Genomic DNA, 72089 nt, shown 5'->3' with positions numbered 1-72089 from the left:
GAATGTTTTCCCCCATTCCTCATCTTATATACTACCTGAATAAAAAACGTCAATTACAGATGTCGATTTTGGTGGATTAAATTTCAAGGAGTTCATTTATGTTTTGAGGATGTCACAAAGGGGAAGTGTCCTGTTGTCTACTATTGTCTTGGGCATAAGTCAATGCGTGATGGGTTGACACCACTGAAAAATGATGATGACTACAAGAGGTTTCTTGATGCTGCACATGGTAACGAGGGAAAGATTAATGTATATATTGATCACTACAACGATTCAGTGCTTGACTGGATAGAGGAAGAAAAGGAAGAAATAGGTGTTGATAGTGAAAGCTCTGATGAAGATAAAGACTCGGTCATGTCTGATGCTCTATCTGTTGATCATGAACCCGATGAAGAGGTAATACCATTGACTAAATCTGATGATCCCTTTCATAACTATATTAGTGTTGTCCCTAGAGATGATTTTGTTGATGAGGATGATGATTCAGATAATGGAACCAAAGAAGCCCTAATTTATCCTTTTCATGACTCAACTCAGAAATGGGATACAGTGCAACCCATCCTTGGTATGAGGTTTTGTAACCCTCAAGAACTTAAACAGCTTGTCTCAAACTATGCAGTAGCAAACGGTTTTAACCTTTGGTATGAAAAAAATGATAAAACTAGGTTGCTAGTCAGGTGTTGTAAAACTAGTGAAGGAAAGGCAGCATGTCCTTTTAGACTATGGGCTACTTGGATGAGCAGTGAAAAGTCATTCCAAATTAAGTCCTTAATTAATGAGCATAACTATGCTAGAACCTTCAAGTTCGGGTCAGTTGTTACTTACTCATGGATAGGGAAACATTTTGTTAATGATATTTTAGAAAATCCCAAAATGAGTTGCAGGGAAATGAGGGATAAAGTTGGGGAAAATTTCAATGTGAAGGTTAGTGTTGGACAATGCAGGAATGCAAAGAAGTTTGCACTTAATGAGATCGAAGGCAGTTTGAACACACATTATGAAAAATTAAGGAGTTATGGAGCTGAGATATTAAGAGCTAATCCAGGGTCAACAGTGAAAATTGGGACGGATACAATGCCTGATTCCACAATTTATTTTTCTAGGATGTATGTTTGTATCAAAGGTGTAAAGGATGGTTGCATTAAAAATTGTGCTTTTATTTGTTATTACCCTTTAAATATAATCTACATCGTTCAATGTTGCTTGCAAAGTTGCTTTTACATAAGATTCTTTTTGACCATTATGCTCTTAGGATTCCTTCATTTTGACCATTATGCTCTTAGGATTCCTTCCTTTTGACCATTATGCCCTTTTGCACATTAAGGGGTAAAATTTTGCAAAGTTGTTTGTACAGGGGTAAAATTCTGCACATTATTACCCTAACAAGACAATGCATGAATGCTCATTCAATATTGCTTGTACTTAAGATTAAATCATATTCAAACTTAAGAATGTACATCAGTCAATTTAGCAACAACAAAACATGTTCATTCAATCATATTCAGCAAAACAACCATAATATCCGATTACAATTTGACATTTATGCCCTTAAAAGTGATACTACAAATAACATAAACAACACAATTACATATGTTTTGAGACTGCTAATTTTCCTAATTATCTTATCAAATTCTTCATCTGTCTTCTTTTTGTAAATATTGAAATCATGGTCCATAATTGCAATCCTCACTTCACAAGATTGTGCCCCCACTTCACAGGATTGTGCTCCTACTTCATCTCTTTTTTTCTTGTTGATTGTATCTTCTTCATTAACCCATTCCCAGAATTTCATTTAATTTCTGGGTTATCCTAAAACAATATATGAAAATTATTGAAAAGACCTTACTACATATAGATTAAACCCGACATACCATTGAATTAGGGCAAACCCTAAACTCTTCTCTAGGATTATCTTTGGTCGTTGAAGTCCAGATACGAGAAGGGTAGCCACAATCACAGGGATTTGCAAAATCAAGTTTCGATTTTGACTTGATTTTCTTCGATCTAGTGCTGGAGTTGTACGTAAAGGAGGAAGCCATGGATTTGAGAAAGCTGCTACAGTCTTGAAGAGTGAAGAAGAAATCGTGCTTTGAGAGTGTTTAATTGAGGGTGAGGGTGTTTAATTGAGAGAGGGGTGAGCCACGTATTTTCCACATATTTTTTTTTAAATAAAAAAAGTACCGGGATACCTATTGTATCCGGTTACCAATGGTAAAATATGTACAGGAAACACATTTTAATGGTATTTTTTGTTAAAAAAAATCATGAATGGTATAATGTGAACACGGGTAAAACATCATTACCTTTACAAGTCATTTTCCCTCGTTCTTAATAACTAGTATATTAGTATTTTTTTTTTGTTCAAGATAATAAATTTTGTTTAGACTAATGAACAATTAAACATTTTCAAAATTAAAAAAGGAAAAAGTGTATGACTTTACGTCTTTACCTACAACACTAACAAAACAGTTTATTAACTTAGTTGTAGTTAATATTAATTGCAATTCTAGTTTTAAGATAAAATGACCATTCTAGCAACTATACCTAATAGTTTACCATAAAATAGCATAAAATTTTCGTTATCACTCAAAACAACCACACATTTTGTCTTGAGAATTTTCATGAAATAACATTTTTTTTGGGGGGGGGGGGTGGTGTTTTAACGAATTAACCACAAAAATGTAAGATTTGTTAAATGACCACGAGATCCACAGAGGGGCCTCTACGAATCGACTAATGTCTTTGCAGAAAGAGGAATACTCTGAGAAAATACCCCTTTCCTTACTTCCTTCGCTGTGAAAATAGACGTTCCTTTTGGGGAGTTTGCTGCGGAAGACGAAGGATTGAGGACTTCGACTGTTGCAACGCCAGAGCAAGGATCGAAAAAAAAAATGGAAAGGCGATTCCGGAAAGTGCAAGAATTACACGATGATGTCTTATCCGATGGGTATGGAACCTATGTGAATGTTATCCTTGTTTTGAAATTGTATGAAACCCTAATTAGCATTAGTAACGTTGATTTTTGATGTAAAAATGTGTTATTTCTGTAAGGTGTATGTTAGTGAAATAGACCACAAAAATCTGGATTATGTCATTGTTACCCGAAGAACAATTCATTAGAAGACCATTATGAAGAACAGATCCGCAGAGGACCTTTCTGCAGATTGCAGAGGCCTCTGTGGAATTATTACTATTATTTTTGACGATTCTGAATATGTTGTAAATATGATTGGGATTTTGATAATAAACAATGTTTGTAAATGTGATTAGGATTGAGTAAATGTGATTACAAATTTTTTATAACTATTTAAAATAACAATACACTTTAATAAATTTATGTTAATTAACTTAGGGTTGGTAGAATCATTTGCATTTTCTTCATTTAGCAATAGATTGATAACCAAGATAAGTACAACTTTGTCAACAAGTTAGTTTTTGCAAGTATGATGTTATAACTTGTTATATTTTCCAAGTACATTGTTTTGAATAAATAAAAGTACAATGTGTTAACAAGTCAGTTTTTGAAAGTATGATGTTATAACTTGTTATATTTTCCAAGTACATTGTTTTGAATAAATATAAGTATAATGTCTTAACAAGAGGGACAATTTCTGTAACACAATTTAAAACATATATTTCATCAATTAGCAAACCACAATGCTATTTTAACTATACCGTTTAAAGAAATTTATGTTATATAGGTTAGGTTAGGTTTAGAATAACAATGTACTTTGATAAATGATGAAATTTATTGTGTTACACAAATTGTCCCTCTTGCATAGTACATTGCTATATCGTTTAAAAGAATTTGTAGTATTGATGTAATAATTTGCCATATATATATATATATATATATATATATATATATATATGTATGTTATCTTTTACAGCATAGTACGCGAGGATGGCCTCCTGAATTAACTTTTAAAGGGGTGGTGGGCACTATGTTGAGGAAATGCATTCCAAAACTAAATAGTAGGCGACTCGAAATATTTCGAGAGACACCCTTTGGGATCTTCATTAGTATGCCCACCCCGTATGGTGACCCGATGCTCTGTTATTTGATGATGTTGCATGAGGTTCATGATGTGCTGGTAGCCAGGGCTGGAAGGTTTTGGTTCGAGTTACAAGGCATGGTAGTGGAATATGGTGAAACCGAATTTTGTTTGATTAGCGGTTTGAGATTTGGACCTTATGTTGATGTAATCAATAAAAAACACAAAACAAAACCAGGGCTGGGAGGTTTCTTTGCGGGTCCCCGTCATCAATCCCATAGCAAATTCTCTAGCATGCCATGCTTGTGAATAATTCAAATTAATTTCCAGCAACACATTCATATCTTTAATAATATCTTTAGGCCTATAAACTCTCAAACTACCTTGACCCATAATGTCATGGATTATGGTTCCCACAACTTCACTAGTTGCTTGCCTATGATTTGGGTGTATAAGTAATGAAGAACATGTATGCTCCTCATTATAAGTCTTAATTTCAAACATTTTAGTTCCTTTAATGACAGCTGCATATAAACGCCAATGACAGTTTTCTTGAAAATAAACAACCTCATATTGAGATTTGCTTGATTTTTGAACATTAATCTGAAACTTTTCTTTAACCGCTTTGAATTTAACAGAAGTTGTTAGGCCTTTTTTGGTGTTATAGGTTTGATTCACAAATATTTTATCATTCGGACCTAAACTGTGAAATGGTCCATGTTCAAGAATAGGTTTTGGACAATTAGGAATAGGAGGAATACAATACTAGGGATTAAAAGCAATTTACCGTTGCGTGTACTCATCTTTCGACCAACCTTCATTTGATTTTCTTAAGATAATTGATCATCAAAATTAGGTACTTCTTGAAACTTAAATAAATTTTGTTGTTCTAATTATGTCATGCGCATATTTGGTTCATTATCATTATCTGATAAAAAGTTGTCGTTATCTGATACAAACTTATCACCAACTGAAGCTTTCTTTTCATAACCCACTCCCATGTTATTTCCTCATCCCTTGGACCGGTTTTCACCAGATTGTCTATCTCCATGACCTCTAGTACCTTTTGCTCCAATAAACTAGCTTTTCACCTCTAGTTGTTCTTCAACTTCTTCATCTACCATCAATAAATACAAATTCACTTTCTGCTTTGTTTCAGACATTACATATTTCAGATGATCTACATCTGATTTACTGCAAGCTCCATGATATACCTACACTCAGGGTGTTTAAAAGACAAAGATATATGACTAGTGAACACACCGATCTTATTTCTAACCATTTGTAATAACATCTGATGGTCAAAGTTAGGAGGGAGATTTAAACCATAGTTTTTCACATTATTATTGGATTAGGTGTCTAAGCCCATAACTATATTTGGTATGTACTAGACCCGATTGTAGCATGGTTCTTTTGGGTTGCCTTCACCAAAGCAACTTGACTGGATGAATAATGGAGAAAGAGGATAAAAGTGATTTATTAATATATTATGTGAATAATATATTCACAGAGAAATCATATTATTTAATTAACATTGGTCATGAATTAATTTAGAATTAGTTTTGTGGTTAAAAGAGGTTAATTAAATTAAGGGGACTGATATTGTAATTATAAGATAACTGCATAGTGGGCTGAGACCTCTTGGAAAGGGGTCGACGAAATCTTTTGGAAGCCCATAAGGATTTCGTCTAAGGGCCAGGGTTCTGGAAGATTCCTATGGGCTTCTTAGAGCCTAAGCAGCCGGATTAGGTCTTTGACTAAAACCCTAATTCCTCACCTATATATTGACCCCCCTGGCTTCATATTTTCAGCTACCACAACCCTAGAAGGATTCCAAGAGCCAAAAATAGCCTTCCCTCCCCTCTCTCTAATATTTTCCAATTGCTTTGGCATTTGTGATCTATTAGAGGCATTGTATTTGAGGTGCTCGGTTCTCAAAAGCTCAAGGTTATCAACCTACAGTCAAAGGTAACATTCTAACTTGTTTATTAAATGTGTTTTTTGATTTTTGTATGCTAGCCACAGGGTTTACAAGCTTTGGATGATTATTGCATGTACAATTAGAAAAACCTAGATCCAAAGCTTTAGAGTTTGCATGTGCACCATATGATTGATGTTTTGCTCATAACCCAACAGTGGTATCAGACCCTAGGTCGTTTTTCTTTTGTCTTTGATGCATAGCTAAATTATTCAAAGCTGGAAAAATAAAAAAACCTGCTTTTGACTAATGAACTCGTTGAGTCACCTGATGAACTCGACGAGTCAGGGCTACTCAATGAGTCCAGTCTGTGACTCGGTGAGTCGGCTCGTCTGTTAGCATATTTTTCGGGATTTTAACTAGAATTGGGCTGGGATAATTACCACAAACATTTTTTACTGATAAAATATGATTTTTTTTCAATATTATGTTGATTATCCTCATCCAATTAGAAGATAATTGTTAAATAATTAGATAATCACTTGTTTATATGATAAAATAGATTATTTGTATTAATATGAATTATCTTGCCATAAATTGAATTAGGTCAAATTTAGATAATCACTAATTATTTGATTAATTAAATTATTTGAAAGTTGATCTAGAAGGTTTTGAAAAGTTTTAAAACTTGCCCTCAAGTTTTGGAATTAAAATTTTTGATTGATAGTGTTAATTTTGAAATATTTAAATTCTAAACCCTAGAATTTTATAAGTTTAAAATTCAACCATTATACTATTATAATATTATAAGATTAATAATTATATATATGTATAAGATAAGTTAGTCTTACTGTTAGTAGGTCTCATTCACTAAGCCAATCTATAAGCGGGTATAAGGAAACTGCCTATAAAATAGCGGTTGAATGGGTGTCCACTCTCACCCACCGCTTCCTTGATTGGTGGAGGGTTGTTATCTGAAGGGGTAGGATAGGGTAACTAATTCCTCATTAATAATTATGATGATCAATAGAGTACCTAAATGTTTTTATAAATTCCCAATCTTAGTTACTTTAGGAAAAATGTGAAAATGATGCTATTCTATGAAATTACACTTTGCACCTTGCCAAGTTGTTAATAGAGCGTGCGTGGATAACCGACACACTAATTTGGGACTAACAAGGGTGGAAAATGGTAACTCGATGTTTATCATATATCAATGGAGTGTGTGTGGTTAACCGACACATTGATTAGGTGGTAAATGACATCGAGAGTACCAAGTACATTAGCATGGTTATTTACACCTTGTTTGTGATCCTCGGTATCCCAGTCACAAACTTTAAGGACATATCGAGATTTAAACATGCCATTGAAAAGTTCAATGAATCTCAAAAGAATCTAGTTATTTCAACTCATTTAAAACTTAATTGTCTTTTTCTTTTTTCATGGTGGAAATTGGTAAATCGTCATTTACCTACCTTCAAATTATTTGCAATTAGATTACGGCATCCCTCTTCTGAATTGTAAATAATTGTGTTGGGTCCTAGCCCTAATTTTTCATTTGGGTGTTAAATTGGGGATTCTTATCTAATCTAAATTTTTGTCTATTTTCTTTTTCAGATGTCTACTCCAAACAACAACACTTCTGGCTCAACCCCTTCTGGTTCATTCTCACTCATGAACTTGTGTGGGAGGGTGATATTTGATGGGCCCAAATTCAACGATTGGATCCGCAACATCTGCATGATCACCCGCTATAAGTACAAAGAGTATGTTCTTGACATGGAGCTGAAGGATATTGACACCAACATTGCTACTCCCGAAGAAATTGTTGCATACGAGACTCATGAGAGAGATGCAACGAAGGTTCATTGCATTATGCTTGCAACAATGAATGTTGAACTCCAAAAGTCCTACGAGGACTACTACCCATTCGAGATGCACCAAGATTTGATGGAAAGGTTCTTTCAAAGTTCTAGACAGGAGAGGTACGAGATCATTTCTATGATGATCACTACTAAAATGAAGGATTGAAAGTCCATCACAACCCACTTGAAAATAAATGCAAAGGTATGTGGACCACTTGCTGAAGTTGAATGTCAACTTTGATGAGGAGCTGGCCATAGATATCATTCTACACTCCTTGCCTCCTTGTTACGACCAATTTCGTATAACCTACCACATGAACAAGGAGGAGGTCACTCTAAGCAAGATTCAAGGCCTGCTAAGGACTACTGAGAGTAGTCTAAAAGGCAAATCTATTGCATCTAATTCTACTACTGCTGCCCCTGTTTTGGCTATTGGGCAAGGAAAAGGAAAGAAGAGGAAGGCTCCTTCTAAGAGCCACAAAGGAAAGTCCCACGATGGTACCTATTCTAGTAGAACCAAAGTTGGTCCTGCTGCTCCCTCTTCCAACCCGAAGGATGCAGAGTGCTTCTACTGCCACGACAAAGGGTATTGGAAATGAAGCTGCTCGAAATACTTGTAGGACATCAAGCATGGGAAGATAAAGCCCACCTTCATAGGTATTTATGCTATTCATTATAATAACTCATCACATGTTATGTATTGGGTCCTCAATACAGGATGTGGTTTTCACATTTGTTCTGATTTGCAGGGTCTAAGAAGAAGTAGGGATGTGGAGCATGAGAAGATAAACTTGATCATGGGGAATAGGAAAGCGTCGTCTGTCACCAATATTGGAGTTTACTCTTTAGTACTTAGTACTGGCTTAGGTTTAGATTTGAATAACTTTTTCTATTTGTCAGAAATGAAACGAAACATTATTTCTTTTCATGCTTTGTATAAACAAGGTTTTAGATTTTCATTTAATAATGAAACTGGTTCTATTAATGCTTTCTTTAATGATACTTTCTATTTTGAAGCATTGCCTTGTAATGGAATATATGAAACTGTGATGGTTGTAGAAAACTTAGGAAATGATGTGTTGCATATCGATTCTTCCAATGGTTTGGATAAAGGATGCTTGTGGCATTGTCATCTTGGACATGTCAACAAGAAGCACATAGCCCAAGTCCAAAAGGATGGAGTGTTTGAGTCATTCGACCTTAGGGATAATGATACATGCGAGTCTTGTTTACTTGGAAAGATGACCAAGTCACCCTTCACTGGTACTTGTGAGAGGGGTGAGGGTTTATTGGATCTCATACATACCGATGTATGTAGGCCTTTTAGATCCGCCACAAGGGATGAAAACCGCTTCTATGTGACTTTTACCGATGATTATAGCAGATATGGGTATATCTACTTAATCAAGCACAAGTTAGAAACCTTTGAAAAGATCAAAGAGTTTAAACAAGAAGTGGAGAATCAGCTGGATAGGAAGATAAAGATGCTCCGATCCAATCGAGGTGGTGAGTATCTTAGTATCGAGTTCCACAGCTACCTCAAGGAATGCAAAATTGTTTCGCAATTGACGCCACCAAGGACACCGTAGTTGAATGGTGTGGCTGAGAGGCGCAATAGAACCTTGTTGGACATGGTTCGTTATATGATGAGTCGACCTTCGTTACCTATATCATTCTGGGGGTATGCCTTAGAGACTGCTGCCCATATCCTTAATATAGTCCTAACTAAGAAGGTTGTCAAAACACCTCACGAGATGTGGATAGGGAAAGCTCCCTCGTTGGCACATATAAAGGTTTGGGGTTGCGAGGCTTTTGTAAGACGAGATACTCACGACAAGCTCGAACTTCGTAGTGAGCAATGTATTTTCATCGGCTATCCACAAAAGTCATTTGGAAATCTCTTCTATAGACCGAGTGATAATGTTGTCTTTGTTGCGAGGATAGGGGTTTTCCGAGAGCGAGAATTCATATGCCAAGAGAACAGGGGGAGGCATATTGATCTTGAAGAGCTTCAAGAATCAAGTGATGAAAGAACCTCTAACACTGGCACTCAACCCAAGGATGGCACTACTGTTGAACCAATTAACAAATCCTAACTTCTTAGAAGTTCTAGTAGAGTTAGTGTTCCACCCGTATTATATGGTTTTCATATAATTGTTGAGGGTGATACGTTTATTAGTGATACTACACTAATAAATTTGGATGAACCTGACAACTACAAGGAAGCCATGGAAGGCCTGGAGTTTGCAAAGTGGAAAGAGGCTATGGACAACGAGATTCAGTCCATATATGACAATCAAGTTTGGAACTTGGTTGACAATATGCCAGGTCGTAAGATGGTTAGGTGCAAATAGATCTTCAAGAAGAAGACCGACATGGATGGGAAAGTACACACGTATAAGGCACGACTGGTTACGAAGGGCTTTACTCAAACTCTCGGAGTTGACTATGATGAGACCTTATCTCCAGTAGCGAAGATTAAATCTATAAGGGTTATGCTAGCCATAGCTGCGTTTCATGATTATGAAATATGGCAGATGGATGTCAAAACCGCTTTCCATAATGGGAAGTTGGCTGAAGATGATTACATGAGTAAGCCAGAGGGTTTTATCAATGCAGAGCACCCTAATAGAGTGTATAAGCTTAAGAAATCCATCTATGGATTGAAACAAGCGTCTCGCAGATGAAATCTTTGTTTCGATGGGAAGGTCAAAGAGTTTGGTTTTTCGAGAAGCGAAGATGAGTCCTGTGTATATGTAAAAGCCAGTGGGAGTATAATTAACTTTCTCGTATTGTATGTGGATGACATACTACTCATAGGAAACAACGTCCCAACCTTGCAGGAGGTTAAGTCCTGGCTTGGGAAGTGCTTCGTTATGAAGGACCTCAGAGAAGCTGCTTATATTCTTGGGATAAGGATATTGAGAAATAGGAGTAAGAGACTGATAGGACTTAGTCAAAGTACTTACTTAGATAAAGTGTTAAAACGTTTTAGCATGGAGAATTCCAAGAAAGGGGAGTTACAATTCCAAAGCAATACCAAGTTGAGTAAGACTCAAAGCCCGAGTACCAAAGCCGAGATAGCAGAGATGATCCGAGTACCTTATGCTTCTGCTGTTGGCTCGAACATGTATACTATGACATGTACTTGCCCTAATGTGGCCTTCGTTTTGAGCATGGTCAACATATATCAAGGTAACCATGGTAGAGCACATTGGACCGCAGTAAAGAACATTCTTAAGTACCTACGAAGGACTAAGGAATGGTACCTTATCCTCGATGGGAGTGATGACTTGAGGGTGCAAGGATATAGTGATGCCAGTTTTCAGATCGACCGAGATGATTTTCGCTCTCAGTCAGGCTGGGTCTTTACCCTGAATGGAGGAGCAGTGACTTGGAAAAGTTCCAAGCAGGAGATCGTAGCTGATTCAGTGTGAGAATCAGAGTACGTAGTAGCAAGCGAAGCGTCAAATGAGGAAATATGGCTAAAGAACTTCATCGAAGACTTCGGAGTTGTACCTGCCATAAAGGAGCCTATGGAGATTTTATGCGATAATGAAGGTGCGGTTTCCTTGACCAAGGAACCAAAGGATCATGGCAGATCCTGGCATATCGACAAAAAATATCATTTCATTAGACATTGGATAGAAGAGGGACTCCTCGTAGTGAATAGGGTATCGTCAGAGGATAACCCAGAAGATATCCTTTCGAAGGGACTGAGTAGGGTTAAGCACTTGCAGCACACTAGGAGCATTGGGCTGAAGGACGATATTAGTTTTAGTGATAAGATAACTTTTAGAAACTTGTAATAGATAAATTGTAATTAACATTTGATGATTAAATAAAGGAGTATTATTTATGAGTAAAAATACTGTCTTGTGTTAATTATTTACTATTGTTTCACTTTACATGTTTTGACTTCCTAAATAATAAGATTATTTAAACTATCCACAATCGTTCATATGTTGGAAGTAAGTATGAAAGAAGACTATCATGAATTAACTTGTAGATTGTCTAAGCGTTTAGACATAGCAAAGGTTTGCTGCAACGTTCATGAGTGCTCCTGAAATAAGATTTGAGTATTGGATTAAACCCGTACTTACATGAATCGCTTCATGGAATTTAATCACGAGTGATTGTGAGACGATAATATCATATAGTTTTTAAAACTAGATATATGAGTTGTTGTTTACGAGTTGGTTGTGCATTGATAATGCGTAAATGCGTCAGTAACTTGATGTTATAAAACGCATTGTTGTGTACGATTTGATGAGTAAATAGTAAAAGCATATAAGTCAAAGTTTACCTGTTCTTTTATCCTATAAGGGTAAAAGCAATATCTTGGGCCCCTCGATGATTTGGTTTGACTCATTTGACGGGCCCGGTCAGGACTAAATTGATGTGTTTTATTAAGTTCTATGTCAGACAGATTAGAGATCGATGAAAAAATTGCTGGACAATAAGTATGACTATGTTCCATGTAATTGTTCACACGATGTCTTGAGAACAGAGGACTATACGATCCCTTATCTAAAGGACGTGTCAGAGTTCCACATCGGCTTTTGAGAGCTACGATTGCTAATCGGATTTTGAAGTTGTACTTGCATTTATAGTTATTAGACTTATCCAAGTGGGAGACTGTTGGATTAGGTGTCTAATCCCATAACTATATTTGGTATGTACTTGACTCGGTTGTAGCATGGTCCTTTTGGGTTGCCTTTACCAAAGCAACTTGACTGGATTAATAATGGATAAAGAGGATAAAAGTGATTTATTAATATATTATGTGAATAGTATATTAAAATAGAAATCATATTATTTAATTAACATTGGTCAAAAATTAATTTAGAATTAGTTTTGTGGTCAAAAGAGGTTAATTGAATTAAGGGGACTGATATTGTAATTATACGATAATTGCATAGTGGGTTGAGGACATCTTAGAAAGAGGTGGACAAAATCTTATGGAAGCCCATAAGGATTTCGTCCAAGGGCCAGGGTTCTGGAAGATTCCTATGGGCTGCTTAGAGCCTAAGCAATAACATTAGGTCTTTGACTAAAACCCTAATTCATCACCTATATATTGACCCCCTTGGCTTCATATTTTCGGTTACCACAACCCTAGAAGGATTCCTAGAGCCGAAAATAGCCTTTCCCTTCTCTCTCTCTCTCTCTCTAATATTCTTCAATTGCTTTGGCGTTTGTGATCTATTAGAGACATCACATTTGAGGTGTTAGGTTCTCAAAAGCTCATGGTTATCAAGCTACAAATAAAGGTAACATTCTAACTTGTTTGTTAGATGTGTTTTTCGATTTTTGTATGCTAGCCATAGGGTTTACAAGCTTTGGATGATTATTGCATGTACAATTAGAAAAACCTAGATCCAAAACTTTAGGGTTTGCATGTGTACTATAGGGTTGATGTTTTGCTCATAACCAAACAATTATTTCTAACGTAAACCTCATTTCCATTAACTAACTGACACAACCCTTCCGTACAAAGAATAATAAAACTCATTTTTACAAAACTCTCTACACAAAGATAATGAAAAAATGACTTCTACTGATTAAAGCATTCATAAAATTGAAAAAAAGTCGTTTCTGGTTACTAAAAGACATATAAAACGAAAAAAAAATTCATATACAATCGGAAATTATTGCTTTAAACACGACTAAAACTACCATTTTGGCAGAAAATTAAAATATCCGCAGAGCCGCCTCTGCGGATCTTGTGAACCCCGGAAAAAAAAAATTGTCTTTTAGCGGATCCGCAAAACCGATCACTATTCTTCAGAAGTTTTAATGGATATGTAGAGCATCCTCTGCAAATCTTATGGTCATTCTACAAAAGATTGATTTTTATGATAAAAGGTGAAATCACCCACCCAATTTTGGTTATTTGACGAAAATTCTCTTTTGCAATGGGATATTGCAAAATGTATATTCACAAAAAACGATACAGTTTTGTATGTCAAAACAATGTTTCGTGGTTTACATTTGGTTATTCAAACGTTTTCTTTTTGCTGGGGGCACTATTGATTTTTTTTTTCAAAAAATAAATGGTTTTTCAAGTAGAATTTAAAATAATTGAAATATTTATATGTTAATTATTTTAGCCATTGGGGGACATGTGACTCCACTCCCAAAAGCATTGTGAAATGGATATCCCCATTTCTCATCGGGGACTTTTGGACTCTCTATATAACTTTTTATTGACCATTACTTTGCCAAATTGTCATATTGTGGAAGTAGGTTTGTCAACAATGTAGAATTACAATGTGTTAAAAAAAACAAAAAATCATAAAGAATCTATTTAAATGTATTCTTCACAACTATATTAAATCAATCTTCAAAGAAAATTTTCTTACCCAAAATAAAGACTTATTCATAGTTCTTTGTGGTAGAGTGTCACGACAGACAATCAATAACATTACTAATAGTCTGTTCTTGAATTTTTTTGAAGGAAGGAAAAGGAGGGATTAGAAGGAAAAAGCGTGTTCTCTAGTTTTTTTAAGGTGAGAAAGTGAAGGAAATGAAATAAATTGAGGGGAGAAACCTTAGCTACTTTACACAAACTCATCCGCTCAATTTTGGACGGATTGGGAAGGAAATCAACAAAAGACTGATTTTACCCTTATCTTCCTCCCTCTTCTTCCTCTAACGGAGCTTCATCTGATGAACCCTTAATAGGGTAAAAATGTCAAATTGTAAAGCTTTTTTTTCTCCCCTTCAACTTGAGAACGCATCTATCCTCTCCTCTTTCTCCTTCCATTTCTTCCCCCTCCCCTCCCTTTCTTTCCCCTCTTTAAAATTTAAACAAAAAAACACGTAACTGTCATATATATGTTAGTGGACGACGGTTTGGTCATGGTCAACAACATCTTACTCCTTATTTGCCAAAAATTTATCATCTTTTTTGTAGTAAAATAAAGGCCTTTGTCGCAATTACGTTTTTTTCATCTAAAATTTAGCTCCACTTTTGTTGAGCCAAAGTTAGTTCAAATCTTTTGTTGAGATACAATACAACTCTTAAAAATACAATTAAACCACTATCATAAATGAACGGAAATTGAGGTATACTACCATTTTATATAAAATAAAATGCACTATATAAAATATGTTGTTGTCGTGGTTTTGTACATTTTGAGTTACAATCACACAATGATCTATCATTTAATCTCTGCCTTGATCTGAGGTGATGTATAAAACAAATTAATGACGAAACCCTTTAGAAAACATGATGGAAGTAAAGTGTTTCTTAACACTTTTCATTTTGGCCAAAAATTTACCAAGTTTCTTTTGATTCAAAATTACATTTATCATTTACTAATTATTGTAACATACCGATACATATTGCAAAAATGACACGATTATATTTGACAAACTTACTAAAAAAACTAGTAATAATTAGCTGATAAAAATAACATTAAGTTAAAACTAACTAATAAACCATTTAGAGTAAATATTTCACTATTATAAGAGAAATCATGTGGGAGAATTTATGCTTATGAGTTAACAAGGAAGCCTAAGCACAATAAGTATTACATCATACATGAAGTAATCACTCTCATTCAAAAACAACATTTTTTTTAACTATACATAAATTTCTTAAGACTCCAATATTTCAGAAAAAACCTTGGTAAAAACCGTATCATATATAACAGATGCAACCAGAGAACTCCATGTGAAAACATCAGGCATCTTTTCTTGGGTAATCATTTCTTCAAGCCATATAATTGCTTCATATGATCTTCCCATCAAGCAAAGACCTCTTATAAGCATACCAAAAGTATCACTATTTGGCCAATAAGACTTCACCAACATTTTCTCCAAAACTTCACTTGCTTCAATGTAACTCCCATCATGACATAATCCATCTATCAATATGCAATAAGTCTCCTTATTTGGAACACACCCCAATTGCCTACACATCTTCTTGAAATACCCAAGAGCCTCTAAAGATCTTTTTTCATTACAAAGACCTTTAATTAAACTGTTATATAAATTAACACTTGGAACACACTCTACAATTACCTTTTCAGCCTCATCGATCATATTAGCCCTACATAAAGCCATCATTTTAGCTTCATAAACTAATACCCCTGGTGTAAATCCATTGTCATCCATTTCTTGAACTACTTTTTCTGCAAGATTTAGATCACCCTTTGAATAAAGGTCAACAATCATTGTGTTGTAGCTCTCATAACTTGGAATCACTCCCTTAATAAGGGCATCACTCATTAGACTCTTGGCTTTTTCTATGTCTCTACCATTCCTACACTGATTGAAATCAAGTGGCATACGTTTCTTTTTAGGGGCTTTAAGACCTTTCCTAAGGACCTTATTTAAAAGATCTGCAGCCTCCTCAACATGCCCACATGAGCATAAAGTATCTAACAGGATTTTATACACTAAAACATCTTCACCACTACCCTTTTTGGAAATTCTCCAGAACATAGAGTACAACAAGTGGATTGCTTCGTTAATTCTTCCATCTTCACATAATCCTGTCATTAGGATCTGATAGGTATCCCTGGTTGGATAACAGTACTGATGATTCATTTCTTGGAAGACTTGAAGGGCAAGATCGGAACGTTTGTTTTTACAGAGAACATCAATTAGCCAAGTTAGTGAACGGGTTCTTGATTTCACTTCCCATTTGCTGAAATTCTCCAAGAAAAGATGATGAGCTGATTCGAATTTGGATTCATTCACCATTATCTGCAAGATGGTGTTGAAAGATTGTGTCCAGTTTACACAGTTGAAGTGATGGAGATTTTTAAAGAGAGAGATGGCTTCATTTAGCATTCCGGATTTTGCGTAGGCTTTGATTGCATCTGAAAAGACTGAATCTTGACACTCACATGAATCGTGTTTCATCTGGTTAATCACTTGTTTCATATCAAGTATTCGATCTGTGATGATGAGCTTGTTGATCATGGTGGCATATACAGGGCCATTGTGATGATAATTTGGGTATTTGTTTCTTGCTTCATTAAAGATTTGGAGGGCTTTCAATGGGTTTTTCTGGTTCTGGATGATCTGAGATAGGTATGTTGGTGTTAGTACTCTTGGCCATCTGATATTCATGTACCCTGGTTTCAAGACATGTATATTGCAATCACGAATTAGCTACAATTTAGTTCGTATTAGATACATGAGTTTGCAAAAAATGTTAGATTTAGCATCCTGAATAGATAATGAAGAGAAATCTTTTTCCTCAAATGAAAGTAACAAGGTAATAATCTAACCAATTATATATAGGGGATATAATAGCAGTGCTTTAGGTACTTTACGAGTGTTGAAACCTACACAACTTCCCCTTTATGGTGAGAAGATTTGATTAGAAACACACTGAATCAGCCATCAAGACAAGCCATCAAGACAGGCATTACAACGAACAGTTGGTGTCCACGAAGAGCTATACTCAGAATATCAAATAAGAATGATTTAAGAAAAAAAAAAAGGGGGGGAAATACCTCTGAAATCGGAGCACTTCAAAATACGAACTCAACTACTCAAGCACAAAAAACAATCTGTAGTGGAGGAGATAGCCGGGAACGAAATTCAATTATTCCACACTCTTATCATTAACTTTTACCGACGATGTTGATGGCGTCAAGAGTTAGGTACATACAGACTTCCACATCGCGAAGAAGACAACACGATCACCGGCGGGCGGTGGTTTTAGTGTCTCATATGATTGATCTGAATGCACATTTTCACTGAATTGCACACACTTTGTTTTTTTAAGGGTATGTTTTGCATACCTCGGTTAAATACGACCCGGAACATAAATAAGGGTTCTCCTATTTACACGAACTAATTCATGTATTTCCTGCATTGTCACTTTCATAATTTCAATTGTTTTTATATATTTTTTTCATTTTTTTTTCTTTAGACTACATGTAACTTATAAACCACACTCTTATGTTTTTGTTCTTTTAAATTTAGATGAGTTTAATTGAAATATGTATATAAAAGTATTTTTTAATAATCTTAAAAAACATAATTAAAAAATATATGTTAATAATAATTTTTTTAATTTTTAGTATTGTTATAAATTCAAATTCATTTTTAATAAAGTTTATTGTTCACTAAATGTTAATGATATACTTTATTACTTTAAGTTTACATTTTTAATAACCGTCCATTTTATAACATTCATAACAAGCTTCTAGTAACTATATAATGTTTTAAAAAAATAACATAGTTTAAATTATATACGTATTTGTGACAACCAGAAATTTCTAGCTTACATTCTTCATTTTTATCAAAGTTAGCTTCGTTTTGTTATTTTATGATGAAGTTTTGGGTCTAAAAGAGTGCTTAAAGCTTAGTATAATTGAGATACGTGTCGGAGGATGAGTTAGATTAGGTGTAGCATCGAAAAATCGGGCCAAACACACCAAACCAGGTGTGTGCGGCCAGCCAGCCGCACACAAGCCAACCACACAACCCTCCAGCCGCACACACCCTCATATATATACTATCCTTGGTCATTTTGATCATTTCTTACACTTCTACAAAGCTAGGACCCTAAAATCCTCTCAAGTATCATCCGGAAAGGTAACATCTTTCACCAAGAACACCAAGAACACCATGTGTTCTGGCAGCACACGCCTTCTGGCCGCACACATGGCCGCACACACGTGCTGGTAGCACACCTGGCCGCACACACACATATAATGTGTATTTTGGCCATACATTCTCTTGTATAGCTTTATAACCCTTCGTACAATCATATATGGTTGTAACACTTCAATATAAGTGTTTACTAGTCCCTAAGGTGGTCCCAAATTCAATATTTAGTGGTTCGTACCACTAATTATATTCATATATGTATCAATATATGCTAAATAGGATTCGTGTGTGTACTAAAGTCAACACTTGGCACTTAGCAATTGATCCAACATTTTCTTCAGAACCACTCACTATAGGTGAGTTCATACCCCTAAATGAACCTTTGAAATGTTTTTAAATACTCTTATGGTGGGGGGGGGGGGGATACAAGTTGAACAATTATAGTTATTATATCAATCACATGTGATTAATGACTACCAAGCAAATGGTTTTCTTACTTTCCAAACTATTTATCAAACTGTTTTACCTCAAACTGTCGTACAAACTCCTTTAATTGTCAAATACTTTTACTTAAACTCTTTTGAACTTATATTCTGTGTATCTGTATAGATATAGTTATATAAGTAGGATTGAAAGGACTTAGGACTGCTAGTCTACCCTGTCTCCTGTTCTTGTTTGATTGTGGTCTTAGGGTATCAAGATTTGTTGTCCGAAGGTCGTTTGAATCCTAGTTATATATTATGTATATGTATATAGATATAAAAGGTTATTTCTTTCATTCAATCCCATGCCCTAGGGTAGTAAGGGTATACAGACATGTTCATACTTTACTAGCAAGCTGTTATAGGGGTAGTTTAGGAAGATACCATTACTAGAACAATGAAACATACAAAGAGTCAGTTCATCCATGAGTCAGTACATACTATGATGAGAATCAAACATGAAACAGAGTGATGAGAAACAAACAATAGACACTGTGACGAGAAACAAACATACATGCTAGATAGAGAAAGAACGCACAATACAGCTAGCACACATATACGTTACACATACAATAATACAGTTATGTGAGCCATTAAACAGGGCATGTCACTACCTACCATGATTGTTTTTGTATCAGAATCTCCTAAATTGGGGAGCATTTGAGTTTGTGTATAGATCTATACTGGATTGACTATCCTACACCTTACTACTCGCTACAGTGGGACTTGCAAGTCTACGTGTGTCAAACGTCATTTTTACGGCGTCTTACATTGTCGTTTTACTATTCAGTCGGTAGCAAGATACAGGCCAATCACATGTTACCTTTAAAATTTATAATTGCTTAAGGTAGCTAGTACAGTAGTAGTTACTTAATACGACACTACAATACTATAATATTTTCCCATTACATTCACTTCGTGAACATGCACACGATGCACGGTAATGTAAAAACTATATTTTTGTTTAATGATAGTCGGATTGGGAAAATACACACTCTTACATGAGACACACACAGAGATAATAGATGCCTTGGTAGAAGGCTACATTTAGTAGAAAACATAGGGTTTTCTAGGAGAGTTCAAACAAATACAAACTTTACAAAACTTATACATTACATCCTACAAACATCTTGCAAATGCTTTCATACTAACACAGACACTAATATACTTATGATCTCACCAGCATTAAGCTGATACTCACTTTCAAAATAACTTGTATTCTCAGGTCACCACTAGACAGGTACAGGTGTCGGGCTTTTGAGAAGATGGAGTTCGTTCAAGACTCACTTTTATTTTGATATGTATATTTTTGGTGTCTATAACCTTGACAGAACACACATGTATGAAATTATATTATTAATGCAATGGATGATGTTGTTGCTTGTTTACTACTATTCATTGTGTGATACTGTACATGACGTTCTCCACCCCCGAACGATTCCGCCGTTCAGGTTTTGGGGTGTGACAGTATTTAATCACTTATATTTTTTTTAAATTATTTTTATACATATTTAGTTGTTTATGTTTTTTTCTATACATTTAGCAACTTACGTTTTTATTTTTATTTTATATAGATATGACCATTAAATATAACTGTAATATGTGTACAAAATAAAAAACATAAGTGATTAAATATATACAAAAAAAACATAAATGACTAAATGTAAATAAAATAAACATAATACAATCTAAATTGTGTTACCCTTTTCAATCATTTTTCTAATAATATTTATTTAACATTTTAGCCACTTGTATTTATATTCATTTATGATTGTTTATATATATATATATATATATATATATATATATATATATATATATATATATATATATATATATATATATATATATATATATATATATATATATAGAGAGAGAGAGAGAGAGAGAAAGAGAGAGAGAGAAAAAAAGAGAAAGCTAGGTTCAAATATGGATTGACATCTATGTTGGATTAGTGTCTAAGTCCATAACTATTTTGGTATGTACTTGACGCGATGGTGCATGGTCCTTTTGGGTTGCCTTCACCAAAGCAACTTGATTGGATAAATAAATAAAGAGAGAGAGGTTATTATGATTTATTAATATGTTATAAGAATAATATATTAAAGTAGAAATCATATTTGCTTAATTAATATTGGTCAATAATTAATTAGGAATTAATTTTGTGATCAAGTGTAATTAATTAAACTAGAGGGCCTGAATTGTAATTATGTGATAGTTACAAAATATGGTAATGGTTATCCTAAATATGGGTTGAACGAATTCAAGGAGATAAGGATCCTTGAAATCGTCCAAAGGATAAAGGATAAGGGTTTTCAAGGCTTATCTTATGGTTGCTTTGTGGATAAGCAACTAGATAAGGATAATGACTGAAACTCTATCTCTACACCTATATAAAGACCCTAAGGCCTTAAAATTCGTGTACTGGTTCCCAAGGAGTCCTAAGGACGAATTTTGACCTCTCTCCTCTCTCTTTATACCTTCTCCATTTGCTCTTGGTGTTTGTAAGCCATTAGAGGAGTGACACTTGTGACTCTAAGCATTCCAAAGTCATTACAAGGAGATTTGGGATTGTTATTGCTACATAACAATCAAGGTATGATCTTAAACCTAATTACATATTAATATGATTACTTGAATGCTAGAATTAGGGTTTATAGTCTTGGATTCAAAGCATGTACAATAGAGAAACCTAGATCCAAGCATTAGGGTTTGTATGAGCACATAGGATGTCTTATGAACAAAACCCATCAGTGGTATCAGAGCCATTGGTTTGGTTTCAATTGTATGAACTTGATATATTAGGGTTTATTGCCAATAAACCCTAAGAGGCTAGGGTTTTTCGAGATTAGGGTTTGCAAACCCTAATTTGCAAGAGTTTGAATAAGATCTTCAAATCCTTTCCTTAAACCCTTAAATTTCGAAATCTAGGGTTTGTTATAATCCCTTGATTTTCGAAATTTGCCTCCTCCCCAAGATAAGGTCCTAATTTTTAGGGATTTGGATTATCCCATATCTTGTAATTATCCTCTAATTGTTATATATGGTAATCCAAGATCTTACATTATCCATCCATATTTTCGAAATCTATATAGATATTTAAGGGATTAGGATAACTTAAATGTCTAAATGGTAATTATCCTCATTATTTAGATAATCCCTTATGATTTAATAATTAAATTAATAGTCTAATTCAAGATAATTATTAAATCAAAAGTTTTAATATATAAAATTTTAATTTAAATGTCATAAATTCGAAATTTTAAGATAGATTAAAACTAAATTGTTTTGAAATGGTTCAAAACTTGCCCTCAAGTTTTGGAATTTAAAAGTTGATTAAAAGTTTAATTAGGAATGTTAAATTCTAAAACCCTAGTAATGTTTTGAAAAGTTCAAATCACACCCTTATGGTTTTATTAATCAATTAAGGTGTATAATTAAAAGAAGTTTAATAAATCCATAAAAGTTTAGGTTTACAAATATAATTGTTAAATTTGATCACCTAATATTTTAAAAGTGTAAAATGCACCCTATACTATATATAACATTAAAAGTCTAACATTATATATATGTATGAGTAAAAGTCAGTCTTACCGTTAGTAGGCCTCATTCACGAAGCTGGTCTATAAGGGGTGTTTAAGGAAATTGCCTATAATATGGCGATTGAATGGGTATCCACTCTTACCCACCGCACTCTTGACTAGTGGAGGGTCGTTAGCTGAGGTAGGATAGGACGAAACCTTCCATTATAAGTATAATGAAATACAAAGTAACTAAATGTTTTTTCTAATTCCCAATCTTAGTTACTTAGGCAAAAGTGAATTGATGCAATTCCATGAAATTACACTTTGTGCCCTTGCGAAGACGTTAGTGGAGCGTGTGTGGTTTACCGGCTCACTAAATGGTTCTAAACAAAGGTTGCAAAGGGTGACCCAATGTTTGTCATAGTTCGATGGATTGGAGCGTGTGTGGTTTACCGACACATCGAATGGGTGATTGTAACATGTGAGGGCACCATGTAAGTTTGCATGGTTATTCACACCCGCTTTGTGATCCTCGGCATCCCAGTCACAAACAAGAGGGGCATATCGAGATTTAAACATGCCATTGAAAGTTCAATGAATCTCAAAGGATCTAGGAGTTTTCATAAATTTAAAATTTAAATTTCTTTTTCGTTTTTCATGGTGGAAATTAGTGAATCGTCATTCACTTACCTTCAAATATTCTGCAACTAGATTACAGCATCCCTTTTCTAGGTTGTAGCGTATTGTGTTGGGTCCTAGCCTTAGTATTTCATTTGGGTGATTTACTAAGGACTCAATCTATCAACTAACTTGAATTCATTTTTCTCCCGTTTTGTAGATGTCAAGGTTCGACAACTATGGTCTTCCCAAATCCCGTGGAACAAGCATTCCACATGAAGATGATATTCCACGATTCGATCGAGGAACAAGAAATCATGCTTCACGTCCTCCTCCTCCTCCAATTATTCTCCCTAACCCACAAGTTCAAAGGCTTGAAAAGTTCAAGATCACTCAAGCCCTTTTGGCAAGTGAACATAAAGAAGGAAAGTCGGTGTGTACACACGTCCTAGGGATGAAGTCACACATTGATAGGTTAAGAATGTTGGGATCCGTTGTATGTGAGGAAATGGCGGTTGATTGGGTTCTTCAGTCACTTCCTAACTCATATAGTGAGTTCGCAAGAGAGTACTATATGATAAACCACGACGTGACCCTTATAGATCTCACCTATATGCTTATTGTTGCTGAATCAGCAATGGTTTGGTGCAATAGAAAAGCAAAGTTGATTGGTGAATCTGCCTTCAGGACCTCTATGGATATAGACAATGGCAATGAAAGACATGCAATGATCGAAAAGTTTGATCATAAGAGAAAGGCGATGTCTGAAGTAGTTCCATGTGTTGTTTCAAAAGAGTCAATTTGCTTTTATTGCCAAGAGAAGGGGCATTGGAGACGAAGTTGCCCTATTTACCTAAGAGATCTAAGAGATGGGAGAGTCAAAAGTATGACTACACTTCAGGTAAAATCCACTATCTAACTCCGTTAAGTTCCTATTCATTGATTCTTAATACATGATGTGATAAGATTGCATTTGAATGTTTTGAAGGATCGGTGAAAAGAAAGGAAGCTTGATAAGAGAGCAAGATGAATCTAATCACAAGAGATGGATCCTGATCGCATGGACTTGAAGATTGGATTTTGAGCTTAGATAGTTATGATAGAGTTGTTAGAAATTTTCCTTTTACATAGTTTTCAATAGATTTTGCATTGTAAGGACAAATGTTTTTCCACTGCTTTTATAAATAAAATAAATTTTGTTTGACTTATTTATTTATTTATTTATTTTCTTGCGATGAAATCGTTATGAAAATTGATGTTTGCATATTTCTACAACGAATGGATATGATTCTTAGTTATGTTATGGAAATGTCGAGAATTTACCAAATAGGGAGAGTTTCTCATCACCCAAAGTTTCAATTGGACTGAAATTTGGAATCACGCAACTTGGTTGCATGGTGAATGAGAAATTTCATATTTGGAAATTAGACAAATTCGTTGACAAAGTGTCAAGTGAAGGACTAGGAGATCGAGTACACAAAGTTGTGTGTTCATCAAGTTCACCATAAGAGTAACAAAGATATTTGTCATGATTTACTAATGGCTTAGTAAATATGATTACACTTACAAGATTAAGTGTAATTCTGAATTGATTAAAGGGTTTAGATCAATAGTAGAACGAACAAGAAGAATCAAGTAGGCAGAAAGATAAAAGTTTATCCATTCTAAGAAGAAGAGAGAGTAGCTTTTATGCTTTATAATGGGTCTTAATGATTAAGAACCATGTATCAATTGATCCTCTAAGTAAGTCTTAGTACAATTGTATGTTTAAGAAGAGGAATCAAGGATTGAAGAAATGGTTAAATCAAGAAGTCTATCATACTTCGTTCCAATAACAAGTCTTAAAGTTAAGATTGTGGCAATGAGTGAAAAGTAATAAAGGTTTATAACATTCATAAAATGTGGAAAGTTGTGATGTCTTGAATAAGACAAAGACCAACTTGGACCAATTTATGAAGTGTTTTGATAAAAGCTACACTAACTCTTGAATATTTGGTTGTCAACAAATGTTTATTGACAAGAGAATCTTATATGTCAAGGAGTCAATGGGAGTCTTAATGGTCTTGAAAAGTTTCAAGAACAAATCAAATAAACCTTATCGATCATCACTAGCACACGAGTTGAGTTTTACAACCTATTGTGTTGATGATATTTTGATTCTGTGCTGTTCCAATTGAGTTAATTATGCATGTGAGTCCTATGAGTACTCATTTTGAACGCATAAAAGGCAAAGCACCTTGATTAATGAAAGGTACATTGATAGGAAAATGGTGAGATGCTTAACTACTTGGAAGACGTGGTGGACAGTTGTGCTACCATAAGGCAAGAAATCAAGATTAAAAAAGGGCTCGGTCCATATGAGTTTGAATTTGTCGTAAACTTTGGTTTTAACAAATTCACATGGATAGGAACAAATACACCATTTAAATCTAAGTGTCATAAGATTTCCTCCTTCATGAAAATGATTGTGAGGAAATGCTTTCACTAAGAAAGATTTTAAGAAGATAATGATTGTAAAATTGCATTCTCAAATTCGATCATGGTTAGGGTATCCCTTTCCATAATTTGAATTGTGAGGTTTAGCAATTAGTCTTAATTGTTGAGACACACATATGAACTATCTAAAGGCAAAGGTGTATAGGTTCAAGAAGCCTTGATAAAAGATTATCAAAGCACTAAGTATTAGAAGCATGGACTTAAGAAATTCAATAGGTATTGTCTCTCTGAAAGTTAAGATGTTTATGAATACATGTCGAAGCTAGTGGGAGCATAAGTGTTATGTTTTATAGTAATCATCATGATAGTGGGAGCATAAAAGTTATGATTGTATGATTATTATAGAAAGTATTGCAAGTTGATAATATTAATTATAGAAAAACAAGAGTTATACCTTGCAAAGTCGTAAGGGTTGTAAAGTTGTTTTGCTATAATTAAAGGAGAGAATATTATGCTTCATTTCAAATCTAAAGGATTAGGTTGAGAAATGTTGATAAATTTAATCAAAGGTACATAGTGTGTTCTTAAAATTTCGATTATGATTACGGCATTCCTCTTCACAATTCGAATTTTGAGTACATAGCAAATAAAACATTATGCGTCGTGTCCCATACGCTTCGGGTATAGGATCGATTGCAAATGCTTTAATGTTTGACCATTCTAAAATTTTCCAAATGCCTAGAGCATTTAGAGGGAAAAAGGGACTAGAATTGGTTTTGACTAAAATAATTAAACAACTATCAAAGGACAATCCAAAGTTCGACGAGGATTGGTCGCTTGTGAGTAGTTGGAAGTATAGTATTGGAAAATATGGAAATATTTCCATATTGGATGGACCATATCGATATCATTACAAATAGAAAAGATTCTATTAAGAATGAGTTGTCATGAGGAAAATATGGAAGCGTGTTCATATTAGGAAGTAAATATTGAAAATCTATGTCTAGATTAGAAACTTTTATGCAAAAGGATGTTCAAAGGAATGTACTTTGAGTGAGAGACATCATATCTAAGGAATTGTCTTGTAACAATCTACGTTAGAGGACTTTGTAATATCATTGGCAATAGTCTTTGAGACTTTGGTGCAGTGACATTACAAAAGGATCGTTGCATAAAGTGTTAGAATCTAGTATATTCTATAAGTAACAAGAATTTGATATTCTTACACTTAAGAAAATGGATTTGGAGTTGTAAAATGAGAATGATTGGAAATGTGTTCAATTTGTCTATTTCACAAAAATAAGAACCATAGGTAAACATTGTGTGCATGCTAGGAGCATGGGACAAGTGTAATAATTCAAGTAAGAAGTTGATTACCCGAAACGACAAATAATGAGTAATCAATATGGTGATAAATAAAACGTGTTTTATTTATGCTCAAAGGGTTGAGGCCATATGGGATTAGTATTATTCTTGTGTTTCATTTTGCATGTTTTGACTTCCAGAATAATTGAGTTTATTAAGAATAATCGAATTATTCAAACGGGCCACAGTCGTTAATATGTTGGAAGTAGATATGAATGAAGACTGTCGTGAATTGGTGTGTGGATTGTCTAAAAGAGTATTAGACATAAGCAAATGTTTGCTGCAACATTCATGAGTGCTTATGAATATGAATTTGAGCATTGGATTAAACCCACGCTCACTTGGATCACTCCATGAATTGTATCACGAGTGATTAGTGAGACGATAACATCTTATATTCTTGAAACCGAGATGTGTGAGTTGTATCTTGCGAATCGGTTGCACATTGATAATATGAAAACGCACTAGTAACTTGGTGTTATAAAACATATTGTTGTGTGTAATTTGGTTAGTGAGTGCAAGCAAGCATTGTATCAAAGTTTATCCGTTCCTTTTATCCAAAGAAGGATAAAAGCGATATCTTTGGGCCCCTCGATGGTTTAGTGATGACAAACGTAAATGCTCGGCCGGGCTAGGGCTAATTTGATTTGTTCAATTAGTCTGTCGTCATAAATCGGAAATCGAGAAGTAGTACAAAGAGAATGATTTGAAATCATATCTCATACGATATCTAGAATGGAGGAATATATGATCCCTTATCTAAGGACACGCGTATCTGATAGAATCAGAGTTGACAGCGGCTTTGGAAAGCTACGATTGCAGATCAGGATCTGAAGTCATACGCAGAATAGTTATTAGACTTATCCAAGTGGGAGACTGTTGGATTAGTGTCTAAGTCCATAACTATTTTGGTATGTACTTGACGCGATGGTGCATGGTCCTTTTGGGTTGCCTTCACCAAAGCAACTTGATTGGAGAAATAAATAAAGAGAGAGAGGTTATTATGATTTATTAGTATGTTATAAGAATAATATATTAAAGGAGAAATCATATTTGCTTAATTAATATTGGTCAATAATTAATTAGGAATTAATTTTGTGATCAAGTGTAATTAATTAAACTAGAGGGGCTGAATTGTAATTATGTGATAGTTACAAAATATGGTAATGGTTATCCTAAATATGGGTTGAACGAATTCAAGGAGATAAGGATCCTTGAAATCGTCCAAAGGATAAAGGATAAGGGTTTTCAAGGCTTATCTTATGGTTGCTTTGTGGATAAGCAACTAGATAAGGATAATGACTGAAACCCTATCTCTACACCTATATAAAGACCCTAAGGCCTTAGAATTCGTGTACTGGTTCCCAAGGAGTCCTAAGGACGAATTTTGACCTCTCTCCTCTCTCTTTATACCTTCTCCATTTGCTCTTGGTGTTTGTAAGCCATTAGAGGAGTGACACTTGTGACTCTAAGCATTCCAAAGTCATTACAAGGAGATTTAGGATTGTTATTGCTACATAACAATCAAGGTATGATCTTAAACCTAATTACATATTAATATGATTACTTGAATACTAGAATTAGGGTTTATAGTCTTGGATTCAAAGCATGTACAATAGAGAAACCTAGATCCAAGCATTAGGGTTTGTATGAGCACATAGGATGTCTTATGAACAAAACCCATCAATCTATTGTGTGGACGTGTGGATAATACTATTCTGTGAGAATTACAAAGAAAATATGTTGTTTGATAATATGAATACGTTCAATCTTATATAATTATTTTAATTATTAAGCATTTTCACTAATTAAATCGTCTATAAGGTTATTATACATTTTTTTTTAATTATTTTCATTTTGTCAGAATGTTATCAGGATGTTTATTGAGTCGTATTCTGTAAGAATTAAAATAAATAAAAAACGATGAATGAGAACAAAAATGAATCAGAATTTGTGAGAATCCATTAAAATAACAATAATTCTGTGAGATTGAACGTATTCACATTACTAAACAAAATATTCTCTTAGTAATTTTCATAAAATAGCATTATCCACGCGTCCACACAATAGTTGTCCATCCACATTATAACCTGGCCCTATATATATATATATATATATATATATATATATATATATATATATATATATATATATATCTGTGTGTGTGTGTTTATGTTTCTTCATTTACGATCGTTTAGCATATTATTAGATATAACAACAATTAAACTATTTATGTTTGTCTATACTTGACATCAAATTCGTTCATATTTACGTAGTATGATGTTAGCGCATCCCGTCGAGTATGTCTTTCTTGGTTCGACCAACCGGCGAAATCTGCCTTCCTTAATTGGAATAGCAAGAACAAGTCTCTCTATTTTTTAGGGGAGCACGTGATCCTCGCTACTTACTGCTTATGCTTATTTGTTATTTCAATGCAATTGGGAATCAAAAATAAGTAACTTGCCGACCCTCTTCCTTTATGTCCTTCACCCAACAAGGAAAATGCATAGCTCAATCGTGCAAGTTCACGTCGGATTACGGAATCTGGAGTAATGATCGAAATTGAATGTCTTTAGTTAAAAGGCGACGAAAGCTATCCTCGTGGCTTCAGGGAAAGAGATCCGAGAGTTTTGACAGTAATGGGAAGAGTTTGAAGGCTTTCCGTTCATCTCCCGCCTTAGCAGATTCATTGGCATCCTTTGCTCACGCTCATAGGGATAACATGGTGTTCTACTCAGAAGATCAGTTTCCTACTTGCTGCAAAAGTCAATTGCTTCATGATGCTTTGGGCTTATATAGCTTCCAACAATCATAGGTCTTTTAGCTCTTTTCTTTATGATTATGTATCCTATGGACCTTTTCTTAGGAGGTTTGGGTAGGAGCGGGTTGAGTCTGTATCACCGCGGAGCAATAACTGCGTCTGATCTGATCTATCTACTCAACAATTCATCTAGTGACTTCACGGTCGCCACTTACTGCACACTAATAGAATCTAAACACTTTCAAAGTGTTGTGGATTTATAAAGGTATGTTGGATGTACTTGGGTCTCTTTCACTTGTGTGCATCTTAACTATTATTGAAAGGACATGATCAGTATGACCTTTGGCTCAAGGCCTTTAGGTTGAGCCCATTCATTCCATTCGATCGATCTGTTGTAAATCAATGTGAGTAGCCCTACTTTCCCCACCTTCAGCTATCCTTTTTCTGCCTTCCACTTTTGAGAGCTAGACCAGACTTCCTTTTCTGGCTTCCAATCTACTAAGGACACCTGTCTTACTGGCTTTGAGTTTGATCCTTCCCTGTAAAACAAGGCGTGTTCGAATTTTGATTGCTTTTACGCGAGAACGAGGGACCACCCTCTAAGCCTAAGTACTCCTCAATGATCGATATCGTACAAGTACCATGAGGGAAAGTGTGACAACCCGAATATTTCGTATATAATTTCAGCAGTCTATAACTTCATTTGAAAATCAAATTCATTTCCGCCATCTTTTAGCCCAATTTAAAGTCCGTATTAGTATTCCGAGCCGACTACACTTAAGGATCAAGTGTTAGAAAAACCACCACTAAAGTCCTAACATCAAAAACCATGCCATAAACTCCATAAGATGGAGTTTACGGCCGTAAACATGGAGTTTACGGCGGTAAACTCCGGGCGGTAAACTCAATTGGGCTCTAAACTCACCCTATATAAGGAATGAGTGGTCCTCCGTTTCAATCTTTTCCACTCTTAGAAGTCTCTCTCTCTCTCTCTCTACCCTCTATCTTCAAACTCGGATTTGATCAAGAATCATCCATTTCAAGCTCCTAGATTGTAAGTATTCCTATCCTAACTCATTGTACACTAGGATTAACATGTTTTGGACTTAGAAAACACCATGAATCAAGGATGAATGAGAGTTTACAGCCTATGAATGTTCTTGGGTCGTGAACTCCCTTTAAGGGTGCAAAGTTGCCCTTTCTTCCTTCCTTATGTCTAGAACTCAACATAGAATCAACCACCATCGAAGTAGGGACCTTAAACATCAAAGAAACCAAGTCCTCTTAGAGTTTACGGCCGTAAACCCAAAAGGAAATGGTCCTTTGGCTGTAAACTCCAAAAAAGGGTCCATTTGGAGCCCTAGTCACTTCCTATGCCCCAGAATGGAGTCTAGCTTATTTCCCTAAGAGATATAACATCTTTAAGCAACCAAGAACACCACTACCATGAGTTTACGGCCGTAAACTCATGGGGAAGTGGTCTTTGGGCCGTAAACACCTCTAGAGGTCATCCACTTGAAGAGTAAACTCCTTAACGAGGCCATACACTCCTTAGATGCAACCCGTATTATTCCTAACACTTGAAATAAAGTGTTTCCCCGCATTAGAGTGTATTTACTTACTTAATTAGTGGTTAAATAACTAATTAGATACAATTATGTATCAATTCATGTTACATAGGATCCTCATGTGTGTTCAAGTCCTCAATTAACACCTAGCATCCTACCCAACACTTCCATTCATTCGAATCACCCTCGATAGGTGAGTTCATACCCCTACACCTTTTCCGAGTTTTTCATGTTTTCAGGGGGGAATACAAGCAAAGTACAAGGGAACTTATACTCAGAACTTATTATTTCTTATGAAATACTTACATGTTCATCATGCTTTTAACACGGAAAACCGATTTACCAACCGATTAAGAAATTAACTTGTAGAGTTAGTTTTCAAAACTAAAACAAGGAAACTTGTGAATCTCATCATAAAATGTTATATTTTATAGTTTACAAAGGATTCACGCCAATCATAAAACGGAATTTTCCATACTATTACTTGTAAATTTGTTATTTTTAAGATTGGAGACACGTCCTCGGTAACACTCCACAGAGATACACGAGTGGAGGACCGACCCTGTAACCAGAATCTCCTGGAGGGAGAACGTGACTTGTGTGTATAGATCTATACGGGACTGATTACCCCGCACCTTGCTGTTAGCTACAGTAGGACCGACAGGTCTACGGGTGACAAAGTCATAAAATGATATTGGCCCCGTTACGCGCCATATCCAGTTTATTGTATGGTTATGGAACTCGCAAACTTAGATAATGGAGATTTACTCTTAGTAATAATGAACCTAGTGAACTAACCTCAAAGTAATAACTCTTTTGATTACTAGAGGGTATCAACAATACCCTTAGGAATTAGTTCACTACCTACTTATTAGTTTTATGTGTGTATTAAAGCTAACGTATCTCATCGAGAGTAACCGAGCTTTCAAGGAAACTGCACCTAACGATACAAGTATGGTAAATACTTGTACACCTCATTTCCGGATCGATAACCAACCATTGACTTTTAAGGAAAATATGGGTTTTTCCTGGGATAACTTAACTTTTCATAAATAGGATGTTTAACAAATGGATAACCAAACTTCTTTTATAAGAAAATATGGGATTTTCTTGGATAACAACTTTTCATGAAATCAAAGGTACATTTTCTTTTACCAGAATTCAACCGCTTATGAACTCACCAGCTTTATGCTGATATTTCTAAAAATGCTTGTATTCTCAGGTTCACGTTAGACAGGTATCTCGCTTACTTTTGGAGAAGACGGTGCATATAGAAGTCTCGTCTATACTTTTGTTATATTGATGTATATAAACTATGTATTTCTCAGCTTTCAAACAAATGTAAATATTCTTATGTAATGTAATTGTTGTGTTTGCTATGCTTACTATGTACAATGGTTGTGATACTACGCATGACGTCCTCCGCCACGGAACGTTTCCGCCGTCGGTTTCGGGGTGTGACAGATTGGTATCAGAGCGTTTGTTTATAGTGAATTAAGTATACCGAACCTTACATGGTATACAACTATAAACACTAAGGGGCCGAAGTGCTCTGAACTAAAAGTATACTTTAAAATACAAGTATTTTACAAAAAGTATACAAGAATACCTAAATATCAGAAACAGTAACCACGAGTAGAACAAAACAAAAGTAATTGGGTGTTGGGCACTGCGGTTAAACCTGGGCAGTTATGTAGTCGTGTCTAGGGTCAATATAGTCTGATCAACTATATTCATTCGAGACACAGCCAACATGTGCTTGGGAGTGACTGTGGTGTACAACAGTCCTAAAACTTACCAAATATCCAAACAACAAGTCATCGTCGCAACAAAACATAAAATACTATAGGAGTATTTTAGTCAGAGCCGAATATGTTGAAGAAATTCATTCCAAGTGGTGCTACTCATTCTTTCCTTAGCGATAGTTTACTTGCTTTAGTAACTTTTCTTGTTCTATCGCCTAGTAGAACACTCTATCTGCCATAATGAGATATCTCTTGTTTCATATCTCTTGATTCTATCCAGAGGACTTACCACCCTCTCTTTCCTGATCATTTTAGATCAAGATGCCTCCAAAGAAAAGATCCAGCTCAAAGAACAACAATCCTCCTCCGCCACCTCCTCCATTTGATCCTGCCATGTTCCAAGCAATCGTTACTGCTTTGAATACAAAAGGGAAAGAATGATCATCAGCCTGACACCATTATGGATCATCATATTAAATTTGGAAGGCATTGTAAACGATGCCAATGTTGTAAGCTTGTGTGATGATGTTCCACAAGAAAGCAGAGCGAGAGTAGGGGAGTAATTGGTAAAATAGAAGGCAGGATGTTGATGAGTTTCCGAATGTGGCGTATCAGAGGATGAGAGAAGCAAAGACAATAATTTTGTTTGGGGGAGTAGCCATTCATGGGATTGTTTGGTTTGTTGGAGTTATTTTACAGAGGAGCCGAGTGGGAGGATGGTGTAATTGCATTGCTAAAGGATTGTGGAAAAAGATTGATAATATGGAGTTTTGCCTAACAATTGTATTGGTTTACAAAAGCTACTTTCGGTGAGGGTCTTCAGAGAGGAAGAAGAAAGATAGAGAGAGAATGCGAGTTTAAATGAAGATGTTGGATCGCATAAAAGGAAGTCTAAGAAGCCTAATCAACATTAGTCAAAAGGCAAATTTCTATAAATGTCTATATGGCAAGGGGTAATCAGCTTTCAGAAATTTCAAAATGACTATTTAGAACCAACAAAACTCACATTATTCTCCTATAAAACAACAAAATAACTTTAGGGCTTTTGTGTCATTTCCTCTATTTTCATATTAGCAAATTATCAATGTAAATGCAGTTGACATTTTGTGAAGAACTTGTAAAATTGTAACAAGTGTGTAACGAGGAAAAGACCCAACAAATCAAATCAATTAATTACTCCTATCATATCATGTGGTTGTCAAAACTTGTGTTAGAAATAGAAAATCACAATGTGTATACACTCTTTTATTTATTTATTTGTGTTGTTTATTTTTCTCTATGCATATATGTACATAAAAGGATGTGTTGTGAGTTAAACAGATGACTCCAGAGCCTCCTTCACATTTAACAGCACGTGTTCTTCTGTATTCCCATCCACAGCTCCATAACTAACCTGCATTTCGTTTATAATTATTTTTATTTTTAACCACCAAATTAAACCAATCCCATTTTCAATAAATCAATAAATCAATAAAAGTAGAAAACAAACCTCAACAGGCAGCTCAACCGGGAACAAGTTGATGCTACTGGGATTAAACCTGAAACCACTGCACACGTAACAAACTCGATTTTAAAAAGTAGAATAAATAAAGTGCAAATTATGTATTTTTATTAATTTAGAAAATCTAAAAATAAAATGGATATTTATAGATATACCTGCGAGAGATTAGCAACTGCCAGACGTAAGGAATGAAGAACTCTTCCGGGTGGCTTTCTTGTTCATATGTGAAGCGTAATTGGGTGAACATCTGAATTTGCAGCATAACATTGTTAAAAATATGAACATTTACCATTTTTTATTTTTATTTTTTCAAAAAAAGATGTAGATTATTATTTACCTTCATCCCATCTCCTCGCCAAAATCTGCAGTTTGTGTTGATGACTTGCAGCACCTTCTCAACTGACCATTCACCATCCAACTTTTGTGCATCCATTCGGCTATTAAAGAAGTCCAACACCTACCAAACATCATCAATTCAATTCAATCATTTTGTATCAATAATATATATATTATATATTATTATATGATTAAAGTAATGGTATTTATTTTGGTGCATACAGAAAAAATGTTCTCCAGCAACTCATTGAAGCGTGGATGATTCCGGAAAGGTTGAAAAACCTCCTGCCTGTGCATAATTGCATAAATCACCTGCCAAATTTTTACAAAGTCAATCTCAAAGGGCATTTACGTCTTTTTGGGCAATACTGTTTGTACCTCTGGGTTCCTTGGAAGTGCGTAAGTCAGGATTGCATTCAGTATCTCCAACACGATCCTCAAAAAATCCGTATAGATATGCAATTCTGCTGACTGGTCAACAAACAAACAACATATAGGATATAATACAACCTTATATGATGCTTTTAATAGCATGAAATAAATGTAGTATGTATGCCATAATTAACAATTTAACCATGTAATAATAATAATTTACCGTATCTTCAGGGAGTTTATCATCATCTTTGAGTTCACTATCATTTATCTGCATTTTATCATTCTTTAGCTCTGCTAGTTTTGCATATCTGTATATCATGCCCATGAAAAACAGTGATTAGTAAAAAATAAATAAATGAAAGTACAATGTTGTTATCAGGAAGATGCTTACTTGCGTGACAACATGTCAAAAAGGCTAACAAGGCGTTGTGATGCATATGAACTTAATCGATGCACATGAGGCGCCATGTTAGCTAAAGCTGCAAGGCAATTTGTATGTAGATAAACATCCTGTTCCAATTTATAAAAAGTTAGCTCAAATATAACTAATATAAAGCATAAACACACACATACGTATACATGCAGCTATATCTATATTATATAATATATATAGCATAATAATTATTATAAGTGGAATTAGATTCTTTTATATATTGTCTTACCCGCATCTTAGACATGTTATACTTCACTGTCCTAATTAGAATGATGACCATAAGAGAGCCAAGAGATGTTTGATGAAGAAGCCGCTCTTGATACCATGGAACAGAAGGCAGAATCTAAAAAAAAATGTCAATATATATTAGGTTAATTTCCCCAATAGATTAAGACTAAACTCAATAAAAAAAAAAAAACGTATAATTGTATTTGATAAAAGTAAAAGAAATTTACCAGCTTGTGGATGCTAGCATTAAAAGAAGCATCTTGACTAAGTATAAGCAGAATAATCAACACCATGTAGATTTGATTTGATGTTCTCCTTGAAGCATCATAGAGTGTCTCCAACAAAGGCATTAACTGGCCATTTTAATTGAAAAAAGAATCTCAGACAAGATACACAACAAACAAGACTAAATGTATTTTGCTTTTTGCAATAATAGATTCATACCAATGTATCTATATCAGTCCGCACCAACACATATTCCAAAAAGTCTGAATTCCCATGAACCAAAGCATACAGTAGCAAAACAGCAGTTTCATCAGCCAAACACCTGCAGTTATATGAATAATATGTAAAATACAATAGCTATAATAAAAATATGAAGTGAAATCAGGTCTTACATGCCAAGTGTATCAAAGAGAGAAGCAAAAGACAATCTGACAAGTGGACCACTGTGTGCATTTCCCTCAATATCCACCCTATCAACTGCAAGGGGGTGGTGGTGATAAACTATGTCAGTTACTTGGAAATAACAAGGGAGCATTGTACTTTCAATATATATATTTCTTACACTCAACATCCTTAACATTTTCCAAGGCTTTGCAATACGGGTTTTCAGCAAAATATGTTTCATCTTTCAGAAGAGATTCAGAAGTGACACCGGCATTGATGTTCTTAACAGATTCCACAAGAATACATTTACGATAATGAATGAGTATAAGTAGTATATTGATACTGCTGTCTGCCAGTTGACTTCTTGAAGCTTCTACACTTGAATTTACAAAGTAACTAAGTGGTAATAGCACTATATTTGCTGCAAATGAGGTATAAAGAACATTCTTTTAGACATACAAGATATATGTACATTGGGGAAAAAAAAGATTATTAGTTTTTGGAAGATTATATATAATATATTATTACCAGCTGCTGAACCAACTCTTTTCAGAACACCAAGCTGATTTTCTTCAGACAATAAGGTATAAGATGAACTAGTTTTGGATCGTGGGCGTGTGATGTAATTAAGTAGCAGTTTGTGAACAACCAAACCTACTAGAGAACTATCCTGCAAATATGGTGTTAAGAGAAAGAAAGGATTAGCATTCTTAGGGAATGTTTGGTTGCCAAATATGGAGGAGGGAATTCAGTTCCATAGGAATCCTTCAAATTCCATGTTTGAAGGATTTCATTATTTATAGGGTAGGGTGGAAGGATTTCAATTTTGTTCTTTATTTTTTTATTGATAGACCAAAATACCCTCATTATATATATTGAAATTGTTAGTGGTTACCTCACTCATTGCTGCATCAATGAAAGGGTGAACATCATTTGGTCCAGGTGATGGACCAGAAAGAAGCTGTGTAGACATGGCAATGAGCATGAAGTTCAGCAGCTCATGATGTAGGAGATATGTCTTGGGACTTCCAAAAACAAAAGTATTTATATGTACACAGTTAGATAAAGTAATCATAGAGCCTACTACTATAAAATGAATATAATAATAATAATAATCAGAAGTATACCTTATTTCGACTCTGCCAATATAGCTAAGCACAGCATGCATAACCATACTTATAATGCTCTCATCTGCAATCAACAACAAAATACATAAATGTTGAGAATACAAATTAATTGTTATATTTATGTAAGACACTTCAAATCAGAAAAAAAGTATTTATATATTAGATGAATTACCTTTACGGATATTGCTTTGTACTGTTTCACTCTCGTCTAGGGACAAATACAAATCTTCAAGGTTCTCACTTGTCGAATTCTCTATTGAATACTTAAGAAATACAGAGGATATGTAAGATGCATTTACAGCTTTCATTGAAGCCACAGATAGGACACCAGGGTTAGAAAGTGACTCTTGTAAACACCAGGTTAAGTGGATTAACATCTTTGCGAGGTGCCTCGTAGAACCATTGTTTCGTGCTGTGAAATAGAACAAATCAATATCCAAAATAAGACCCTAATGAATGCAATCTATATGTAGTCCACAAAATCAAGTTTAGCTTAGATTTCAGCAAGAAAAAACTAAATTAATCACTTATAATACATCTCAATTGATAAAGTTAAGACTACTAATTAGATAGGAGACCAGAAATAGGAATGAAAATAGCAGCAAGATAATGGAATCTCTAACACAAAAACATTAGGGCCCAGTCCTGCATACTGTGTCAACCATTTGAATAGGTGGAGGGATAGAATTCCAGCAATGACCTCTTAAAGCTTGCGGAAAACTAATGAGAAGCATATATGGGCAGAAGCAACGAATTACTCAATATGGTATAACAGAAAAATCAGAAGCAAACCAAATAGCAACTACCCTTTGTCAAAGGTTTTGTAAGGAAGGTGGCTTGACAGATTATCAAGAGAATGAATGTAAAACGAACCAGGTTTTCCGCCTAATTTAAACATGAAATGAAAAAAAAAAATCTTAAGAATTCCCCTATTTGAGGTAGCATTTGGAGGGATAGTTCTCCAGATCATACCGGAACCCCTCCGCGCCATCAGCTTAAAAGCTCACAAGTACAGAACAACTATTCATCTAAACACCTGACAGAGAAGTACATTACATTGAGGAAAACAGAACGCTACAACTAACCGAATTCCTGGCAAGCTTGTTCAACACGATTAGCCGGCCAATGGAGGTCAAACGGGAGCTCCAGTAATTTCTGCCAGTAATCAGAAACGAGCGGAAACGTTTTATCACCAACAAATGTTCCGATTAAATACTCCGCCGTGTCCTGCGACAACTCGCTGCCCCACCGCGGTGTTGAAGGCACGGCCCCCATCTAGTTTGGATTTTGGCAACCAAGGGACCTCCAAAATATGGCGTAGATCAGTTTGATGGATCTAAGTTGAATACTGGAGTAGAAAACGTAAATGGCAATAGTCTAACGACCTGCAATTTCGGGAGGCGTAGATCTTGAGACGGTGGTGGTCGTCGGTGGGAGACTCGGCTGAGATATCTTCAAATCTTCAAATAACAATATTAATAATAATAATATAAATAGTAATTGCTAGTAAAGTAGCCAAACGCCAAAAAGGAAAAAATCTGTTGGCGAAATTACAAGCAAACCAAATAAGAATTGCCTGCCTAATTAAGTTAAACTTGTAATTTTATTACACCAAAACGAATTTTTTAAACAACTATCAAGTAGTTGGCTACAAATTACAACTTATAACACAACAATAGAGTACCTCTCAACAACTCTAATCTATAACATTAGTTTTATTTAATTTTTTGCATCTTAAAGAAATCAAGAAAAATAAACACTTACAATCAAATCAAAAAAGGAATCAGTTGGCATCTTTCAAGGCGTTGAAAAATAAAATTGTTCGAAAACTTCATCTAACCATAAACATAGTAATTATTACACTATTAAATAATTTTCTCCTGTAACACTTAAACCAGTTGATGTTTTAGTGTTTGGATGGGTCGGAAGAAAACATGTATGCGTAGATCTAACAGGGGTTTTCCCTCTTGTGGGTTTGGGGAGTGGAGTTTTCACGGTGGGACAAAACTGCTTTAAAAGTTGCATCAAACAAAGTGGCGAAACATGAGAAAGCGTGTATAGAAAATCAACACACGTTTATACCCTTTGCATTTGATACTTTCGGTTTCCTTGCACCAGAAGCTGTGGAACTACTCAATAGAGTCCAGCGGGTCATGCATTGTAATGTTATGATTCCAAGATCTATAGATATTGTTTTTAAAACAATTAGTTTTATCATCCAAAAAAAAAGGTTGCAGCACAATTTGTTGCTCGTTTACCCGTTACGTCTATGTAAATATTTCTTGATTAAAAAAAAATTAAAAAAAAAAATAATAATAATAATAGTTGTATGTCAATTTTATCAAAAACCCTAAATCAAAAGTATCATAAATCAATCAATATATCCCACCATCTACAAACTTTCACCCTCGACAATAATTAAACATATGTGAGTCTAATTCGATTTCTAAATCACAAACCCTTCATAAAGTCGAAAAAAAAACGTCATCTATCAAATATTTTTCCGAATATGATAAAATACATAAGTACGAGGACTATTTATGCCAATAAAACAAACAGTTTGCCTTTTGACCGTAACGTGACCATAGAATTAGAAAGTGACATGTTTCTCTTGGATCTTTATGGATACATATCCATTCATCCATTAATTAAATAAGAAATTTATTTTGTTATTCTTATTGTTTTCTTTCTAATTATTTTTTAACGCCTTGGCTTGTTCTTGAGTTTTTTTGTAAATTTATTAAAGGAAAATGAAGTAAAATTTTGACAGAAAAAAAAAGAGGTGAAGGAAAATATTTATTATTTTGTGTTCCTGAATTCGAAAGAAATGAAAGGAAAGGAAAGGAAATTTTTTAGTTTGTATAGAAGGAAAAAGAAAATAAAACTTAAAATTTTTCTTCCCCTCACTTTCCTTCCATTAATGAAACTCGGAAACACGATTTTCTTTCGACACCCTTCACTTTCTCTCCGTATCCTCCCATTTCTCTCCTTAAGTGCAACTTGGGAACAAGGCTTAAGGGACAACAAATTGTTATAAGAGCTTTAGGAGGAGAAACCTTTTTTTAATTGAACATGAGTTTTAATTTGGTGAACTCTTTGTTGCTAATTTTTTTTGGATCGGAAAGGGTGAATGTATTATTAAGTGACATTTTGTAATAGGTTCGTAAGGTTTCTCAATTCGGAATCAAAATAACAACAATATCTATACTAAAGTGTTTTTGGGAAAAATCAAATTCCAATTTGGTAGGACACAAGGTATTCGACAAAAGGTCTAAGAGAGTACCAATTGATTTTTCGTGGGGTTCAAGAATAAGGATTGGTTTCCGTTTTAAAAGAGATAATTTAAATAGTGAAAGGGTTCATTTGGGTGGTAATCGATTTGATTTTCATATATGTTTATTGATTAAAAAAAATTAATGTTTTAGTTCGTTTATAGGCAACAATTTGATTGGATTAATTAAAAGGGTGAATTGGAGGCGGTTGATTGTTGGATCAGTTGAGATTTTCACAAGTTTTGATTGGTCATGAAAGGAACGTTCAGTAACAAATCCATTAGGTCAATGTACTGCAAACATGGAGCTGTTTGGTGGAAGAAAATGCAACGATCTTGATTATTTGAAGGAATAAAATATGGTTTTGTCAAGTGGTAACCAACGTATTTACATGGAAAATGGTCTATGGCGGGTCAAAATCCAGGCAAGAGCGTTGCTTAAAAAACAAAGAACCACTTGTTGGGGAGAGGCCTACTATAAAGGGTAGGATAGTTTATATATAGAGGATATGAAGATTAAGAGAGGTTATTGTGGCAATGTCAGAAGATATCATATTTGTTCCTTGTTCGGAAGGGAACGGGGTATGGAACCAATAAGTAAGAATTTCAACGTCAAATCATTTTGAAGAATAATCTTTTGGAAGATAACAACAATTGTCAAAAATAGTTGTTTTAGTGAAAATAGTAGCACAAGAATATAACTGTTTAATATTTATATATGATAATGAGAAATGTGTTTATGTTGTATATGTATGTATGAAACATATTTAGATATGGATGTTATGGGTTTCCAACCAAAGAGAAGTAACAACCTAATTTTGATCAGATCAAATATTGGACTTGTAAAACTAATACTATGTTGTACTGAAATTATAACAATTAAATCTGTTAAGACTAAAGTTGCAAACTGAGCGAAACACAGGGTCAAAATGTGTAATTTACCCATTCTTTATTTGGAAACCATGGTTTATCAGGTTCGCACGAGTAGCCTTTTAACATAAACCTTCGCCGCCTTTTTTCCGTTTAGGCTGATTTTGAAGCACATAGGGTTTCTGGTTTGTCCGCAATTGGGACTCCAATAAACCCTTAAATTTTATTGCTTGAGATTCCTTTGTACCATAACATCGTAGGGCTTGTTCGTAATCCATCAATGGGATCGGTGAAGAGGAAGTCGTTAGAAGAAGGCCCTTCAGCTTCTACACCTCCGCCGCACAAACAACAGAAAGACAGCAAGAACAATGATAACAGATTAATGGGAACAAACAATGAGGCGGAGGCCGGGGTGGCGTGTGTTCATGATTGTTCATACCCGGAGAACTACGTTGCTGCTCCTCGGCGGTCAAATACCGAGGAAGACTCAAAGCCCGCTAAGGAATTTCCTTTTACACTCGACCCTTTTCAGGCGGAGGCAATTAATTGTCTGAATGCCGGAGAATCCGTTATGGTAACAAATTTTATTTTATGAAGAGCAATTTGCCGCTTGGTTTTAAAAATTCTTTATTCATAGTCATACAATTCATATACATGGAAGTTGCTTTTACTAAATCATCAAATTTACAGGTATCAGCACATACATCAGCAGGGAAAACTGTTGTGGCATCATATGCTATTGCAATGTCACTGAAGAATAAGCAACGAGTAATATACACTTCTCCTATAAAGGCACTGAGTAACCAAAAGTACAGAGAGTTCAAAGAAGAGTTTTCTGATGTGGGTTTAATGACTGGAGATGTTACTATTGAACCCAATGCTTCTTGCTTGGTGATGACCACAGAAATCTGGCGTAGTATGCAGTACAAAGGATCAGAACTCACAAGGGAGGTGGCATGGATCATTTTTGATGAGGTACACTATATGCGTGATAGAGAAAGAGGGGTAGTTTGGGAAGAGAGCATTGTTATGGCCCCCAAAAATGCTCGTTTTGTGTTCCTTTCTGCTACAGTTCCAAATGCTAAAGAATTTGCTGATTGGGTTGCAAAGGTTCATCAGCAACCATGTCATATTGTTTATACAGATTATAGGCCAACACCTCTTCAACATTACCTTTTTCCTACTGGTGGTGATGGTTTGTATTTAGTGGTGGATGAAAAGGGAAAGTTTCGTGAAGATAGTTTCCAAAAAGCTTTAAATGCTCTTGTTCCTGCCAATGATGGTGACAAGAAGAAAGATTATGGGAAGAAGCAGAAAGGACTGGTTAATGGTAGAGGTGGTGAAGATAGTGATATATTTAAAATGGTGAAGATGATTATTCAACGCCAATATGATCCTGTTATAATCTTTAGTTTCAGCAAAAGGGAATGTGAATTTCTTGCAATGCAGGTAGGTTTCTTTTTAGCACTTGTGGTTATTTTATTGATTAAAATCACAATTACTAGTAATCTTGAACATCTTGTAGATGGCTAAAATGGACTTGAATGAGGATGATGAGAAAGTGAACATTGAGACCATCTTTTGGAGTGCTATGGACATGCTATCAGATGATGACAAAAAGCTACCCCAGGCAAGATTATCTTACCTATCTGTTTACTTCTATTTAAACAATGACATGTTTCCATTACCCTAAGTTGCAAAACCCTTTCTCATATTTTTTGGTTAGCCAGGTGTCAAATATGCTTCCCCTCTTGAAGCGTGGGATTGGTGTGCATCATTCTGGCTTACTCCCCATACTGAAGGAAGTCATTGAAATACTATTTCAAGAAGGTCTAATTAAGGTTGGAATGAGATAATACTTCATTAATCTTTGTGATCCCTTCATTTTGGTTTGAGTGGTTATAACTTATAACTGGTTTCCATCTCAATGAATCTTGATTAACACTGTATTATGTTCTTTTTCCCACACAATTCTGCTTTTGTTCCATTATACTGAAGTTTATCTTTAACTAAGACTAGAGTAGTGTTTGTTTTAGCATATCCTTGAAGTTTCATCGGTTTCTAACATTGAAACATGTTGTATCAGTGTTTGTTTGCCACAGAGACATTCAGCATAGGTCTCAACATGCCTGCAAAAACAGTTGTCTTCTCAAATGTTCGGAAGTTTGATGGAGATAAATTCAGATGGCTATCAAGTGGTGAATACATACAGATGAGTGGTCGTGCAGGGCGTAGAGGAATAGATGATCGTGGTGTCTGCATTCTTATGCTTGATGAAAAATTAGAACCTTCAACTGCTAAAATGATGGTTAAAGGAAGTGCTGATTGTTTAAACAGGTTTGCATTTCCTACCATTGCCCCTTTCAAAAAATGTTCAATTTTATGTTTACCCCTTAATGATAATAATTGATGTGGTTGCCATTTACCAGTGCTTTTCATTTAAGCTACAATATGCTTTTGAATCAACTGAGATGTGAAGATGGTAATCCAGAAAATTTGCTTAGGAATTCATTCTATCAGTTCCAAGCTGATCGAGCCATCCCTGATCTTGAGGTTGGTTATCTTTTATTTTATATATAAATTTGCATATCAGGTTTTACTTATTTATTTGTTTATTTTGTTTGTAGAGACAAATGAAGCTTTTACAGGAGGAAAGGGACTCGATTCACATTGAAGAGGAGGATAGCTTAGAAAATTATTACTCTCTGCTACAGCAGTATAGAAGCTTAAAGAATGATGTTCGTGATATTGTCTTTTCTCCTAGATATTGTTTGCCATTTTTGCAGCCTGGCAGGCTTGTTTGTGTTCGTTGTGGGAATAATGACGAAAATGCCCTTCCTTTGTCAACCGAGGATAATGTAACATGGGGTGTAATTGTCAACTTTCAAAGAGTTAAGGGTCTTTCAGAAGGTGAGATATTAGTTTTCTACGAGGATTTTTTTTATAAAATTAGTTGCTTGAATAGCAAATGACTTATATATATATATATATATATATATATATATATATATATATATATATATATATATATATATATATATATATATATATATATATATATGTGATTCAGATGATGCAAATAAAAGCCCTGAAGATGCAAACTATTCAGTGGATATACTTACAAGATGTGCAGTTTCTAAGGATGAACTTTCAAAGAAAACAATCAAGATTGTTCCATTAAAATCCCCCGGGGAACCTGTTGTTGTTTCTGTTCTTGTTTCTCAGGTAAGATTATAACTTGTTATAGATCTATGTGTGCAAAAGGCATAAATACCCTCCTCATCCTCATTTTCGAAAATGGCCCTAGAGAGCTTTAAAAATGCACAATTTCTTGTTTTACCTAATGTATAAGCATCTGATTTTTGATTTTTCTATGAACAGATAGATAACTTGAGCAGTGTTCGTCTTATAATAGCTAAGGATCTTTTGCCATTAGAAAATCGGGAAAACACCTTGAAAAAGGTATCCGAAGTTCTCTCCAGATTTTCCAAACAAGGAATGCCACTCTTGGACCCTGAAGAAGACATGAAGGTTTGATTTTTGGAATTAATTTTGCATCCTTTAGTTCCCATTAATGGTCATGTTGTCATTTTTTATGTATGCTATTATCCAACAGGTCCAAAGTGGGTCATATAGGAAGGCTGTTCGCAGGATTGAGGCTTTAGAAAACCTGTTTGATAAACATGAAGTTTCAAAGTCTCCACTTATTGAGCAAAAACTCAAAGTGTTGCACAAAAAGAAAGAAATTACTGCTCAAATTAAAACAATCAAGAAGTCAATGCGTTCTTCATCTGCACTTGCCTTCAAAGATGAGCTCAAAGCAAGGAAAAGGGTTCTTCGGAGACTTGGGTAAAACATTTATTATGTTAAGGGTCGAATTCACATTTATTATTGCATTCTACTTTGACTTGTATGAATTAACAATGTTTTTTTTTTGGTTTGAATTTTTTTCAGATATGTGACTAGGGAGGATGTTGTGGAGTTGAAGGGGAAAGTTGCTTGTGAGATTAGCAGTGCTGATGAACTGGTGTTAACAGAGCTTATGTTTAATGGGGTTTTCAAAGACATAAAGATAGAGGAAATGGTGTCTCTTTTATCATGTTTTGTGTGGCAAGAGAAGCTTCAGGATGCTCAAAAGCCCAGGGAAGAACTGGACATGCTTTTCACACAGTTGCAAGATACTGCACGCAGAGTTGCAAAAGTGCAGCTAGAGTGCAAGGTTACATTCTTATGATTTCATAATTTTAAAAAAAAAAAAAAAAATAGCAAAGTAGTAGTTTGTTAGCCTTATATGAATAATGATTTGACAGGTTGAAATTGATGTGGAGAGTTTTGTAAATTCATTCCGGCCTGATATCATGGAGGCTGTTTATTCATGGGCAAAAGGGTCAAAGTTCTACGAGATCATGGAAATCACACAGGTGTTTGAAGGGAGCTTGATCAGAGGGATCAGGAGACTGGAAGAAATACTTCAGCAGTTGATACTTGCAGCAAAATCCATTGGGGAAGTTGAACTTGAAGCCAAGTTTGAGGATGCAGTTTCACAGATCAAGAGGGATATTGTGTTTGCAGCTTCTCTATACTTGTAGATGACAAACATATGGGTTAAAATTGTCACAGAATTTAATGGCATTCTTTTTCTTGTAAGGTAATATTTTTTTCAAGTCCCCATACCATATACGAATACGATACCTAGAGGGCGAGTAGACTGTAATGATACAGACATTCTCTAATGTATTATTACTATTCATTGGTCTACTGTTTTCTTTGCGTTTTTTGTATTAATGTTACTGATTGGGGATAGTTAACCCATGAGCTCAATTGATACACCAAAAGGGAGGGTGAACTATGATTTCTGGTAGTCGTTATCACCAATATTGTCAAATTTAGGGGCGGAGAGAGGTGGAGGAGACACTATGGTCTTCATCCACCCAAACCTTAAACCACCATTTTTTTGAACCCACTTCATTAAATTTTCATGAGTGCTGAACATCTGATGAATAAAAATATATAGTTGGTCAGTTTGAAAATTATCTAACAAAAATATAACATATAACAACCTATGAATATACTAAAACTAGCCGGTAAAAATACATATTTGGTGGGTTTGAAAATTCGTCATATGTTTCACTTGTTATAGAGATATGGATGCAAACAGAGATATGAGAATCTAGGTTTCTAAATATATGAATATGCGCATATGTGATTTGAAAATATGAATATGTGCGTCTATGATTTGATATTCTTTAATTATTTGAAAGTATAAATATATCTTTGATTGGAAAGTATGAATCACAGAGTGATATAACGTGATAAAGTAAAATTCTTCATATCGTTTAATTATTTGAAAGTATGAATATTATATTTGTCTTGTGATTTGAAAGTATGAATCTAGGTTCACACAAATGGTCCTTGGAGTTATGGAAAATGTACCGTAAAATGAATATCTGTTATTAAAATAAAAATTTCGGTTTAATTATTTTGTAAGTAATATACAAAAATAGTCCCTAGATTCATGAAAAGTGTAATGTAAAATATATATCAACTATTAAAGTAAAGATACTTCTTTTGTAAGTAATTTAAACAAAAAGAGAAAAAGAGGGAAAAAACAACAAAAAAAAGAGAAAAGAAGAAAAAAAAAACAAAATAATTAAATAAAAAAATATTTATATCAAAATAAGAGATACATTTACCAACATACTTGTAATATGCATTTTTACCGTTTTTGTACTTAAAAAAAAAATAGTGATCGATCGAATCATGCGCATTTAACATGGTTAGTTATCGGATTTTTTTATTTGTTATCTGAATCTAATTATTTGATCTAAAATGAATGTTTTAGAATATTTCATGATGAGACGAGGGAAAAGATGTAGAAGATCTCTATAAACTCTTAAGCCTTGGAAGAACACAAGCTATATTAAACATAATTTCTCCAACTCATTTAAGCCTTTAAGCCTTGGAAGAACACACACACACACACATACTATATATATATATATATATATATATATATATATATATATATATATATATATATATATATATATATATATATATATAAAACAAACAGCAGACGTTTCTAACACCATTGCCCCAAATTGGCAAAACATAGTTCAATTTGTGGTACAAAATGATAGTGTATCTATCTGTATGCAAAGCAAAGCAAAGCAACAAGAGGAGTTGCTTTCTATCTCTCATTCTCATGAAAGTGTGCGCTTATTGAAAGACTCAATCGTCAAATTGGCAGTGAATGCTGGAATCGAGTTCATCTTCCCAATGAAAATCTCCACCTGCAATATCCATCGCAAAACTGTTTACTCATTTTCATAACTTGCAATTTTTTATCTCATTAACATAAAAAAAGAAAAAGCAGGATGTTTGTTTAAGCTCAAAAAGCAACAACAGTTCCTTATTACTTATTAGAATAGAGGTGGTTAGTACAAACCTGCTTGGATATGTCACGCTGCTGTGTGTAGTTATTTCCCTGAAAACGAAATCTGCTTTGTAAGCCTCATGAATGCATTTTTTTTTTTATATTCTTTGAATGAATAAATATATCGTCTTACAAGAATTTTTGTGTTCCCCGATTCATATTCGAATTGAAGTTTTTCATCTTCACTTTGAGCATATATTGAGTGAAGGGTAAATCTTGTAACAGGGATCCCATCCGATCGCTGGTGATCATCCATCACAATCTGTAGATATCAAGAAAAACGATAACAATTTACTGAAATATCAATATATATATATATATATATATATATATATATATATATATATATATATTGATGAAAAGTGAAAACAAATGTGAAAATATGAATTTCCTCATGTAACGTAATGTTACCTTGTAACCAAATAATTCACAGCATGCCCTTCGAAAAACCGAGATTCTATCTGCAAAAACCGTCTTATACCTGTGTATAATATAGCCAGCATCTTTAATTCAAATATGATTAAAGAATCAAAACACTTGTAAAACTAAATAACATAAAGGTTGCTATTTCTTAAACATATCACTTACCTTTCCTCACGTTTCTCAAGGGTAGCAATTTGCTCTTTTAACTGCACTGTTTTCCCAGAAATATACGAGTCTACCAATGTCCCAGCATCAGCTGAACAACACAACACAAAACAACATAAATATTCAATAACTGTCATCAGACAAAATAAACACACAGACAGTTTTTGGCAAGAAAAGAATATACCTGACTGCTTTTTCAACTCCTCAACAGCTTGTAACTTGTCTTTTGTCTTCTGTAATTCATTTTGCAAAGCCTCTATTGTCTGTTTTGCCTCGCTGTCAACTGCCAGGCTGTTCACCATACGCAGTACTTTTGTACTTGCAGATGAAAAATCACCATGCCCCACCTGTTGATAAATTAAAAAAGAAAATCTATAACAAAAAAGTTTTAAGATAACACACAAAAAAAAAAAAAACATTGAAGAAATTTGAACCTTTGATTCTAATATAGCTATCTCTGAGCGGAGTCGATCATCCTCCCTCTCCAACGACTTTATTCTTCTTAATTCATTATTCAGCCTCTCATTCAGCAGCTTTATTTCATTATGCTGACGGGCATTTACGTCTTTTTGCTCAAGTATAGAGCTCTCCAGTTTCTTTATATAATCTTCTTTAATGGCAAGAGACGATTCAAGTGTTCCATCAGTCATTACACTTGCAGCCCCTGCTTCAGCATTCTTTTGCTGCTTCAGTTGATCTACAACACTTTTCAAACGATCCCTCTCCTCACTAACTGAAGAAAGCTGCAAAAATACTTCTTTTCTTATTAAAAAAAAGAGAATCAAAATGAAATAAAATGTTTGGAGTTTCAAAATTTTGAAAAAACCTACAAGCAACTCATTTCTTTTGAGCTCCAATTTCAAAAGTTCAACCTTCTCTTTGGTCAATGCAGACTCTGTTTCAGCAGTCTGTCTACCATTCTCAGCAACATCAAAAGCAACCTCTACTTGTTTCAAACGTGCACTCACCTCTCCCATCTTCATCATGCTCTCAATAACATCTCTGTAATGCAAAACCAAAAAGGTCAATTTGGTAAATAAGTCACCCCAAAGATATTTATCAACTTGTGAAAAAAGTTAATTGGTGCCAACTTTTGCAATGCTGCAAACTTTGGAGGTATGTCAGCAGCACATGTCACACCAGGAATCTCCTTCATCATTGATTCCCAACATGACAATTCATCCTGCAATTTCTTTGCATTTAATTGTGCTTCTGATAATTCTGAAATCCCTAACTCTGCCCTCTCTCTCCTGCTCTTTTCTTCAAGCAATTTCTCCCTCAATAACTCAATGTCCTCATGAGAGGATTTCCATTTCCTAGCTTCACGGACTTCTGATTCCTGATCACAAATATAAATATACAAAACAATGATTATTGTTTCTGCTTTAACTTTAAAACCAGTGGATAAACTGATGTTAGAGAATTTGGGTTTTTTTTATTTAAATATTGATGTTGCCCTTGTGACCCTTTACTCAAAATTAAATTACTTGAAATGTTGAAGGATAAAGCATACATAATTTCTGAGCTCTTCTCTCAAATGCTTCACCAAGATACTGTCATCTGAGGAAGGAGCTTCTTGATATGTTAAAGTGGAAAGTTTTTTCTCTACTTCATTCTTCTCATGCAGGCACTGGGGATAAGAACATAACACCAAATATAGACAACAAGCCAGTTTCAAATTTCAATGATATTTCTATATGAGTTATAAATGCTACATTACAAATTCAGAAGAAAGTTACAAATTCAGAAGAAAGTTATAACCTCATTAAGTTGACTTTGAAGGTTTTCAAGTTGTTCCTTCAGGAGAGTTGCTTCTTTCTCAAAGTTAATAGCTCTGCATTCCATTTTCTCAAGCTAAGTACAGAATAGCAGTAATTAGTTCCATATCATGCAAGAACAAATATTTTTGTGGTCATAATTAACGAATTAAGACTACTCACATCTGCACTAATTCTAGAAATTGAAAGTTTTGATTCCTGTTTAAGCTGTGTAAGATCCTTCTGAAGACGAACTTTTTCCCTCTCTGTGCTTTCAGAGACTTGGCTCAATTTCCCCTCTAAAAGACTTGCTTTTTCTTCAGCTGAGGATAACAAAGATTCTGCTTTTTTGCGAAGATCCATCTCTTTCCTGAATTTGACCTAAAAGAAGAGAATCAGAGAAATATCAAGATTGCAGACTATAAAAAAACATCAACTAATAACTAGATAGTCCAAGGGACTGTTTTTTTTTAAACTTAATGGGCTTAATGGAATAAGCACTTAATCTGGAAGGCTATATGGATAGAGTGATTTAATGGGTTAAGTCAAAAAAACCTAGCTTAATGTATTAGAACACTTATCCTTTTACCTATTTGCACTTCTTTTTTACTCAAAAACTCCTTTCCCAATAAAATTGATGAGTATGGTTAAGTTTGTTTTTTGGAATGTAAGGGCAAAATGGGAATTTAGTCTCATTCAGATGGTTTATTTAGTCTGGAAAAGAAAAAGACCTCATGTACACAAGACTTTATCCATACAAACATCATTACCCATACAAAACTTCATGAGAAAAAAAGGTACACCCCTTATTCAAGGAACTAAAACTTGAATGAAGAATAAACATATTGAAATAGTTATGGTTTAATATTAAACCTCAAGTTCACTATGGATATGGATTTGCTTCCTTAGTCGTTCTTGAGATTCATTTATCTCTTTCAAAAGCTGATCTTGCAGAGCCTCTTCACGCCCTCTTGCAGCAGCTAGTTCTTGTTCTGCATATAGAATCTGATCGCGAAATTTCATCCTTTCAGCTTCTGCAGCAAGTGAAAGTCACTCTTAAACTAAGGCTATAAATGTAAATTCTCAAAGACATGGTAATGAAAAGTGGTGGGCTAAAAGTGATATAGTTAAAATAAACAAGAGCGACCACTACGATACAATAAAGAATGCTGCATATGCAAAAAGCAATGAATCAAGGAAATGTAGGTAGGTATTCAACACCACTAGAATTGAGTTTATTACTCACCAGATTTGCATAAGTCATCATTCATTGCCTCAAGTTTGGATTGATAGTTTTGTGATTGCTTCTCTGCACTACTTAAAGCATCTAAGAAATCTGCTTTGACCTGTAATGGCAACAGGTGTTGCACCCAACAGATGAAAAGCAGAAAATTAGCAATTAGCAGTTACAAGTAAAACCTGAGCAAAAGTTAAAAAGAGTTGTGACAATCTATTGCTCCCTCCGTTAAAGCAATTTCACCTTTAGGTGCGACACAAATTTGATCTCTACTTTTAAGTTCAAATTTCCTTCAACTTTTCACAAACATTTAACGAAAAAATACAAAATCTATAAGAAGTATCAAAGTATTTATACTATGCCACGTATAGAGGTACGTACATCAAAAAGAGCCAAATCCCTGGGAACGTGACTACGCTGGTCCTAGGGCATTAGTAAAAATCTAAACAAAAAACGCACACTTCCTTTGAATTTGAAAAGTACTACGTCCGACCCAAGCTATCTCTCTGTCTCTCGATTTTGGGTAACGAGAATAACACATAAAATCGAATCAATGCATCGCAAACTGATAAATGAGCTTTACGGGTCGGTAGTAAAGTAATAGAAAAAGTACTACCATTTGCCGACACTGGTAAGTGCACATCATCTGATCGGAATGTTGGTGTGAGGGTTCCGGCACCGGCAAGTCCTCGAATATCACCAAATGGCCATCAGAGTTAGGGCTCTCCGAATTGCCGGTCGTTTCAGGCTTTCGTTTCTTAGGTAAAGGCGTTCTTACGATCATCTTTGTCTCCGGTTATGAATCCCAAATTCAAAAGATTGGAAGGGGAATCAATTGGACTATGGATGTATGATTAGGGGAAGAGGTTAATTTGAAATGAAAGGCGCCATGTTCCTGCTGCGTTTGTGTTTGTGTTCTGTTGTATTCGGATCAGCGATTCAGGGTATAATTTGCCGGGCTTGTACTGAGGGTCAGCCCAAATGACATAAAATGAAAAGATCAAGACAAAATTGCAAGAATAAGAATTATAGTATATCAAAACTAGAATGTTTGGTTCAAAATGGATTTGCATCCTAAAAGTTTGATTTTCTTGTGAGTTTGATCTAAAAAATTTGAAACTTTTTAAAATGATATATTTGCCCTTGATATTTTCCATTTTTCAATTTTTTTATTACATGAATCAAAAAAGAAAAAGAAAAAAGAAAACATATATATCTCTCACTCACACACATACACACTCTTTCTCTCTCTCTCTCTTTTCTCTCTCTCTCTCTCTCTCTCTCTCTCTCTCTCTCCCTATTGGAACTGTTCACCACTTCCTTTTTTAAACACCACTTCCTTTTTTAAACACCACCTACAACTATCATCACCATCCCTCGCCGCCACCACTACCACCACCACCGGATGTCACCACTATAAAAGAATCAAAAATCAAAAATCGTTTTTGTTTGTTGTTTCAAATTCTTGCAAAAGAAAAGTTGATTCGATCGAAATCATCAAATATTTAGCATTCATAACCAAAATGTAATTCAAAACTCAAAAACACCTATCTATCTATGAATGTTCAGCAATTTTTAAGTACATAAAACATTCAAAACCAGATGAAAGAACCTTGTATTTTGGGGGTCTCCTTGTTTGGCTAATCTGGTAACAAATAATAGAGATAAACTGAGACCCACCTGCAAATCTATCTTTAAATAAATCGAGTAAATCGAGACCCACCATTATACAGATTCAGACAACAATTTCATGGCCTAAAAACGATTCCAATAGATACAAGTATGTAAAATGGTCTCCTCATTTCCCTTCTCTCTCTTCTTTTGAAACCTACAAATCGATCGGAACAAAATTCCGATAAAAATTTTCATCCCCACCGTCGGAGCCATAACATCGCAACCAACCACCTCCTTCAACCTACGATCCAAGCCCCTGCTTCCGGTGACATGATCCAAAACATCACCGGTCACCCACATCTTCTTGATGGTCGCCGACAGCTACTCTTCCACCACTGTTACCACTGGACAAACCCCACCCGATAGTCGTAACTCAACCACCAGCAGCTGTCTACGGCTAGCAACCGCCGACCCCAACAAAACACCTCCGAGATGTCACTTCCCCCATAAAGCACCTCCAACGAAACATCATCGACAACGATCACAGCCTCCCCTGTTCTCTCGATCCGTCTCCCTTAGTCAACCACATCTTTTCGCAGGTCGAGGAACGCTTTTCCTTCGCCACAACATCCCTCTGGCAACAACAGCTTCAACGACGACAACCACCATCACAGTCGGACGGACCCTAGTCGATGGTTCGATCCCCTTCTCCACTTGATAAATCTCCAAGAGGAACCAAACAAGAAAAAAAAGAAACTCAATCACCGAGAGCTCCAAGACCAGTATTTATGTGTTTCTTTTTTTGCATTTTCTTGAAACAAAGTATGATGCAGTCAAGAATAGTTGGAAGCACAGAAAGGGAGTTGGATGGTGTAAGGTTGTATTTCTTTTCTTTTTTGTTTAGTTATTAATCAGAAAATATTAAAATTAATAAAAAGAAAAGGGAAAACAAAATAGAGAGGGCAAATAGGTCATTTTACACACTTCCAATTATTAAACGGACCAAACTCGCAAGAAAATCAAACTTTTGGACCATCCTTGCGAGCCAAACCCATTTTGGACCAAACATGCTAGTTTTGACATACCATACGGACCATTCTTGCATTTTTGTCAAATAAAATAAAATTAAATTACTTTTTTTTATACAAAATTGCAAGAATTGTCCCTGTGGTATGTCGAAAATTGTCACTTTGGGCCAAACAGGTTTGAACTAGCATCAATGGTCCAAAAAATTTCATTTTGTTGCGAGTTTGGTCCATTTTGGTTTTAAATGATGATTTTGCCCTTTATTTTTTGTTTTTTCAATTTTTTTTTGTTACAAAAATCAAAAAAGGGAAAAAAAATGCTCTCTCTCTCTCTCTCTCTCTCTCTCTCTCTCTCCAACCTCTTCCCCTTCTACCACCTCCATCGCATGAGTTCAAACAGCAACCAAATTTTCCGGCAAACACCAACAGCAGCCGGATTTTCCGGTAACCACCAACACCGGTCGGATTTTCCGGCAACCATCACCAACCATCGTCATCGATTCAACACCACCACCAACATTGATATTTTGGCAAAATCCATCACCACAACAAATTTGAAAAGCTAGGGAGGACGATAGATCCATAGATCCAGATCCGGTGTCGCTACAAACCTAAGACATATGGGTTCGATTTGACACACCCACAAACTCGAAAAAAGACCAACGATATTAAACACACACACACATACACAAACGTCACAATAGATCTGAAAATCTAGGGAGAGGAAGTCGTTGTCGCCATCATCAAACCTCCGTAAAGAGAAAGAGTTTCACCAGTTTCACCGGCTTCACCTTCGTCTCCTTCGTCAATCACATCTGGAGTGTATGTAGATCTGACAAATGGGGAGACCTGTTAAGAACGAACTTAGAAAGAGGGACAGACTGAGTCGGGTTTGTTATCGTGTTCTTTCATGTAGGTATTGTAGAGTTGAAGTCGTCATCGGAGCAGTGGAGATAGAGGACAACACATCTGAAAACCCTAGCCGCCGAGAAACCCTTACTTCGAATCTCAATCTCCTTTCTCTCTTCGCCGACTGTCGTGGTTTAAAGGGAGGGCAGCAACGATCGAAGCGGGTGTTTGGGTGGTGCTACCTGACCAGAAGGAGACGGAGGGGGGGTCTAGGTCGGTGGCAACGGCCGTTGTCTTCTTCTTTGGCCGGTGGTAATCAAGAAACAAGAGAGAGAGAGAGAGAGAGAGTGTGTGTGTGTGTGAGAGAGAGAGAAAGAAAGAATGTGTGTGTGTGAGTGAGAGAGATGGTAATTCTTTTTTATTTCTGTAATAAAAAAATGAAAAAAAAAATACAAAGGGCAAAATCATCATTTTAGAAAAAATTAAACCAAAATGGACCAAACTTGCAATAAAATGGAAACGTTTAAACCATTGGTGCTAGTCAAAACCTGTTTGACCCAAACTGACAATTTTCGACATACCACAGGGACTATTCTTGCAATTTTGTCTTTTTTTTTTTTAACGCAAACTAAGCTATTTTTCTTGAATATCGTCGAGTTTGGTCGTACGAGGAATTTATTGTAAAGATGGGCTTTGATTTTGAAATTCATTGGACACGTCTTCTATGCTACCAATAGCGCGCTATATTGGTGCTATAGTGGCGCTATAGCGTTTTGCGGTGTTACTGAACCGCTATTTTGAAATAGCGTTTACAAATAGTGGCGACGTTATTAGCGGCACTATTGACCGCCATTTACCGCGAAACTCATCAGCGCTATAGCGACGCTATACCCGCTTTTACAATTTCGTACATATTGGACTACTTTGACAAATAAAAAAATGATTGTGTGTTATTTCAATATTAAATCTTTATTTTTTTAACTGGTCCACTCCACTTTTTGTATTAATAAGTCCAAATAATAAATATAATTAATTACAAACTACAAATCAACAAATAACAACTTCCCTTTCTCGTCTCTTTCAATACTTAGAAACACAAACGACTTGAGCTGTAATGACATTTTGACACTTTTTAGTTTCCATATAACTATATTAGAATATTATATATAGATTATGTTATGTTTTTATATGATTTTTATGATATTAATTCTATATAGTATTAATAATCTAGTATATAAATTTTGTATAATATATAATATAAATTATACATAATATTAAAAAACCGCTATACCACTGCTATACCACCGCGATAACCGCGATTTCAAATAGCGATATGTGACTGCTATTGAAATTTGGACCGCGATAACTGCTTAGCACGTCTTTATGACTAACGAGGGGTTTGTCTTATTTTTTAACCTTTCGATTAAGATAGTGTCTTCTGATCGTTAAACATTGAAAATGTTTGAGTAGTTTTAATATGATATTTTAATTGGAAGAGGCTCAAAAATTCCTCTTGGTCAATAAGAGATGAGCCCTACTAGGGGTGGTAAATCGGGTCATCGTGTCGTGTTTTTGTTTGACACGACACGACACGACAAAGTTTTATGTAACACGAACACGAACACGACACGACATGATTTCGTGTTTTTTTAACTAACATGAAAACGAACCGATTAAAAAACGACAAAGATGACACGACACGAAAAAGATAGCATAATAAAAAAAAAAGTTCATTTAATTAATATTTAACCATACATAATACAAACACACGAAAAATACGACAAATAAATGCTTAATTGTGACATCCCCAAAATCTTGATCAGAAAAAACCGGTTTCATTTATGCTTTTTAAACGTTTTCAGAGTAAATCCTTTTGATTTTAAAAGAGATGCGGAATTTGTTCCCAAAAACAAAATATGATAAAATAGATTTTATCAAGACATTTCATAAAGAAATATGATTTCATTTCATAATCAAAATCAGGATGTCATGTTCCGATACATACCATAAAGCATAAACGATACATTACAAGTCATTCAACAAATATATACAGATACAGACTTGTAAACAAAACAATTTGATGATTCATCCATCTTATGCCCTTGTGCCACTTCCTGTAATACAAATAAACTGAGTGGGTCAGGCTTGGGGGTCTGGTGAGCATATAGGATTTTCAACCCACAATAAATAATTATATTTAATTCAACATTCAACAATAACCCGATTACCCATTCCCGTTATCCTCACTTTACGTCCCTAAAATGACATTTGTCTCAAGGGATCTAATCTAGGATTTTCATCGGTTCTGACATTACTGCAGAGGGGCTTCCTCAACAATAAGTGTCCTAAAGGAAACCATGTGGGGGATAGAGTACACCAGTGAACACATTGTTCACAACACCTACAGGTTATCAGTCTGCTAGCGTTCCACAGGACTGTCTAGAATAGTTCGTGGTCGTCATCCATACTCTGCTGAATGACTACAATAACACCAACAACAAGGCCTCTCATCAATTTATTTCATTGCGCACCAACTGTCTACCCATGTTCTACCCAACATATTAGTAGATAAAAATATACATGTTTTATACATAATTTAAAAAAAATGTATAGCATGCTCTTTCAATACTCCATCCAAATAGCAAGTAATACGTAAACACATAACAAGAAATTTCAAGGATAGTCATATAAGTCTATGTGTTAGAATGTAATAATAATACCCTCACACAACCCGTATTCTTAAATACATTCAACGATTACTTGTATAATATCGTGTATTTGAAAGGGACTATACACTCACTTTGATAAAAAGATGATCGGGCATCACTACAGCTTGCAAAAGTAGCGTTCCTCCATAGATCTGGAAGATCTTTATAAAAACCGGGCTCCTCGTGGGCAGAGCTTCGGCTCGGGAATCTCACTTCTTGGGATCCTCGGGGCTTCGTAACTTGCTTAAGGGCTCGGGAATGATACCGGGGCTTCGGGATATAATTGACACGTAAAACGATGCAAAACTTAGAGGGAAAGGAAGAAAAATTGCAAGGCGAATGGCTGATCTCGGTTTCTATTTATAGGCTGTTGGGTCTGGGATTACGTTGGGCATAATTTCCAAGTACACTGGGCGTACTAAGTACGCTGGGCGTACGCTTCGGATAAGCTTTGGTATGTGTGTCATGATCTTCAAAAATTCATAACTTTCGCATACGAGCTCCGTTTTCGACGTTCTTTATATTCACGCATAGACAAGATTATGCTCTACAACTTTCATTTAGACTCTGTTGGCTAATTTTGATTTATTTTTATTATATTATGTTTAGTAGGGCGGGACAGGGAAACTCCGTTATAAATTCATAACTTCTTCATCCGACGTCCGTTTTCGTCTGTCCTTTTACCGTTGGACTACTATCGACGAGATATTCTATCCTTGTTTAGATTGTTTTGGCTAAAAACCGCTCGATCTCAAATCGAGTATTCGAGCTGCATACTGCTAAGTCGAAACTTCGAAAAATAATAACTTCCTCATACGAAGTCAGATTTGGGCGTTCTTTTTATGCACGCTCTCGGTTCAACATTATCTACGTATTTCGTGTTGATCACTAAGGCTAAATATCGCTCCTTCATAAATTCACTATTTACGTCACGCTGTGCCATGCCGGTTTTGTCGTGAAACTTCGACAGGTCATAACTTCTTCCTTATAACTCGGATTTCGGCATTCATTATATATCTGGAATCCTTGTTTCAACCGCTACATCTTCATGCAAAGATATCGGGCTTATCTCACACTTTAATTTTGACGTTTAATTCATTAAATTATAATAATTAAGAAAATAAACAAATAATTCACATAATATTCAAATATTTCATCATTAATACTTCAAAAAAAAAAAAGAGTTACAAGGGTTAACCTAGACTACTACATTGATAATAATGCCTAGCCTGGAAACGCGGGCGTTACAATTCCCCCCCCCCCCCTAGGATGATTTCGTCCATAGAATCACACATCAACAAACAAATGCGGATAACGACTCAACATGTCACTCTTCGTTTCCCAGGTGAGATTTGGCCCATTCATATGTTTCCATCGGACAAGCACTAACTCGACCATCTTGCGTCGCAACTTCTTAGTCTTTCGGTCAACGATTGCCTCTGGTTCTTCAATTAACCTCTTGTTTTCATCAATTCTTAACTCCGAAAGTGAAATTATATCGGGAACCTCTCCTGTGAACTTTCTCAAATAACACACGTGAAATGTGTTATGAATCCCATTCAGTTCTTCTGGTAGTTCAAGCTTGTAAGCTTGGTTCCCTATTCTCTGAAGAACTCTAAATGGTCCAATAAACCTTGGACTTAACTTTCCCCTTTTACCAAACCTTATAAGTCCCATCCACGGCGAGACTTTAAGTAAGACCGAATCCCCAACTTCAAAAGTTACCGGTCGTGTTTTCTTGTCAGCATAACTCTTTTGACGATCCTGAGCAGCTAACATTCTTTCCCTGATTATTTTTAAGCTTTTCGGCGGTCTGATGGACTATCTCCGGTCCCATAAACTACTTCTCCCCAGCCTCAAGCCAACAAGATGGCGTACGACACTTCTGTCCGTACAAAGCTTGATAAGGTGCCATCTTTATGCTCGAGTGGAAACTATTATTGTAGGAAATTCTACCAATGGTAAATGTTCATCCCATTTACCTTGGAATTCTAGGGTACATGCTCTTAGCATATCTTTAAGCGTTTCTATCGTTTGTTCGCTCTGACCATCAGTCTGTGGATGGTAAGTTGTGCTCAAACATAACTTGGTACCCATCTCCTCTTGTAGACTTTTCCAAAACCTTGAGGTGAAACGGCTATCACGATCCGACACAATCATTAGCGGAACACTGTGAAGCCTCACAATTTCCTTTACGTAAGAATTCACAAGCTTCTCCATAGACCATTTCTCATTGGCTGCTATGAAATGCGCACTCTTAGTGAATCGATCAACGACCACCCAAATCATGTCGTAACCATTCTTTGTCCTGGGTAGTTTAGTGACAAAATCCATCGTGATGTCCTCCCAATTGCCCATAGGCACATGCAAAGGTTCTAAACTCCCATATGGTTTCTGATGTTGTGCCTTGACTCTCGCACATGTCACACACTTCGCAACATACTTTGTAATGTCGAGCTTCATCGTCGGCCACCAGTAATAGGTTTCAGGTCCCTATACATCTTTGTGCTACCGGGATGAATGGAGTACATGGTTTTGTGAGATTCTTCCATCAGAAGATCTCTTATTCCTCCTGACGTAGGTACCCAAATACGATCTTGGAATACCTTCAGTCCATGACTGTTTGTACCAAACACCAACGTTTTGCCCAAACGTTCATCCTTTTGGTCATTCTTCTCAGAAGCTTCCTCTTGAGCTTTCTTTATACTCTCCACAATTGTCGAGACAACTTCTATTCTCAACGCTCTTGGCCTTTTTCTTTCAAGATTGACCTTCTGACTGAGAGCATCAGCAACAACATTTGCTTTACCGGGGTGGTAAAGTATCTCACAGTCGTAGTCCTTAAGTAACTCTAGCCAGCGTCGTTGTCTCATATTCAATTCCTTCTGACTAAAGAGATAATGAAGACTCTTATGATCAGTGAACAATTTGCACTTTGTTCCATAGAGGTAATGCCTCCATATTTTTAGAGCAAAAACTACCGCTGCCAACTCCAGATCGTGAGTCGGGTAGTTCTTTTCATGCTCTTTTAGCTGTCGAGATGCATACGCGATCACCGTATCTCTTTGGGTCAAAACACAGCCCAGTCCAACCCCAGACGCATCGCTATAAACAACGAAGTCTTCAACTCTATCGGGTAGAGATGGAATCGGTGCCTCACATAACTTTTTCTTTAGCAACTCGAAAGCTTCTCTGTGTTTATCATTCCAAGCATAAATGGCTCCTTTGTGGGTCAAAGCTGTTAATGGACTAGCGATCGAAGAAAATCCTTGGATAAACCTTCGGTAATATCCAGCTAACCCCAAAAGCTTCGGATCTCTGTGGAATTCTTCGGTTGCTCCCACCTTGTCACAGCTTCAATTTTTGCTGGATCAACCATTATACCTTCTTGGTTGACCACGTGACCCAAGAATTGGACTTCTCTAATCCAAAAATCACATTTAGAGAACTTATCATATAACTTCTCCTTCTTCAAGACTTCTAACACTTCTTGCAAGTGTCTGCCATGCTCTTCTTGGCTTTTTGAATAAATCAGAATGTCATCTATGAACACTATCACATATTTATCAAGGAACAGGTTACAAACTCTGTTCATTAAATCCATGAATGTTGTTGGAGCATTGGTTAGTCCAAATGACATAACCAAGAACTCGTAGTGTCCATATCACGTTCTGAATGCAGTCTTCTCGATATATATCCTGCTCTTTCACCTTTAGCTGATGATATCCTGACCTCAGGTCGATCTTTGAAAAATAACTTGAACCTTGTAGTTGATCGAACATGTCATCAATCCTCGGCAACGGATATCTATTCTTTATTGTTGCCTTGTTCAGCTCTATGTAATTGATGCACATTCTCATACTTCCATCTTTCTTCTTCACGAATAACACCGGAGCTCCCCAGGGTGATGAACTAGGTCTTATGAAACCTTTATCCAATAAATCTTGAAGTTGCATCATCAACTCCTTCATCTCCGTCGGTGGTAGTCGGTAAGGTGCTTTTGCTATTGGCGTCGTTCCGGGTAACAAGTCTATTCTGAACTCCACTTGTCGATCAGAAGGCAATCCAGGAAGATCTTTGGGAAATACTTCCGAATAATCACACACGACAGGAATGCTCTGCATCTCCTTTTTCTCCTTCTTTGCATCAATCACAAATGCCAAGTATGATGTACATCCTTTGGCCAAACACTTTCTGGCTTTCATTAGAGAAATGATCCCAGAACTTACTCTGCGCTTGTCCCCATACACCATAAATGACTCTTTCCCTGGCGGGTTTACTTTGACTATCTTCTTTCTGCACAATATCTCGACGTCATTGACGCTAAGCCAATCCATTCCCAACACGATATCGAAACTATTAAGTTCTATAGGCAATAATTCCTCGTGGAACTCATTCCCATTCAATTCAATTAAGATGTTTTTCATACGATGGCTAACATGTACAAACTTGCCACTAGCAACTTCGACTAATAAAGTATTATCTAGTCTATTGATAGGCAAAGCTAGTTTTCTACCAAATTCATGCGAAATAAAGGAGTAGTTGGCCCCAGAATCAAATAAAATTTGGGCAGGCAATTTGTTTACGAGAAAGGTACCTGAAGCGACATCAGCTTCCAGTGTCATCTGGAATGCTCTCGCCTTTGGCTTTGGCGGGATGTTGGGTTTTGCCGCCTCCTTCTTCTTCGGAAAATCTCTTGAGATGTGCCCTTCCTCACGACAACCATAACAAACTTTCTTGGTGAGGGTGCATTCTTTGGCATAATGCCTTGGCTTTCCACATTTGAAGCATGTGGCTTCCCCGCCACATTTCCCATGATGTTTCTTCTTGCATTTGTCGCACCATTTCGCTTCGCCTCCTCCACCTCCTCTCAAACTAGACTTCGAGAATTTACCCTTTTTGCTGGACCCCGAGGGTCCATCGATTTTCCTCTTTTCATCAACCTCTGACCTCTCCAGACCTTTCTTCCTGATATGGGTCTCAATATTTCTAGCAGCCCAGATGGCAGCTTTCAATGTGGTTGCTTGCTTAACCATTGGACCATAGTCTGCTGGTAGTCCGAGGGCAAACTTGTTGACCTTAGAGAGTTTTGTTGGTACTAAATATGGGATAAGCTTCATCTTTTCTGTGAAACTAGCAATGTAGTCAGTAACGCTCAATTTCCCCTTCTTTAAATTCTGAAACTCATTACTGATTTCCAGAAGGTCCTGCTCGGAGCAGTATTGCAGTTTCAGTTGTTCCACAAAGTCTTCCCAAGACATTTTGCATGCTTCTCCCTTGGGTATAGAGTTGGCTAACAGCTTCCACCAACTCAACACACCATATTTTAGCAGAGGGATCGTAAGAGTGGTCTTCTGTCTGTTGCTACAATCGCAACTTTCAAACATTGTCTCCATCTCGGAGATCCAGTCCATAACTTGCACCGACGTCGGGCTTCCGGATAGACATGGTGGTTTGGATGCCATGAAATCCTTGTACTTACACCCACGCCCATCATTTCCTCCATATTAGTTGTTGTGTCTAACCACCGATGGGTCGTCTTGACCAATGATCCCACTAAAGTTTCCTCCTTCAGAATGCCCTCCATTCTCCTCGGGCTCTTTCGCTTGAATTGATGGTTCTTCAGGATTCTGCCTAAGCATACGTCTTGTTTCTTCCATCGTTTGAATCATCATTTGTACACCATCCATTGCTATTGGATTAGGTGCTGCTGCTACTATAGGTACTCGCTCATTCGTTGGTGGTTGATTCCTGTTTTCATCTGTGTTTCCAACTCCGCTTCTTGTTCTCACCATTTTTTTTTATCTATACACCGAATAAGGTGAAATTAGATCCTCTTTTATGAAAAGATTTCAATTCATCCTTATTACTCCAAACGATTACATTCTAGTTCTAATATCGTATACATACGCTTAGAATCCTAAACACATAAACCTTCAGATCCGGTTGGCAACAAACCGTAGACCCGAACAAATAATATCATATATGGCAACATATAACATTTAGCACATAAAATCATTTTAGGCAGCTTCCTAAAATATACTAGTGCTCGTGTCCATAATATCACAGACACTCGTCTCACATTCTTCACTTAGCATTCTAAGTTTAAGTCTAGAAATCCTACAAATTCCTAGTTCGCTTAAACTAATGCTCTGATACCAACTGTGACATCCCCAAAATCTCGGACAGAAAAGATCGGTTTCATTTATGGTTTTTAAACGTTTTCAGAGTAAATCCTTTTGATTTTAAAAGAGATGCAGAATTTGTTCCCAAAAACAAAATATGATAAAATAGATTTTATCAAGACATTTCATAAAGAAATATGATTTCATTTCATAATCAAAATCAGGATGTCATGTTTCGATACAGACCATAAAGCATAAACGATACATTACAAGTCATAATCAAAATCGAAATCCCAGTCATAAACCTTATTAAAACCAGTTTCAAGCCCCTCGTCAAAATAATCATCAACCATTTCCTAAACCTTCAGAAAATCCACCTGCATAACAACCTAACATCATAAATCACTCCTCGGGATCCCAAGGAATTTTGAAATTAGTCAAACCAAAGATGGTTTGTCATAAATGTGGGCTCGGTAACCACTTTGCAAAAGATTGTTTAGCTGAAACCTCTCAAAAACCAGTGTAAAACACTCTGCTTACTATGCTCAAAAAGTTCAAAAACTTACTAAAAGTGAAAAACCTTTTGTCACCACGGTTTCAAGGAATGTTGACAGATATTGGTCATCTGGTGACGAGGATCAAGGAGCATCTATAAAGAATTTGTGTCTTATGGCTAGATAATATGTTGAATGTGATGAAGGTTATTAGCCTTCAGGTTCAGAAGCTGATGAAGATGATGTTGAGCCAAACTACTGCTACATAGAAACCAATGATCCACCTGGCCGAAGCATCATCCAACAGGTAAAATCTATGATTAATGACAATAATTTCGATAAAACTGTTTGTGAGCCATATCTAACTAAAATTCAATCACATGTGACAGTTATCTTTCAGGCCTATGAATCTTCCATATAAGCTAGTGACAAGTTGGATAGTGAGTTGACTAGACTTAGATCATATTTTGAAGACTGCAAGCTTAAGATAGAGTCATTAGAAAGAGAACTTGTAATGTCTAAGGATGAATGTATTATCTTGAAAGACAACTGTGAAATTGCAGTTAGTGAAAGAAACATTTGTGTGGTTGATATTAAACGTTTGAATGAAAAAATTGATGCTTTGCATAACTCATTTTATGTTCTTGAATCAAATGAAAGAATGACTCACAATTTCCATCATCCATAGTCCAAAGCACCCGGTCTCGGAAGCAAGTTCTCAAAACCTATTGTTCGTCCCACGAAGGAACTTCAAAACCTAACATTCATGAGAGATGCTCCAAATCACATATATTCAAAAACCTCTGTCTCACCATTGTCATCCCTTCATGAGACCTCAGACAAATATCAATCACTGATTCCTGAGCTCACACCTATCACTATTAAGTGTCCTGATTCCATGCATTTTCCGCCTCCTATATCATTAGAGTTAAATCAATCTTCGAAACTCGTCATCAACACTAGTAGTACTGGAGTTACTATTCAGAACTTCGGACCTCCAAATAATCGTGTTGTTGAGGAAATCATTACCGAGATAAATGGATATGACTCAGTCCAATTCAATTTGTTTTGGGCATCTTTTCATAGTGAAGTAGAGCTTAAGAGTGATGATGACATCTCATCTTATTCCGATGTTTCCAACTGCAATGTGGTTTCAAAATCAACCCTAATACCACTCAAGCCCCGTTTCAACAATCCTTCCATTGGACAGTCTTCCAAGTCATCATCTGACTCTCAGAAGAAACCTTGGCTAAACAAGAAAGACATTGTTCATCCAAAGCTGAAGCTAGGAAAGCCCTTAAGAGAGAAATTATGTCATGACAAGATTCTAGGTTTCTTGAAAAGTTCAAGAAGAAAGTGTCTTAAAGAGCCAATCCAACAACTAGGAATCACAAATGCTTTATGCCTGTTAAGACTCATAAAATCCCTTCTAAACTTAATAGCTTGATTGTTTAAAATAATTATGTGAAAAATGTTACTGCTGAGACCTCATCAGAGAAAACTGGCTCTCTTCAGACAATTTGTCTTCTATATTTATTGCTAAATATGATGGCACAATTTCAAACCAAAACAATTTCAAAAACCAAATGTGTCTCCGAAAGCAGTAAACAAAGAACAATTTGCTAAGAATACTCTTGTTCAAAAATCATCCAAAAACTCAAAACAAAACTTTGAATGGAAAGTGAAAAAGTATGAAAGCACCACTGTACCGTCTGTGGACACAGTTATTCCTACAACATCTTGGAAAGTTGTTCCTCCAAAGAAAACTATGTCAAAACAACCATTAGTTGAATATGATTTTTGGATAAATGAAAAGAACTTGACATTCTGCTTATTTCCAAAAAAATCTCGGAAAAAGCATTCAAAGATGACAATATTTCAGAAATCACAAACTAAGTCCAAAGCCCATGCCAAAGTGTCTAAACCTAACTCGGAGCCTAAAAACTCCAAAAATCACTGAGTTTGCAAGATTTTTGTAATTCGAAACAAGATACAATATGATATATTAATAGTTCTTGTTCCATACACAAGACTAGGCAAAAAAGACTTTCTACGTGATCTGAAGCTCGTACCAATGATGGTTATGTAACTTATGGCAATAATTTAAGCTCACAAATTCATGGTTATGGCGTCTTGACAAATGGAAATTTCTTTGTCTCCAGTTTGGTGTATGTAGTTGAACTCAAACATAATCTGATCAACGTGTCTCAACTCATTGATGCAAACCGGAGAGTTGAATTCTGCAAAAAGCATAACTATGTTATGACAGACGACCAAAAGAATGTCTTATCAAATCAAATCGTGTCAAAAACATGTATACCTTAGACATCAATGATCATCGAAAAGCCTCAACTTTGTTTTCTTTCAAAGGCCATTGTTGATGTAAGTTGGCTATGGAATCGGAGGTTCGCTAATCTTAATTTTTGATACATGAATGATCTTGTTTCTGGTGAAATGGTCCAAGGTCTAACACTCCTAAAATTCGAAAATGATCATCTATGTGTTGCATCTGAATGTGTGAAGCAATCCAAGAAAGGTCATCCTGTGATAATTGAAAAGTTAATTTCAGATCCATTAGAACTTCTTCACATTGATCTCTATAGACCATCAACTATAGAAAGTTTACATCACAAAAGTACATTGTTGTGATTGTTGATGATTATACAAGGTTCACTTTGGTTTTCTTCCTTAGGTTGAAGTCTAAAACAACCTCAAAAGTCATTAATTTTGTTACAGGAATTAAAGTTCTTGTCAAACTTCCTGTTAATAGAATACAAAGTGACAATGGCTCCAAATTCACAAATGTCACCATTGAGAAATTTCTCTCATACAAAGGCATTGACCATAATTTTTATACTCCCTACCCTCCTCAACAAAACGGTTTGATTGCAAGAATAAACCAAACTCTCATAGAAGCAACTCGATCGATGTTAAAATTTTCAAACCTTCTTCTTTATCTCTAGGTTGAAGCCATCTCGACTGCCTGCTTTACTCAAAATTGAAGCATCATCAATCTTCATCTCAACATGATACCTTCTAAAGCCATGAATGGTCAAAGGCCGAGTATCTCATTCTTACATGTTTTTGGTTGCAGTTGCTTTATAACAAATAACCGAGATCAACTCACCAAGTTTCAACCAAAAGCTGATGAAGCAATCTTTTTGGGGTACTCAACCAAGTCTAAAGCCTACAGAGTTCTGAATCGTCGAACTCATGTACTTGAAGAAAGCTTGATATGACTTTTGATGACAACTTTGTTAGGAATTCAGGACCTAATCATGTTACAACACACATCATGGAGTCTGATGCTCCACCTCCTGGATCTCTAGATCCAATAATTATTCACGAAGTTGATTTCAAAAGCCTATTCAGACCAATGGAGACTACTCTTGATTCGGAATCTCGATCAAGACTATCTTTATCAATTGAAACTCCAATTTGTCAAAATATCTCTGATCCCACCCTTATATCTCCTCCATTTGATTCTGATCCAATTCAACCTTCTCAGGTTGAGGGGGAGAATAGTCATCCATCCCTCGAATCAAATGTTGATGGATTTCAAGATGCAGCAGATCAATCTGTTGAATTCAATCCCACTCCGAACAAAATTGAAGATGATGCATACTTCTTTGATTTTCTGACAGATGATGTCGTTGCAATATCTGGTTTAGAAGTTCAGGGGGTGCATCATCCTCAAATTCAAACTATTACGGGGGAGCAACATAACCCATTATTGATATCGGATCATCCACTACACAAGAGCTTTTGAGATTGCACATATTGATGAAGGATCATCCTCCAAATCAAGTTATTGGAAGTCTCAATGTTGGTGTTCAAACGCTGTCAATTCTTTGCATTTATCTCAAAAGTTGAACCAAAATCCATCAAGCAAGCTTTAGAGAATTTTGATTGGATTATAGCCATGCAAGAAGAGTTAGCAGAATTTGACAGAAATCAAGTGTGGAATCTTATCCCTCCTCTTCAGGATCACCCTATTGTTGGTACACGATGGGTCTTCCGAAGTAAACTTGACGGCGTCGGAGTTATAATCAGGAACAAAGCAAGACTCGTGGCGAAAGGATTTACTCAGATCGAAGGACTCGACTATGACGAGACCTTTTCTCCTACGAGTTTCCTTGAAGCCATTCAAATCTTTCTTTCTTATGATGCTTACAAAGGCTTTAAATTTTACCAAATGGACGTCAAAAGTGATTATATCTACGTTGAAATTGATACCAAAGTATATCGTCAACAACCTCCTGGATTTGTAAATCTTTCTTATCTAAATTATTGTTATAACTTCAAAAAGTTGTTTATGGCCTCTAGAAAGCTTCAGGCACCTGGTACGAGACTCTCACTCATTTTTGAATCATTTCGGTTTTAAAAGAGGAACTCTTGATCCAACACTGTTTCGAAGAACTAATGGGAAGCATTTGATGTTGGTATAAATATATGTTTATGACATCATCTTTTGATCAACCGATTCAACTATGATTATTGATGTTGGTATAAATATATGTTTATAACTTCAAAAAGTTGTTTATGGCCTCTAGAAAGCTTCAGGCACCTGGTACGAGACTCTCACTCATTTTTGAATCATTTCGGTTTTAAAAGAGGAACTCTTGATCCAACACTGTTTCGAAGAACTAATGGGAAGCATTTGATGTTGGTATAAATATATGTTTATGACATCATCTTTTGATCAACCGATTCAACTATGATTATTGATTTTGCAAAGCTAATGGTCATTCGATTCCAAATGAGCATGAATCATGAATTGAGTTTCTTCCTGGTACTGTACGTCAAGCAAACCAAAAGAAGAATATTTATTGATCAAGAAAAATACATTTCCGAACTTCTGAAGAAATATTCAATGGAAACTTCTACTTATGCAAACGTTCCTATCCGTTTCGGACACAAGATTTTCTTGAACCCATCTGGTGTTGTTGTTGATCAGAAAAAGTATAAGGTAATGGTTAGATCACTGCTGTACCTCACTACTAGTCGTCCGGATGTCATGCTCTCTACATATTTGTGTTCTAGATTCCAAGTTAATCCGAAGACGTCTCATCTTATGGCTATCAAACAAATTTTTTGATATCTCAAAGGAACAAAGAACCTTAGAATATAGTATCTGTAAAATGAGAGTTTTCTTCTTCAATCCTACTTCGATTCAAACTATGGAGGTCTTCAAATGGACAGAAAAAGCACATCTGGAGGTTGTCAATTCTTAGGTGGAAGATTAGTTAGCTGGTCATCCAAGAAACAGAACTACATTGCTCTCTCAACAGTCGAAGCAGGATACATTGCTGTTGTAAGCTGCACTTTACAAGTTCTTTGGATAAAATCTCAACTTTTGGACTCTGGTTATCGATTTCAACATATTTCGATCTATTGTGGCTCTTAAAGTGCAATTTCGATTTCTCACAATCCAATTTAGCATTTGATGACCAAGCACATCCATATTCAATATCATTTCAACTAAGATCATGTTTTAAAAGTAAACATGAAACTCATCTTTGTTCATCTAATGATGAAATTGTTCTTTACTAAGGAATTAGACGAAACCAAATTGAATGGGTTTCTGAACAAAACGGGAAGGATGATGCCTGATCCACAATTCCTCCAAAAGATTTGTACTCTCTAATGGAAACATTAGAAAGCGAAATAACTCAAAAGATAATTCCTATTCTCTTTGGAATTATTCTCTCTCAGAAATACAAGATCATTATATGTATCTTTTTGTCTAATCTCTTTCCTCTAGTCTTAAGTGTTTTAGCTTTCCTTATGACACGAAGATTTGACTGATATAGTTACATCGGATTACCTAAAAAAATATCATCTTGGAATATGTGCTCAATACAATTGTTTGAAGATCACCGTGAAATTCAAATTTCAAACAGTAATGTGAATTCATCACTTGTCTTTCTCCTAGCTCTATTCCTTCAACTTTCGTAATCTCAAATCTTTTTGAAACATATCCTCTAAGATCTTCATGCATTTTTACATCTGATATTCAGTTGAGATTGTGCCTTCTTGAAGTCTATATCACATATCAATGATACTTTTATCTTCTTTCCGAAGCATCTCATGACATTTTATCTCGGAATTAGATTGTTCCGAGATCCTAAGAAAAAAAGAAGTTTAAGGTTATTATTAAGTTTTTATTCCGAAATGTTTTTCTAATTAATTACTTTAATGATAATTATTCTTCATGATTATGTTTTAATTATTCTTAAACGTGTTTTAGAACACGTTCCAATAAAGTTGAACACACGTTCAGAACTAAAACGACGATTTTACACTTTTGAACCAACCATGTGTAATCTGTCATGATTTACAGTTGTCTCAGATTCTGTTTTTGCCATTGCATTGAATGCAACCCATTTCGGAATCCGGGTGTCATTATTCTATTCTTTGACCCAACCCGGAATTTCCACCCATATAAAAGGATTTTGAATCCTAAGTGTTCATACCTTTTTCCCCTTTCTGCTATCATCTTCCTCAAAGCATTCTATACAATTTGTTCTTCAAGCACTCAAACCTCCAAAAATGGCATCCTCACAAAATGTCTTAAAAACATCAAAGAAGACCTCATCCAAGGGTTCTACCTCTTCCTCATCCACTGAGTTCATTCTCAGGTAGACTACTCAACTCTTCTCACTGGACTTAATGGATTACAATGAATCCATTCAAGTCATGATTAAGTTCATCTCAAAATATCCCAGTTCTATTCCTCTCATGAAAGTTCCAAACCCTAACCTCCCTCTTAGAATTCTCCACTAAGCATTCCAACACATCAAAATTGAAGACGGCGTTCTGGAAGTTATGATCCCCAACGACAAGATCGTCCTTGTTCCTAAAAGCAAAATCCTCAAAACCAACAGTATTCTTGAAAAACCTAAGGGTTTTTGAATTCATGAAACCACTTCTGAAGAGTTTTTGATGTTTCTCAATGAAATTGGTTGCAACGGCGAGTTCAAAGCCAAAGAATTCAAGAAATCAGCCATTCCCGGACTGTGGTTCGTGTTGATGCACCTCATTCTCCATGGATTATCTGACAAGCATGGAGGAATAAACACGATGAGAAAGGATTGGATGTACTTCATGTAAAATATCAACTCCATATGGACTAGGGCTGTAGACCTGACTGAGGTGCTATGGCAGGACTTTCAGAAGTTCGCCATCAAGAGAAAACCAAAAGAAATCTTGAGTTTAAGATTATGGGCTCTGATGCTTCAACATATCTACTTCAAATGTCTAGAATCCATTACCAAATCAATCCTCCTTCGGACTTGTTAGGAGATTGGCATCTCACATGTTGGTAGCTATTCCATTTGATTCACCTCACCTCAATCACCATCTCAAGGCTTTGATTATGTTAAAACTCACATAATCTACCCCAGTCTCGGATGCAAAGACCTCGGATGTGAACAAATCCGCTACTTTTGGTGGTCGTAAGAAACAAATGGCCAAACGAATGGACTCACCCTCTAAAGTTTGAATCAAAAAGAGAACCAAAATTAGTGAATCATCTAAATAGGATGCACATACTGGAATTCGATCTGAATCTAGATCACAACCTACCCCACCCACCCACTCTTTTGAAGCACCTTTTAGAGTTTCAAAAACACACTCACACACACAC

The 72089-nt window shown here is 35.5% G+C and overlaps 4 protein-coding genes across 7 annotated transcripts; 1 reads left to right on the top strand and 3 right to left on the bottom strand.

Annotated features, from left to right (window-relative positions):
- Nucleotides 1–15213: 15213 nt before the first annotated feature.
- On the bottom strand, nucleotides 15214–17557 carry EMB3101 (Tetratricopeptide repeat (TPR)-like superfamily protein). 4 transcript variants are annotated; one of them, XM_078995933.1, is made up of 3 exons: nucleotides 17255–17557; nucleotides 17027–17129; nucleotides 15214–16870 (listed from the first exon to the last, which is right to left on the bottom strand). In XM_078995933.1, the coding sequence occupies exon 3, from the start codon at nucleotides 16863–16865 to the stop codon at nucleotides 15384–15386; it is 1482 nt and encodes a 493-aa protein (XP_078852059.1). In that variant the 5' UTR covers nucleotides 16866–16870; nucleotides 17027–17129; nucleotides 17255–17557; the 3' UTR covers nucleotides 15214–15383. The 4 variants fall into 4 exon arrangements, with proteins under 4 accessions (XP_078852059.1, XP_078852058.1, XP_078852060.1 ...); XM_078995932.1 differs by having other exon boundaries at nucleotides 17027–17097; XM_078995934.1 differs by having other exon boundaries at nucleotides 17027–17083.
- Nucleotides 17558–34007: 16450 nt separating this feature from the next.
- LOC145047623 (dyggve-melchior-clausen syndrome protein) lies at nucleotides 34008–38947 on the bottom strand. The gene is made up of 18 exons (XM_078995930.1): nucleotides 38553–38947; nucleotides 37640–37879; nucleotides 37468–37531; nucleotides 37236–37365; nucleotides 36869–37010; nucleotides 36519–36761; nucleotides 36349–36433; nucleotides 36176–36278; nucleotides 35959–36084; nucleotides 35733–35846; nucleotides 35462–35580; nucleotides 35291–35378; nucleotides 35074–35166; nucleotides 34918–35007; nucleotides 34697–34816; nucleotides 34515–34606; nucleotides 34348–34405; nucleotides 34008–34251 (listed from the first exon to the last, which is right to left on the bottom strand). The coding sequence occupies exons 1-18, from the start codon at nucleotides 38740–38742 to the stop codon at nucleotides 34171–34173; spliced, it is 2178 nt and encodes a 725-aa protein (XP_078852056.1). The 5' UTR covers nucleotides 38743–38947; the 3' UTR covers nucleotides 34008–34170.
- Nucleotides 38948–41733: 2786 nt separating this feature from the next.
- MTR4 (RNA helicase, ATP-dependent, SK12/DOB1 protein) lies at nucleotides 41734–46366 on the top strand. The gene is made up of 12 exons (XM_078995929.1): nucleotides 41734–42182; nucleotides 42299–43057; nucleotides 43134–43238; nucleotides 43339–43449; nucleotides 43695–43945; nucleotides 44038–44161; nucleotides 44236–44518; nucleotides 44679–44833; nucleotides 44990–45139; nucleotides 45225–45457; nucleotides 45563–45827; nucleotides 45919–46366. Exons 1-12 carry the CDS (start codon nucleotides 41889–41891, stop codon nucleotides 46195–46197), a joined length of 3009 nt encoding a protein of 1002 aa, XP_078852055.1. The 5' UTR covers nucleotides 41734–41888; the 3' UTR covers nucleotides 46198–46366.
- A 1303-nt stretch (nucleotides 46367–47669) lies between these two features.
- Nucleotides 47670–52627, bottom strand: MAD1 (mitotic checkpoint family protein). Its single transcript, XM_078995927.1, has 15 exons — nucleotides 52243–52627; nucleotides 51636–51735; nucleotides 51263–51423; nucleotides 50573–50770; nucleotides 50394–50486; nucleotides 50146–50262; nucleotides 49724–49971; nucleotides 49463–49634; nucleotides 49067–49375; nucleotides 48817–48979; nucleotides 48633–48723; nucleotides 48456–48525; nucleotides 48178–48306; nucleotides 48057–48095; nucleotides 47670–47901 (listed from the first exon to the last, which is right to left on the bottom strand). The coding sequence occupies exons 1-15, from the start codon at nucleotides 52408–52410 to the stop codon at nucleotides 47812–47814; spliced, it is 2148 nt and encodes a 715-aa protein (XP_078852053.1). The 5' UTR covers nucleotides 52411–52627; the 3' UTR covers nucleotides 47670–47811.
- Nucleotides 52628–72089: the final 19462 nt, after the last annotated feature.

The sequence above is a fragment of the Lactuca saligna genome, chromosome 5, assembly GCF_052625555.1.
Source record: "Lactuca saligna cultivar CGN05327 chromosome 5, ASM5262555v1, whole genome shotgun sequence".
Classification (NCBI taxonomy): Eukaryota; Viridiplantae; Streptophyta; class Magnoliopsida; order Asterales; family Asteraceae; genus Lactuca; species Lactuca saligna.
The sequence above is the reverse complement of the archived record's forward strand: the minus strand, read 5'-3'. Positions and strand labels throughout refer to the sequence as shown.

Coding starts and splice junctions, on each gene's coding strand:
- MTR4 (XM_078995929.1), top strand. CDS start 41,889: ATGGGATCGGTGAAGAGGAAGTCGTTAGAAGAAGGCCCTTCAGCTTCT. Junction 44,834..44,989: donor TTTCTGTTCTTGTTTCTCAG/GTAAGATTATAA, acceptor TTCTATGAACAG/ATAGATAACTTGAGCAGTGT. Junction 45,828..45,918: donor AAGTGCAGCTAGAGTGCAAG/GTTACATTCTTA, acceptor ATGATTTGACAG/GTTGAAATTGATGTGGAGAG.
- LOC145047623 (XM_078995930.1), bottom strand. CDS start 38,742: ATGGGGGCCGTGCCTTCAACACCGCGGTGGGGCAGCGAGTTGTCGCAG. Junction 35,847..35,958: donor ATGCTAGCATCCACAAGCTG/GTAAATTTCTTT, acceptor ATTTTTTTTTAG/ATTCTGCCTTCTGTTCCATG. Junction 34,817..34,917: donor TGCTGGAGAACATTTTTTCT/GTATGCACCAAA, acceptor GATGTTTGGTAG/GTGTTGGACTTCTTTAATAG.
- EMB3101 (XM_078995933.1), bottom strand. CDS start 16,865: ATGAATATCAGATGGCCAAGAGTACTAACACCAACATACCTATCTCAG.
- MAD1 (XM_078995927.1), bottom strand. CDS start 52,410: ATGATCGTAAGAACGCCTTTACCTAAGAAACGAAAGCCTGAAACGACC. Junction 50,771..51,262: donor ATATCCATAGTGAACTTGAG/GTTTAATATTAA, acceptor CTCTTCTTTTAG/GTCAAATTCAGGAAAGAGAT. Junction 48,980..49,066: donor TAGCTATATTAGAATCAAAG/GTTCAAATTTCT, acceptor ATTTATCAACAG/GTGGGGCATGGTGATTTTTC.